Here is a 72,089-nt window from a genome sequence, read left to right as displayed (position 1 = left end):
ATATCCATCAGGGAGTTGCTCTTTAGAGAAAATATGCACTACAAAAAAGTGGAGATAAAAGCCTGAAAGCACACAACAGCAGATTACTACAAGGTAAATCAAGCTATCTATTTACATCACGGCATAAAAACACGCCACTGTTCTTTGGCATACTTATTCTCAAAATGAAAAGCAAACCCTCCATGTGCACACATGAAAAACCTATCTGGTGATGCCAGGCTGCATCCGAGGAGTCTTCATCTCCAGCTCCGATCATATCCCATGTTGTTGCTCAGTCCATAATACACCACATATCTCCCCAAAATCCCACAGGGTACCTTGTTTCGCCAAATACATCAGCTGTTTCAGGGGAAAATACAGAAACAAATGTGCAGGGACCAACTTAGATGTTCTGGAGGGTGAATGCTCTGCAGTACATCTAAAAAATGAGTTTTTAAAATTGGTACTTGGATGTTTTGACCAAAATAGCTGCATCTGCACAGTATCGGCTTATGTGGGTAACCTTCTCATGAGAAAATTCAGGACTTATGGCAGGAGAATACCCCTTCTGGCTGATATGCTCTTATTTTCAAACTTTGTAACTTTGGGGACGAAATGTCTGATGGGAATGGAGAGGCCAGATGTTAAGGGGGGCTTGGAGAATATTCCAACGGACTAGGGCTCCAATTTGGGATTGTATACCTCATAGGACCCTTAGTTATTTGGGGTGGGGGTGGGAAATTTGTTACATTCTGTGATGCACATTTGGTTATGGACCAACGTGAAGAAACAACATGGGTGATGAAGTTTAGGAGACACTCGGGGACAAGGTCAAAGGGACCTTACAGTGAAGCCTGAACAATTGTAATACAGAACAGAGAAATGCGATTACTGCAGCTCCAGGTAATTTCCTAAAACCAGAGAAATCATTACGAGCTTCACTTTAATAGAAAGTTCTGTCTCCTTAGATTCTTCAATTACACCCCACCAAAAAGGGCAGGAGTGCAATCTGCTTCTTCCTGAAATGCTGGTGCCAAGTTTCTTCTTCCTTTCTCCAAAAAGAAACCTGACAGAGGGGGCAGAGTCATGAGCTCTTATTTCGGCTTTGTCACTGACCTCGGAGAGTGACGTTCACTCGATTGCTCCGTCTTGTTCACCCTCTTCTCAGTCCACTCCTAGGTATTGCTGCTCCTGCACAGATCCTGCTGCCCGTATCCAGATGTGTGGCAGTGGAACTTGATACGCTCTTACCCGTCTCTCATTTTCAGCATTTTTATTTGCTGCCAGGGAACAGGAGACCGGGGAGAGATTCAGAGGGGACCGTGGGCCAATCCCTACTCCAGTATTCATCAATAGAGCCAGAGAGACCTGACCATTGGGATGCTTTCTGGAGCTCTCTAAATCAGTGCTCCCCACTCCCATGTCACCTCGCTTTAGCAGCTGATCCCAGAGCAAATTATTACCCCAATAACATACTACATAGCACATTCATAGCAGACAGTGAGTACAGACAGTACTATTTAAACACTGTTGATGCTTCTGTACAAGTTATTTCATTTCTTTTGGAACATAGATTTTTTAAATAATATCCCAGGCTCTATTTTGCTATTGCTCCAGGATGATGTAGATGATTCGTCAATTGTAAAACAAGTGTAACTGTATGTTTGTTGTAAGGAAACCGCTGAGATCCCAGGTGGTGAATAATTTTTTTTAAATCAATCAATCAATCAATAAGATGGCAGCTGGGAATAGGGGGCTGGAGTGTCTATTGTGTGTGAGTGTGCTCAAGTAACTACAACGGGATCTATGTGTGACTGAGTCAATCGGTGTGGATGCATTTGAACAAGTGACCCTGGGAGCCACAATGGCGCCCTCAATAGCCAATTTATTGATGTCTGATTTTGAAACTAGATGGGTTTCAGAAAACCAGTTCTCGGAGAGATTCATAGATGATGTGTTCTTTATCTGGAGAGGTAACCGGTTACATTTGAAGAGTTCCTGAAATGGCTGAACAGTTGCCATCCGAATAATATCACATTCCTGGACATTAAAATCAAATGACATGTTAGGGATCTATTTACCACGGTACACAGAAAAGAAACAGGTAGAAACACGTTTCTGCACTATGAAGCTTTCATCCACAACATTCGAAGGATAATTTGCCTATTTCACAGTTTTTGAGATATAGAAGACTGTGTAGTACGGTGGCAGAATATAAAGTTCAATCTAAGATCTTGAAAGCTAAGTTGGAACAACGAGTTTATCCGCTTCGTGTCATTCAAAAAGTGTATAAGAGAGCATTATATGCGAATAGGGATTTAATGTTCACGGAAAAGAAAATATTTTGACTTGTACAATTAAATTTGATCAAAAATCACATCAAGTTGGCAGAATCCTGCATAAGCATTGGCCTCTAATACAGAAGGATTATGCCTTAAGGCTAGCTTCTAAAAGGGGAGCAAATTTGAAGGAAGAATGAAGTCCTGCGTAGAGAATGGAGTTAGAACATGAGGAGGGCACACTGCATGTGGTAGTTGTATCCACAGAGTTTATCAATCCTTTAAATCAGAAGAGATATACTCTTAAATACGAAACCACGTGTGTGACTGAATTTGTAGTCTACTGCATAGTGTGCCCCTGCTCCAAAGTCTATGTTGGCCAAACAAGTAGACAGTTGAGGACCCGGCTGAACGAGCACAGAAGTGCTATCAACAGGCAGGTGATACACGCCCCGATGGTACAACACTGCCTGGATCAGGCTCATGATTTTTTTTCAGCTTCGATGTTACGTCCTGGATCATGTTGTGCATGACAAGCAAGGAGGGAACAGACAGCTGTTCCTTCAACAGAAGGAGCAGCATTGGATTTTTTAACTCGATTCTGTAACACCTAAAGGTCTAAACATGAGTATAGATTGGTATTATTTCTTTTAATCTGTGATTTGTTAAACATACAGTTTCAGGGACTGATAATAAGTGCTTTGTACGTCTGTGTCAACCTACCTGGAAGTGCCTTGGCTGAGCTGACCAATCAGCGAGGAGCAGCCAACGTCCTCCACGTAAGCGACATGGAGTGAATTGATTGGCAAAGCTCTCGTTTAAAATGGAATAGGAGGCAACACTACAGCGACGGGACGTTGGTAAGAACAAAAAAGCAAACCAAGCAGTGAGTAGCCTAGCGGGTCACATCGAATACTGCTCAAGATTCTACAATAAGGTACATAATGGGAGAGAGAGCATACTTCTGAGGTGTCTGCAGTTGGAGAGAGGGGCTTTTCATGCCTATTACCTGCTGCTTCCCTGTCTTCTCAGCATTTTAAAGGTCCAAACAGTGCTGCAAATCAGGCAGGCACTGAGAGGGACACCTATACCATCAGTGAGGCCCCTGCCATCTGTCTTAAAAACGCTGCAGCCTCTGTGACACGCAGCCGCAGGGCATGGCCAAAGGGGCGTGCCCTAAGGGGTACGCCAGGCTCCTTGGGAGCTCCTTGGAGCCGCTTGGAGACAGTTGGAGCGAGGTTAGTGAGTAGTCTCCCCTTTGATTTATGTCTTTATAATGATATTGTAAAAATTTTCTTCTAATGGGGAAACGTAAAGTAAAAGTTAAAGTCTCAACTCCTGTATCTTCAGGCCCAATGGATAAACATTTGACATCTATGGAGGTTAATACTAAACAGACTAATTTCCAGGAGCCTCACTTAGCTCTCCTGAAAGAACTCCTCCTCTCCCTCCTTTAAATCCTGTTCAACTGGCACCTGAAGTTGGTACTAGTGCTTCTAAGGAAGCCTCAGCGCCCCAGACTACCCATGTAGTATCCTATGAAAAAAATGCCTCAAATCATACCAATGGTTGAGGATCTGGAAGGCTCTGAAGAAAAGAAACAGGAAGTGACTCTAAAAGACTTGTGGCAAATTAATATTAGGATGGAGAAAATGTTGAAATTAGTCATGACTCAGTCTCAGGATTTTTCAAAGGAGGTGGCAGGAAAACTAGTGAATGTTGATTCTAATATTAAAGTTTTGGATGAACGCACAATTAAGACAGAGAAGCAAGTTTCTAAGCTACAAGCATCTTCCATGTCAGCAATAAAGGATTCACATTCTCTACATGTTAAACTAGAAATAATGGGAAATGCTACAAGGGCAAGAAACTTGCGACTGATTAATTTTCCTGAAACACGTTTGATCTCTCCTGAGATTCTTTTTCGTAAGTATCTCAGAGAGGTTTTGGGGTTAACGAACTCTGAATCAGTCCCTATTTCTACACTCTATTATATACCTAAGAAACAAAAAATTACAGTGGAATTGGCTTCTATTGATATGAATTTGACGGAATTTCTTGAAGACTCACAAGATACAATACAAACCAGGCCCGCCCTCTTAGTTTCATGTACAAATGAGAGTGACGGCAGATAAGGGCTACGGCCCATCAAGTCTGCCCACCCCAATAACCCTCCCCTACCTTTTAAAAATAAACAGGTGATGTTTTGTGGGGCTAGAATCCAAATATTTCTAGATGTGGCAAGAGTAACCCAACTTAGACGAAAAGCTTTTTTAGTTTTGAAATCTAAGGTAGTGGATTCCGGTGCCACATTTTTTCTGAAATTTCCGTGTAAATGTTTGATAACTTTTCAGAATAAGAATTACTTATTTTTTGATCCTATTCAGTTAGAGTATTTTCTTGAACATTCTTAGTAACTCCCCTTTTTGTAAGTTGGGGTAGAATTTTCCTTTCTTGGTTATGATAATTTCAATGAAAATAGGAGTTTAAATAGTTAAATGCCTCTATAAAATTAAGGGTGTTATCCCTTATTGATTACTAAATTTTATGTTTTTATGTAATATAATTCTTTCTCCTCAATGATGTGGGCTTGATGGGATTTCTGATTTTCTATGACTGATTTAAGTTGTATTAAGAAATAATATTTCTATATTTTTTGTGTAAATTCCCATATCCTGTATACTTGTTTGGATACATTAATAAATTTCAATTTAAAAACAAATAGTAATAAGGTACATGAAACGATTGTTTGTGTTTTTTCCACAGACGCAAGTGGGGAAGTGACATTTAACAAAGCCCTAAAGAAATGGCTATCCGCTGTGAAACATTGGCTAACATGTTGTTCCATCTTCACAGTTCATAGGCTGCAAATGATCTCAGTCCTGCATAAATAGAGTAGTGGTAGCAGCACACTCCTTCTGGAAGTATTTTGCCGATGATGTGGGTGGAGGAGGTTTGAGCATTTCTTGCTCTGCCACAATAATACCTGAGGCTTTTTCTTCCATTGGAGGTAGTGCCTATAGTTTAAATAAGAGGAGCATTCGTATTTATTGTTATGAACAAGTGACTGCATCTATAGTGAGTTACTGGGTGCGAGTGGATGGGGGACAGCTTCAAGTATGTTATTGAGGTCTGTGTGTGGGCAGGGTTTCAGACACCTGGGCCAGTCCAGCCCCATTCCAGAGCCGGCTGGCCTGCCGGACGGGCGGGCTTGGCACCGGTCCATCCGGCCAACGTTGAAGGTACGGGGAAGGCGGGGGGGTCGTGGGGTCAGCCGGGGGGTCATGGGTCGGCGGGGGGGCCGATCAGGGGTTTGGGGAGGCAGTCGTTGGGGGGAGGGGGGTTGTGTCGAGGGCAGGAGGGCCTGGGATCCCTCCTGCCCGTATTGTAGTGGGGGATAGGGGGTCGCCGGGGCCAGGAGGGCTTGGGCTCCCTCCTGGCCCGATCGTACTCAGTGGGGGGGCACGATCACCGGGGCAAGAGGGCTTGGGCTCCCTCTTGCCCTGATATCATCGGGGGTGCCGCGGCTGCCGTGGGGCAGGAGGGCTTGGGCTCCCTCTTGCCCCGATATCGTTGGGGGTGCCGCGGCTGCCGCAGGACAAGAGGGCTTGGGCTCCCTCTTGCCCTGATATTGTTGGGGGGGTTGTTTTGTCACAACAGGAGAGATTGGCCATTTTTCCTGCCGCAATACGATCACTCCTCTACCCGAACTGTCACAACCCACAGCAGGAGAGATTGGGTATCTCTCCTGCCGCGAGTTGCGGCAGTTCGGGTAGAGGGGTGATCGCATCGCAGTAGGGGAGATAAGGCATCTCTCCTGCCGCGGTGGGTGGGTAGGTTGCCAGGCCGCTGAACTGATCGCGCCAGCGGCCATCAGCTCAGCGGCCCCTTTTTCGGCAGTTAGACCTGGTTTGACTTCGTCTAAGTCAAAAAGGTATAAGTGCCGACTAGGCAACCTGCCTAAGGTTTTGGTTATACCTGCTGCACGCCTAGATGTAGGTCGGCCCACCTCCCGCCCACCGCCCGCCCTTTCCCCTCCTCTAAACATGCCTCTTTTCTCTCTGTGCGTTTAGAGGCAGGGGAAAGGGCGGGCGGTGGGCGGGAGGTGGGCCGACCTACACCTAGGCCCACCTACGTCTAAAAACCAGCTTTGGTTATGGGTACCTGGACAATCAGGCTTTTTGATCGTCCAAGTAGCCATTTAGGACATTTTTTAGACGTGGTTTTTTTTTGTATTATGAACCCCTGTAGCGTTCATTCTTATGTAAATTTGATGGAGGTTTTCAATTGGCTGTATGTATCACTGAATGTCAAGCACTCTTTTTATGTTAACCGCTCAGAACTTATGGTAGGTCGGTATATAAGAATAAAGTTTATTATTATTATTATTATAACGCACTGAAAAAGTTTGAACAAGTTAAGCAAATACAATGTAAAGATACTTGTTCTCTGCCAATAAAGAGATTTTCCATGTCCCCAGTGGGTATTATGATTATATATATAAAGGATAAAAGGAGCTCTCAAGGAAGACAAGGCCATAGCGGAGAGATTAAATGAATTCTTTGCTTTGGTCTTCACTGAGGAAGATGTGGAGGAGTTACCGGTGACAGAAATTGTATTAAATTCTGATGAATCAGAGAAACTCATACAAATCTCTGTAACACTGGAAGATGTAATGAGTCAATTTGACATACTGAACAGTAGCAAATCACCTGGACCAGATGGTATACATTCCAGAGTGCATGGAATGTTGCTGCTATTTGGGTTTTTGCCAGGTTATTGCGACCTGGATTTGCAACTATGGAAACAGGATACTGGGCTAGACAGACCATTGTTCTGACCCAGTATTGGTATTCTTATGTTCTTATCTTGCTAAGGATATAAAAAGACTTGAAGCAGTTCAAAGAAAAGCAATGAAAATAGTATGTGGTTTGCAATGAGGAGAGACCTGAGGATATACACCTAGATCAGGGGTAGGCAATTCCGGTCCTCGAGAGCCGGAGCCAAGTCAGGTTTTCAGGATATCCACAATAAATATGCATGAGATAGATTTGCATCTCAAGGAGGTAGTGCATGCAAATCCATCTCATACATGTTATCCTGAAAACCTGACCTGGCTCTGGCTCTTGAGGACTGGAATTGCCTACCCCTGCCCTAGAGGAAAGGAGAGATGGGGTCTTACAGACATTCAAACATTTGAAAGGAATTCATATACAAACCTTTTTTGGAGGAGAGAAGGTGGTAGAACTAGAGGATATGAATTTAGATTGCAGGCAGGCCAACTCAGAAATAACATCAGGATGTACATTTTCATGGAGAAGGAGGTAGATGCCTGGAATGCCTTCCCACAGGAAATGGTGGAAATAAAAATGGTAACTGTAATGCCAAGTTTGTTAGGTAGTCAGCACTTCACAGCATACACAGAGACATACACAAGGTAATGCTTATTATACTAATTTAATCGTTACATAAATTGCATAGCAGTAATATACAAAACACAAATGATAACTCCACCATGATCATAGCAACACCGCCCCTCACAGCCAGGAAATCCCCCTTTTCAGGCATCAGATAGCCGATGGACTGGGTCAATCACAGGACTGATAGGTGGGGGATCCGGTGGTAGTGGCCTTGGAGAGTCCAGGTGGGCTACCTTTGGGGTGGTGGGAGGTGTCCAGCAAGAGAGATCGGGCATCCCTCCTGCCTGCAAACTTTTGGGTGGTTGGAGGAGAGATTGGGTATCCCTCCTGCCATGATTATTCAGGGGGGAGGGGGTTACGATGTTTGCAGGTAGGAGAGATTGTGCATCTCTCCTGCTGTGATAGTTGCAGGGGGGGCAGTTACACGATTCTCTAACCAGCACTTATGACAGACGCTGGTTAGAGAATCATGCTTTTAGGCAAAGGACTGGTCCCTCCTAAGCCTATAAGGTCTTGTTTTGAGTGTTTGGGACTTGAGCAATTTTTTTTCGAGAATAGGGCTTAAAGGTAGATGTAGTGGCGGCCTGGGCAATTAAACACCTGAACATACAGATAGGCCATTTGGGGGGAAAAAAATGCATTTTGGACTTTTTTTTTTTGAGAATGGACATTTCCCTGCTGCCTACATTGGGTATTTAAGCCTTAGGCCAAAAAGGGACTTAGACTTTTTTTTTATTATGCCCCTCCACAAGTTTATCATGTTGAGCAAACTGGATGGACCTTTCAGGTCTTTATCTGTCATCATATAATATGTTAATACGTTGGTACCCTAACGCAGCGTGATCTCAATCCCCAACTGTTGTACTCTATTTCACTTTGTCATGCTTTGGGGGTTATTTCTTTATAATTTTTCCATTTAATTATGAAATTCTGGATTAGGGGAAAAGAAGTTAATTGTATAGAGTTAATGAAGTTAAAGGTTCACCTATGCAACTAAGACCCTGCCACTGGTCCTACTTAAACGGTTAATCGTAAGAAATCTTTCTGCACTGGACACTGGGCCCATTGACCCATTGAACAAAAGCTTATTAACTATATGAAATAGCAGCTTAGGGACATGTGTTTAGTGAGCTAATGACATTAATGGAAGGGTCATACCCAGGTCTTCCCCTGTAGACGTCTACCATACTTCCCCCTCTATGGGACACTGCTCGTTCTTAGAAAGAAGGGCTCCGGATTCTCAGGATAGGTTGATCCTGCCCCAATTTACTCCACCACCTAGATGCACTAGTGATTCTGGTGTCACTTATTGATGTCTTTAAGAAAAGCAAAACGTCAAGTCCACGCAGGTAGTAGAATAGAGTCAGGATAAGCACTAAGTGGACTAAATCAGATAGCCGACAACCCCAACGCATTCTGCAAGCGCATTTCTCACCATGTGTTGCTCCTCCGGTGGCAGTCGTTTCTGGGATTTTCAGATGATTGGAAGGAAAATGGTATCCCTGAGGTTTCCTTATTTTATAAAACAATAAAGCAACTTTACTTGTTAGTGTCCAAACATGACAATTCCTGAGAGTCGTACTGTCTATAGCAAGTGTGGCCAGCGACCTGCTGCTCGTTTAGAGTCCCTTGATGCCTTTGATGAAAACTTGTGCTTCTAATTAATCACGAGGCACCATCCTAACAAGTAAATATTACTGTCTGACCCTTAATGAACTGACTGTCCTGCTAATGAGCAAAACCTAAGCCTGAGACAGCAACTAATGCTAATTGGAACCTTAACAGAGAAACACAGCTGGGAGGAGAGAGAGACAGAGACAGAGAGAGAGGCAGACGGAGGCAGAGAGAGAGGCAGACGGAGGCAGAGAGAGAGGCAGACGGAGGCAGAGAGAGAGGCAGACGGAGGCAGAGAGAGAGGCAGACGGAGGCAGAGAGAGAGGCAGACGGAGGCAGAGAGAGAGGCAGACAGAGACAGAGAGAGAGGCAGACGGAGGCAGAGAGAGAGGCAGACGGAGGCAGAGAGAGAGGCAGACGGAGGCAGAGAGAGAGGCAGACGGAGGCAGAGAGAGAGGCAGACGGAGGCAGAGAGAGAGGCAGACGGAGGCAGAGAGAGAGGCAGACAGAAGCAGAGAGAGAGGCAGACGGAGGCAGAGAGAGAGGCAGACAGAAGCAGAGAGAGAGGCAGACGGAGGCAGAGAGAGAGGCAGACAGAAGCAGTTTTTCCACCAGTACACAAATCCACACTATCAATATTTCTAGGCAGATTCCAACAAAGATATATAATTTTAAAAAGAACAATACATAAAACAATTACTTAATATCTTCAGTCAATTTATTTATTTAATTTGATTTCTATCTCGTTGTCCTCCAGGAGCTCAGAACAGATTACAGGTTTAACAAACATCAATTTTCTTTTCTTTTTCTTTATCTTTCTTGTTTTACAGGAGTTCTTTTCACAGATTTGATTGAGTTATGTTGTCAACTGCGTTGATCCTTTTTGGCTGTATATGCGGTATATAAAGATTTTAATAAACATAAATTTCTGTAAAAGTTTTTATCATAACTTGATTCATTCTAGGGTTACAGTTTACTGGTTACAATTGGTGCAAGGTTTTCAGTACAAGTTATATCCTAATTTGACAAACAGAAAGTTACAGTGTACGATGCAAGTTATCCTTAACAGGAGAAAACACTGATCCCATTCAGCCTTTCACTGAGATGGCTTTCAGTCATGTTCAATCTGTTAATGGTGTCTTTTCTGATCCTCGGCCTGAATTTTAGTCCTATTTGTGATCTTATAAATTTTTGTTCCGTCCATGACCTCATATGAAATCCTCTGTGACCCCATCTCTGACTTTCTCTCTGAACTCCTGACTCTGCTAACTCACTTCAGAGACCAGTTCTAGAACAGTTTTCAAACCCATCGAAGTCATTTTCATTCTCGCCCATAATCACGCTCTGGTTGCGCCAAAAGAAGTACAAGAAGAGACTAGAAGACCTCAACATGTCTACTCTGGAGGAGAGGAAGAACAGGGGTGATATGATACAGACATTTAAATATTAATATAGGACCAAATCTTTTCCAGAGAAGGGAAATTGGTAAAACTAGAGGACATACATTGAGTTTGAAGGGTGGTAGACTTAAGAGTAATGTTAGGAAATTCTTTTTCACAGAGAGGGTGATGGATGCCTGGAATGCCATCGCGAGGGAGGTGGTGGATAGGAAAACAGTGATGGAATGCAAAAAAGCATGGGGTGAACTCAGAGGATTGCTAATTTAAATATGAATGAGCTAACTTTCATGGTCTGAATCCCGCAAAGGAGACGGTTTGGATAGGCTGGAGTGAGCTTCAACAGCAGTGGTTGAAACCTAAGGACAGTACCAAGTGGGCGTCTAAGGTCTGTGGCCCAGAAATAACAAAGAGAAAAGACATTTTAATTTAATCATGAGATTGTGATTACAGGGCAGACTGGATGGACCATTCAGGTCTTTATCTGCCATCATTTACTATGTTACCTCCCAGGTCCATGGCAGTCCTGGATATGCCAGAATAGAATATCTGGGTCAAAGTTCACCACTTTGGACTTAGATGACCAAGCTGATATTCAATGGCTGGTCAGCTAAGGCAAAGTGGTGAAAGACAGAGCTGCTTTTCATGGGTCTATCTAAACCACTAGCCTTAGCCAGCCAGTCGCTGAATATTGATGGTGACTGGTAACATAGCCAGTCACTGACCAATCCAACAAGCTGCAGAATATCAGCAGATAAATGGCTAAGGCAGGAAGCCGTTCCCAGCCAGCTGAGTACTGTTAAATAAGGGGGGGAGGGGGAGGATAACTTATATCCAATGGTCAGTGGGTAAATGCCAGATACACCGTTAAACAAAGAACTGGCCTTTTAACATAATCTGGATTTTCATTGCACGCACCCACCTGTTAGCAACTTCTTTGGAGCAGATATGCATTTGTGATTTATCATGGACACTTCAGGTTATTTATTTTATAAATGCACTTGTCCACATAACCTTTTAAACTGATGCTTTGCTGGAAATTTTACCTAGACAATATGTTATAAAACTAACCCCAAGGAAGGATCCAAGATGGTCACGATCGACTGAAAGTCGAAAGACGCCTTGACGTTTTTTTTCTGTTGTGATGACTTTTTGCCGGTTTTTACCAGATAAAATTACCTGGAATGCTGAAGAGAAGGGGCAGAAGTGCTGCTGGAGCCTCGCGGTGCCCCTACACTCTGTGTGATTGATGAACTTTTGAGACGTCTTCAGAGAGACCCAGCATTGCCGGGGGTTGGCCTGCAGGAGATGCTGGTAGCGAGCGGGACCGTAGCAGATCTCCATGGTCTCTATATCACCTTGAACCCCGACATCAGAGCTCTGCCTCCAGAGCCGCAGAGCACTAGCTCACCGCAGGATCAGGACGCTTCAAAGGAGGACATGTCCCTTATCCTGGAGGCTGAAAAATCAATAATGGCGAGCATGGTTCTGGACTCTCCTCAGAGGCAGGAGAGGGCAACTCCGGTCCTTGAGGGCCGGAATCCAGTCGGGTTTCCCCAATGAATACGCATTGAAAGCAGTGCATGCAAATAGATCTCATGCATATTCATTGGGGAATTCCAGAAAACCCAACTGGATTCTGGCCCTCGAGGACCAGAGTTGCCCACCCCTGGTCTAGAGGATCCTGATTTCATCGGAGGGAAAAGAGCAACATCAAGTAGGAGGCCAACAGGATGGGGAACAAAGTGGTGAGCGATGACCTACTGTGCATTTGCAACCCGAAGTGACTTTAGACTCTCTCTAAGGCTTGATGGGTAAATCTATAAGCCCTCAAATTCAGGTTCTAGACTAGAGGCTAGATTAAGTGAACAAAAGGAGGAAATAAGGGAATTAAAGCAAGAAATTAGTTTTTCCAAACTTCATATTGAAAAGATTGATAAAGATTTGACAGAAATTTGGCAAGTTCAAGAAGCTTTGATTAAAAATAATGTATATTTACGGAGGAAAGCAGAAACATTGGAGAATAATTTTTGTAGTAATAATTTACGGTTTATAAACTTTCCCCAAGTGTACACAGCAACACCTAGGGAAATGTTAGAGATACTTCTTGGAAGTCTTGATGGCACCTGAAGAGTCAGTTCCCCCTGTTGCACAAGTTTATTACTTACCAACTAAACTAAGAGGGACAAAAATTAGATCTATCAGTCATTTTGGAGGCCTCTGACAAAGAAGTTGCCAAACCTTTAAAAACAGACATAAAGAATTTTTAGGGCTTCGAATTCAAATATTTCATGATTTTGCCTGCGAGATCCAGAAGCGCAGATGTCAATTTTTACTTCCGAAATCTGGAGCCACTTTGATTGGAGGAACTTTTTTCCTACGATATCCATGTAAATGTATAGTTAAATATCGTTCTGTAAAATCTGTGCTCTTTGAACCTTCACAGTTGACAGCTTTCCTATCTACGAAACACCCCAAGGGAGAAAGTATGTAGAGTTCACATTAATAGAATATGTCTCTCTTGTAAGCTTGAGTCGATCTGCTCTTTCCTCTTTTGTATCTAGAATATTCTAGAAGTTCTTTAAACTTCTTAAAGTATTCTTGGATCCTAATATTGTGGACTTCAGAAGGATAAGTCAATATTTCTTTATGATGATTTATTTCTTTTAATGTATTGTGACTTTTTCTATTTTTTCTGTACAAGATGTAATGCTTGGGAAATAATAGAAATTTGACAAAAAGAAAAGAAAAAAAACTAACCCCAGAAGTCAGATGTTTCAAGATATACGGTCGACCGCTGAGTATCCATCTCCAGATAGCCATCTGTTCTCACTTGGTTGGAAACAAGTTTGACAGAACATGTCCCTTAGGGATGATAGCATGTATCTGTCTTGAGCACACTGATAAAGGAGCCACCAGGGCCTGGAGGTTTCCACATAACTCTAAAGGCAGAACCTCAGCCCTCTGCAATATATTTTTTGGTCAGTTCGGATTGTATATGTTGGTCAGAAGCACAATGATTAATTGTGTGCAGAGTCTATGGAGGCCAAAGAGATGCACAAACAAATTTTGAGGTCATTTTATCTTGCTTTGGGGAGCAAAAATAATGCATTGCTAGAGGCTGTGGTAAGAGCGGATAGCGTAGCTGGTTTTAGGAAAGGTTTGAACAAGTTCCTGGAGGAAAAGGCCATAGTCTATTATTGAGACAAACATGAGGGAAGCCACTGCTTGCCCTGGATCGGTAGCACAAAATGTTGCTACTCCTTGGATTTTGGCCAGGTACTAAGGACCTGGATTGGCCACCGTGAGAACGGGCTATTGGACTTGCTGGACCATTGGTCTGACCCAGTAGGGCTGTTCTTAGAAACATAGAAAATGACAGCAGAAAAGGGCCATAGCCCACCAAGTCTGCCCACTCTAATGACCCACCCCCCTAATTTCTTCCATGAAGAGATCCCACATGCTTATTCCATTTTTTCTTAAAATCTGGCACGCTGCTGGCCTCGATTACCTGCAGTGGAAGATCATTCCAATGATCAACCACCCTTTCGGTGAAGAAATACTTCCTGGTGTCGCCATGAAGTTTCCCACCCCTGATTTTCAACAGATGCCCTCTTGTTGCCGTGGGTCCTTTAAGAAAAAAGAGATCCTCTTCCACCTCGATACAGCCCGTGATATATTTGAACGTCTCTTTATCTTCCTAGCTCCTTTCCTATAACCCTTTATTATAGCTCCTTTTCAGTCTAACCCTGTAAACCGTGCCGAGCTCTACGCTTGTGGAGATGGCGCGGTATACAAACCTAAGGTTTAGTTTAGTTTAGTCTCAATCATGTCTCCCCTCTCTCTGTGCTCCTCAAGTTTCAAGTTTTATTAGGATTTTATATACCACCTATCAAGGTTATCTAAGCGGTTTTACAATCAGGTACTCAAGCATTTTCCCTCTCTGTCCCGGTGGGCTCACAATCTATCTAACGTACCTGGAGCTATGGAGGATTAAGTGACTTGCCCAGGGTCACAAGGAGCAGTGCGGGGTTTGAACCCACAACCCCAGGGTGCTGAGGCTGTATCTTCAACCACTGCGCCACACACTCCTCAAGTGAGTATATCTGCAACTTACCCAGCCGTTCCTAATATGGGAGATTCTTGAATCCTGAGACCATCCTGGTTGCCATTCTCTGAACAGACTCAACTCTCAGCACATCTTTTTGGTAATGTGGCCTCCAGAACTGTACACAATATTACAGATGAGGTCTCACCATGGATCTTTCCAGATCATTATAACTGTAGCTTTGATTCTAGATTACAACAATAATGTTTATGTTTATTAGCTTGATACACCACCGTGGCTTTTTTTTTTTTTTTTTTAAATAAATCTTTATTGATTTTCAAACTTTGACAGTGCAATACAATTAATTAAACATAAAATGCACTATTAACTATACAAGTAATAAAAAAACAAGTTTGTCTCATATATGCTGACGCTGTACATCGCATTCTCTAAGTCCAAATCCATGGCCACTGAGTAGCAGAAATCTGCTGCTTTATCTCAATGCTCCAAATATTTTTTTAAGCTTGTTTTAGGTTTTTTATTCAAATATTCAGATATTAATTTTTACCACTTGGCGGCTTGATGCCCTTGCAAATCTGTCTGGAAACATAGGCCTGTCTGCTAAAAATTCCCTTTTCATAATTGTATCCTGATATTCGCTGATGTTAGAATATTTTCAATTGTAGGATGTAAAATAGTTATTTATACATTACTTGTTGTACTATTCATATTTATCTCTATCTCTACCTCTGTCTTTATATTTTTATCTTTACTTTTCATAAATTGTTTCTTCAGGTACTTTAGTTAGATTGTGAGCCTTTGGGACAGTTAGGGAATTTCCAAGTACCTATCTTATTTATTTTTATCTATTGTATCTTTTAATGCATCATTTTTGTAAACCGCTTAGAAACCTCACGGTTATTAGCGGTATATAAGAAGTAAGAAGTAAATTAAATCTGTACAACGGCATTATGACTTCCGGCTTCTGGCTGACGAAACTTCTATGGATACAACCCATCATTTATCTAGCCTTGGATGAAGCTTTCTCCACTTGATTGGCTGTCTTCATGTCTTCACTAATGATTACCCCCAAGTCTCGTTCTGCTGTTTTCCTTGCTAAGGTCTCACCATTTAGGGTGTAAGATCTGCATGGATTTCTGCTGCCAAGGTGCATGACCTTACACTTTTTGGCATTGAAACTTAGTTGCCAAGTCGTGGACCAATGTTCCAGTAAGAGTAGGTCCTGTGTCATACTGTCTGGCACTGTGCTTTCGCCCACTATGTTGCATAGTTTGGCGTCATCGGCGAACAATATAATTTTACCTCGAAGCCCCTGAGCCAGGTCGCTTACGAAGATGTTAAATAGGATCGGGCCCAAGACTGAGCCCTGCAGCACTCCACTGATCACCTCCGATGTTTCGGAGAGGGTACCATTCACCACCACCCTCTGAAGTCTACCTCCAAGCCAGTCTTTAACCCATGCAGTTAATGTTTCACCTAATCCCATCAAACTCATTTTGCTCAATAACCTGCGGTGTGGGACGCTATCAAAAGCTTTACTGAAGTCCAAGTACACGACGTCTAGGGACTCCCCCATATCAGCTTTCTTGTTACCCAATCAAAGAAGCTGATTAGATTGGATTGGCAGGACCTTCCCTTTGTAAATCCATGTTGATGGGGATCTCGCAGATTCTCCTCATTCAGGATCGTATCTAACTTGTGTTTGATTAGTGTTTCCATAAGTTTATTCACTATCGAGGTGAGACTCACTGGTCTATAATTCGCAGCCTCCGTCCTGCATCCCTTTTTGTGGAGTGGAATGACGTTAGCTGTTTTCCAGTCCAATGGGACTCTTCCTGTACTTAGGGAGAGATTGAAGAGCGCGGATAACAGTTCCGCCAGGACATCACTCAACTCCCTAAGCAACCTTAGGTGTAGATTGTCTGGTCCCATGGCTTTGTTCACTTTGAGTCTAGATAGTTCACAGTAGACGCTGCTGGGCGTAAAATCAAAATTTCAAAACGGGTCTTCCGAGCTTTCCCTTGACTGCAACTGTGGACCGGACCCCAGCGCCTCGTAGGTAAAGACTGAGCAGAAGTATTTATTTAGTAGTTCGGCTTTATCGGGATCCGATTCTATATAATTCCCGTCTGGTTTCCTAAGGCGTACTATCCCATCTGTGTTTCTTTTTCTGTCACTAATGTACCTGAAAAAGGATTTATCTCCCTTCTTAATGTTCTTTGCCAGATTCTCTTCCATTTGGAGTTTGGCCTCTGACTGCTGTTTTGACAGCTTTAGACTTGGCCAGATATTCTTCCTTAGTCTCTCGTTTTCCTGATTGTTTGCAGGAGATAAATGCTCTTTTCTTCTTTTTTACAAGGTCCGAGATCTCCGCAGAGAACCACTGAGGTTTATTGTTTCTCCGCTGTTTACTTACTGTTTTTATATAGCGGTTGGTTGCTTCGTGTAGGGTAGATTTCAGAGTTGACCACATTGCCTCTACATTATCTGTTGTGGCTTGATTTTGTAGCACCCAATGGACAAAATCTCCCATGCTTTTGAAGTTAGTGCCCTTAAAGTTGAGGACCTTTGTTGATGTGTTTGATCTAGTGAAACCTTTCCTGAGATTGAACCATACCATGTTGTGGTCACTGGAGGCCAACGTATCATCTACCGAAACCTCTGTGACACTTTCTCCGTTGGTGAGTACCAGGTCCAGTATCGCCTGATTCCTAATGGACTCCAAAACCATTTGTTTGAGGCGCGCTCCCTTTATGGAGGTTAATAGCCTTTTCTGCCGCTGGTCGTGGCGGAAAGTTTGTTCCAATCTGCATCACGCATATTGAAGTCCCCTAACAATACTGTGTCCCCACGCAAAGTGATGTTCTCTGTGTCTTCGATTAATTCTATATCCTTGTCTTCCTGTTGTCTTGGAGGTCTGTATTAGAGAATGACACGGTGAAAAAATTGGTCCCCGTCACCGCCCCGTCCCCGTCTCACCATCCTCTGCACCGCCCCGTCACCGCCATTCCCTTCACCGCCCCGTCACCGCCACTGCCACCCCATTCACCGCCCCGTCACCGCCACTGCAACCCCATTCACCGCCCCGTCACCGTCACCGCTGCATACATAAAAGCCTCAAACGGGTACGATTTTATATACTTTTCTTTATTTACGTATAAAGGAAACATTCTTTAAAACTTTAAAACTTAGTTAAATATTAGTTAATAACTATACAAAAACAAAACACGCAGAGAAAAAATTAATTAATATAAATTCTCAAAACTGACACATTTTGATCACTAAATTTAAAATAGTTATTTTTCATACAATTTTTCAATCACTAATCTTCCACCACCCCTGGGGCTAGCAATGCACAGACATAAAACTACACAGTCTTACATGCAAAGGGGTTGGAAATAAAATAATCTTATTGGCTTTGCACTCTGATTAAAAAAAAAAAAAGAACCAGCTCAGTGCTGCAAGAGTAGCCCAGCCAGACTTCAGCACGGAGCTGTTTTGTTTTTTTTACACAAACATTCCTTTCCTTACCTCAGCTTGTAACCGACGAAGTTTTCAGGTTTTCAAAAAGCTGCGAAATCCAAATCCTCTGCTCGGCTCCGAAATCACAATCGCTACTGCTGCACTACAAGCCATTAAATATCATGTGCGGCAGTAGCGATTGGTCCCCTACTTTGATCTGACAAATGAGGAGCCAGTATATTGGGGGGCGGAGTCAATGCGGCAACGTGCAAGTTGGATCGAGAGTTGGAGGAGACAGACAACATGGCGGAGACATCAAACATCCGGTCACGAACACGGTGAAACACAGGGAAATAGCGGTTCCTAGAAGGGGGTACATTGGCCTGCGGGGACAAATCTTTTCACCGTTTTTGCGGGCGGTGAAAACTTTTGTCCCCGTGTCTGCGGCGATTTGGCTATGGAGTCTCCATAACCCGCAGTCAAACCGCAGCCACGCCGCGGCTCACTGCGGGGATCGCTCCCCGTGTCATTCTCTAGTCTGTATACTACACCAAGATACAGACATTTGTCATGTCCCTGGCCAGGGATTCTCCGGTGTACTTGACATCTGCGATTCTGGTAACTTTGATGTCCTCTTTAGTGTATACATAAGAACATAAGAACATAAGCAATGCCTCCGCTGGGTCAGACCTGAGGTCCACATGCCCAGCAGTCCGCTCACGCGGCGGCCCAACAGGTCCAGGACCTTTGCAGTAATCCTCTATCTATACCCCTCTATCCCTTTTTCCAGCAGGAAATTGTGCTACTCCTCCTCCTAATTTGCCCTCTCTGTCTCGACGAAGTAAGTTGTATCCCGGTATTGCCATATCCCACCCATGTGAATCCGTGAACCAAGTCTCGGATATCGCCACCATGTCCAGGTCGGCGTTCCTTATTTCCGTCTCTAATTCCAGAATTTTATTGCCTAAACTGTGTGCATTAACGTACATAGCCCTCCATACCTTATGTTTGCTAAATCCCTGTGGAGAATTTCCCGCCTGAGTTAGTGTTCCTCCTATAGTATGGTTTTCAACATGTGTACTTACCTCAGACTCAGAAATGGAGTTGCAACTTACCTCACCAGGATGGTTCCTTATCGTGTCAGTACGTGAGTGGGTACCCTCCCCCAACTTACCTAGTTTAAAGCCCTATGAAGCAGGCGGGCTAGTCGGTGTCCAAGGACGTTCTTACCCCTTCTGGTCAGGTGGAGTCCGTCTGGTCCCTGTAGTCCCTGTAGTCCCTGCAGTGCCTTTCCATGGTTTAGGAATCCGAAGTTCATCTCCTTGCACCATCCATGTAGCCACTCGTTTGTCCTCTAGATACGTTCTTCCCTGGCTCTTCCCTTACCTCTCAATGAGAGGATCGAGGAGAAGACCACCTGCGCTTCCATCCTCCTAAGCTTCTCACCCAGGGCTCCAAAGTCTTCAGGTATAGTCTCCGGGGTGTTCCTGGCAGTGTCGTTCATTCTGATGTGGATGAGAAGCATGGGGAAGTGGTCTTGGGGCTTGATAAGTCTCTCTAGGTGACATCTCAGATTCTGGCTCCTGGTAGACAGCAAACCTCTCTTGATTGCATATCTGGTCTGCAAATAGGTCCCTTGGTGCCTCTCAGCAGGGAGTCCCCAATGACTACCACTCTGCGCTTCTTCGGGGAGGGGGGGGCTGAACTGTTGTCCCTGGAACCGGAGCCATCTGTTGGACATCTTCCTGTTCCTCGTTGGCAATTCCTTCCTGTAAAAGCTGAAATCTGTTCTTCAGGGTGATTTGTGGGGTTGATGTAAAACTGCCCTGTTTGCAAGAAAAAGGAACAGAAAAAGAGGAAGGTCTTCTGTGCTTGCCTTCTTATGTTCTTACACATCTTCTGCATGCTTACATGTAAAAGTATACAAACATGCATGCAGAAATAGTAACAGAGGTCAATCCTGAAAATATTGTTCAGTAGCCAGCTGATTTTATTCTTCTCTAAGAGGCCTAAGGCACAACACAAAGGTCTGCTCTAAAATACACCGAAAGAACAACAATGAAAAATGGGCCCGATATGCAGCCTCCAGGAGGCAAGATGGATAACTCCAACTAATAGCCAATCTGTCGATCAAATGAGGAAAGATCTTCAAGAAAGGTTCGAAGGGAGATCCAGGAAACTACAGATCAGTGAGTCTGACTTTGGTACTGGGAAAGATGGTAGAGGCGCTGATAAAGGACCGCATCATTGATCACCTTGATGGACACAAATTGATGAGGACCAGCCAACATGCCTCAGCAAAGGAAGATCTTGCTTGACAAACTTACTGCACTTCTTCGAAGGAGTAAATGGGCAGATAGACAAGGGTGTCCTGGTCAACATCGTATATCTAGGTTTTCAGAAGTCATTCAACAAAGTTCCACATGAACGCCTATTTTGAAAAATTGCAAGCCATGGAATCGAGGATGATATATTCAAATAGATTAAAAACTGGTTGGCAGATAGGAAACAGAGAGTGGGGTGAATGGTCAATACTCGGACTGGAAAAGCGTCACGAGTGGAGTGCCGCAGGGTTCAGTGCTCGGGCCTGTGCTCTTCAACATATTTATAAACGACCTAGAAATTGGCACGACAAGTGAGGTGATTAAATTTGTGGATGATACAAAGTTATTCAGAGTAGTGAGGACACAGAAGGATTACGAAGACCTACAAAGAGACAAATACGATCGAGGAATGGGCCGCAAAATGGCAAATGAGTTTCAATGCAAGGTGATGCATGTCGGTAACAAAATCATATGCATGAATACAGGATGTCTGGTGTTATACTCTGAGAGAGCCCTCAGGAAAGAGACTTGGGAGTACTTGTAGACAAGTCAATGAAACCATCTGCGCAATGTGTGGTGGCGGCAAAAAGGGCAAACAGAATGCTAGGAATCATTAAGAAGGGGATCACAAACAGATCTGAGAAGGTTATCATGCCGCTGTACCAGACCATGGTACGCCCCCACCTGGAGTACAGCATCCAACACTGTTCACCGTACATGAAAAAGGACATAGTACTACTTGAAAGGGTCCAGAAAAGAGCAATAAAAATGGTTAAGGGGCTGGTGGAGTTGCCTTACAATGAGAGGGTAGAGAAACTGGACCTCTTCTCCCTTGAAAAGAGAAGACTGAGAAGGGACATGATCGAAACATTCAAGATAGTGAAGGTAATTGACTTAGTAGAAAGAGAAAGAGAGACTGTTCACCCTCTCCAAGGTGAAGAGAACGAGAGGGCACTCGCTAAAGTTAGAAGAGAAAAGATTTTGTACACCCAGAGTGGTAGAAATCTGGAATGCTCTTCCGGAGGCTGTTATAGGGGAAAGCACCCTTCAGGGATTCAAGAAAGGGTTGGATAAGTTCCTATTGGAACAGAACATACGCAGGTAAGGCTACACTCAAATAGGGCACTGGTCTTTGACCTAAGGGCCGCTGCATGAGCCGACTGCCGGGCACGATGGACCACGATGGTCTGACTCAGCAGCGGAAATTCTTATGTCCTCATGTACTCCCACGATCAGCACTGACCAGGCCATTCCCAGTGACCAGCATTGAATATCTGTTTTATTTTTGATTGGTGCTAACCTAACTGGTAAGTCAGCAATCAGCACTAGCTGGTTAAGTTAATAGCAGCTAAAGAGAGGTCTGCTATTTCCGTGGCCCGATGTCAGCATTGAATATTGCCAGTTATTGTATGGTATAGATGGTTAACTTTTAACCACTAACTACAAATATTCAGCAGAGAAAACCGGTTATCGCATGCTCAATATTTGCATTGAACTAGCTAAGCGCTATTTAACCAGCCAGTGCCATTTCTGGCCAATTAAATAGCTCTGATTAGCCAGCATATGGCCTATCCAACCTGTCCATCTGCCTCCTGTCCTTTGTTTTCCTTTCCTTTCCTGATCTAACGTTCTATTTGCTTTCAACATATCCTGAATAATGACACCTAGATCCTCTTCCTGGGCAGTGACTCCTAACATGGAGCCCAGCATTTGAGCCCACAAGCTTCATTTACATTAATGAAACAGTCCCTTAAAAAGTGTAATATTCCTCCCAAATGTCTATGCACGATGTGCAAAAGGTGTTATTCAACCCTCTCTGCTAAGTAACCTTTTGAATTGGATGTAATTTTTCTTCATCACATATAGTTGGGCCACAACGGCTCCTATCCAGCTTCAATGCAAACAGATAAATGCTGATTTTAAACCAACTATAGACAAAGATTTTCTTCTTTTCAAGCTCTGTCAGAAACACACCACCATGGGGGGTTTCAAGCAAAAACAGAATCCAGGGTATCTCACCAATAAGAAGTGCCTGCAATTCTTGAATTTCTCACCAGGTGGCACTGCTACTGCACACATGCAGGTGAGAGCGTTGAGAGCAAAGCGGAAACCAGCGAAAACCATTCACAGAGAAGTGGAAAAAGCTGCACTCATACCCAGTGCCTAAGTCATCAGTGCTGTGTGCAATTCCCCCAAAGTCCTAGCTTATCTTGTAGCAAAGTAATCGTCTGGTGGGAGCTGCATCCCCATGTGATCGTGCCAGTGCAGAAAGACAGAAATGCCACCAGTGCCCTCCGCACTGAGACCCTGAAATAAAAGAAACAAATCTCTCCCTCGTGCTGCACTGGCCTTATGTCCACGCCACGCCTCTCTTGCTGCCCTGTTCCTTTCTTTACTCCAAAATTAGCAAAAACATAGAAACATAGATGACGGCAGATAAGGGCCATAGCCCATCAGGTCTGCCCACTCTACTGACCCACCCCCAAGTCTACTATCCTAGGGATCCCACTCCTGGTGACAGGTTCCCTTGGCTTAACCCTCTAAGGGATCCCACTGGGCATCCCATTTGCTCTTAAAAAGGACACCATCTCCTCCTCTGTCTATTTCATGGAGCCTTAAGCTCTTCACGTCACTGTTGCTCTCTAATTAATCCAATAATGATCATTTCTACAGCTGTGCACAGGTTCCATACTTTGCTGTGTCAAGGCCTTCCTTCTTGCTGCCTTGCTCTGTACGTCCTGCTGCCCTGACCCTCACTCAGAGCCTTGTTGGCCTGTTTGGGATGGGCCGGGGAGGGCTTTGGTGAATTCTAGACCAGGCAGACTTCTACAGTCTATGGCCCAGAAATATAAGACAATTTAATCATGAATTTATAATGCGTGTAACCACTGGCAGACTGGATGGACCATTTAGATCTTTATCCGCAGTCAGTTATTTAGTAAGGGAAAGGGAATGGGGACATCTAGACTGCCTTTTTGTGGCTTTGGTATTCAAAGCGGTGGGCACTGGAGGATTGAGTGACTTGCCCAGGGTCCCAAGGAGCAGCACTGGAATTTGATCTGACAACCTCTGGGTATATCTTCTGTGCAAAGCTGACTACAGGGATCCTTGGAAACAACTGTGGGAATGTAAATAAAGACTCGGTGCTAATGACTTTGTAAATATGGAAGGAAGGACCTGGAGATGACGGACTACAGAGAAGCAATGGGCTACTTTCAGCTGACTACAGTGAGCCAAATACCCCTGTTTCTGCCTCTCCCTCAGTACCTTGGACATCAACACAGTCCAGGTTCATTTCTTAAAAATCCTCCTGGTGACCAGCATGAAATAAAACCAGACTTTCATATTATGTTTACCTTCTATTATATACCCTAGAAACATGACGACAGATGAAGACCAAATGGCCCAGCCAGTCTGTCCATCTTCCTCACCCTCACAGTTCTCACATGCCTATCCCACACTTTCTTGAATTCAGACAGTCTTTCTCTCCACTCCATCTACCAGGAGACTATTCCACACATCTGTCACCCTTTCTGTAAAATACCTATCAACTCTTAACTTAAGAACATAAGAAGTTGCCCCCACTGAGTCAGACCAGAGGTCCATCTTGCTCAGCGGTCCGCTCCCGCGGCGGCCCATCAGGCCTAGTGTCTGAACAGTGAACCCTGATTAATTTTGTAACTTACCTCTAATCCCATCCCTATAATCTACCTCTACTCTTATCTGTACCCCTCAATCCCTTTGTCTTCCAAGTACCTATCCAAAGCTTCTTTGAACCCCTGTAGCGTGCTCCTGTTTATCACATCCTCTGGTAGTGCGTTCCATGTATCCACCACCCTCTGTGTGAAAAAGAACTTCCTGGCGTTTGTTCTAAATCTCTCCCCTTTCAATTTTTCTGAGTGCCCCCTTGTACTTATTGATCCCCTTAATTTGAAAAATCTATCCCTGTCTATTTTTTCTATGCCCTTCATGATCTTGAAGGTTTCTATCATGTCTCCTCTAAGTCTCCGCTTTTCCAGGGAGAAAAGCCCCAGCTTCTTCAGTCCGTCAGTATATGAGAGGTCCTCCATGACCTTTATTAGCTTAGTTGCTCTTCTCTGGACCCTCTCAAGTACCTCCATGTCCTTCTTGAGGTACGGCGATCAGAACTGAACACAGTACTCCAGGTGAGGGCGCACCATAGCACAATACAGTGGCAGGATGACTTCCTTTGTCCTGGTCGTGATACCCTTCTTAATGATACCCAACATTCTGTTTGCTTTCCTTGAGGCCGTGGCACACTGCGCCGACGCCTTCAATGTTGTGTCTACCATCACTCCCAGGTCTCTGCCAAGGTCGCTCACCCCTAGCGCTGATCCCTCCATTTTGTAAGTGAACATCGGAGTTTTTTTCCCTATATGCATGACCTTGCATTTCCCTATGTTGAAACTCATTTGCCATTTCATCCTATGCCCTCTCACTCTACTCGTGGCTGACCCACAAGCCTTCTCTCCGACATCAGCTCTGACATCAGAGAGAAGGCTTCCGGGTCAGGCACGTGCAGCAGCTGCCCGCATCCCTGCAACAAGTGCTGCTGAAGGCAGGAAGGAGCAGCAGCCCACCTGGAAACCCCACTGACCCGGAAGGTTTCCCTCTGACATCAGCTCTGACAATGTAGGGAAGCTTTCTGGCTTCAGCAAAGGGGAGCAGACAGGAAGGAGGGCATGGGATCCCCGGCAGCCATTAAGCAGGAAGGGGGCAGGAGACCCACACAGTGCATACCCCCAGCATGCTGTTCGTGAACCTCTGCTCTATAACATTTAAAACCTTATCCACTAAAATTTCTGCATATATTTTGCAATCAAGACATAAGAACATAAGTGGTGTCATAATAGGACAGACTGAAGGCCCCATCGAACCCAGTATTTTGGTTTACAACAGTGGCCAACCCAGATCACAAGTACCTGGCAAGATCCCACCAGAGGAAAACAGATCTTATGCTGCTTTCCTAGAAAAAAGCAGTGGATTTTCTCAAGTCCATCTTAATAATGGTATATGGACTTTTCTATTAGGAAATTAGCCAAACCTTTTTTATTTTTTAACCCTGCTAAGCTAACTGCTTTCACCACCTTCTCTGGCAATGAATTCCAGAGTTTAATTATATGTTGAGTGAAGAAATATTTTCTCCAGTTTTAAATCTATCACACAGAAGCTCCATTGCATACCTCCAAGTCCCATTATTTTTGGAAAGAGTAAACAAGTGATTCACATCTACCTGTTCCACTTCACTCAGTCTTATAGACCACTTTCATATCTCCCCTCTTCAAGCTGAACAATCTTTCCTCGTGGGGTGGTTGTCCCATCTCTTGTATCATTTTTGTCACCCTTCTCTGTGTCTTTTCTAATTCCACTATATCTTTTATGAGATTCGAGGTGCAGTTCCATCAAGGAGCAATACAAATGCATTATGACATTCTCATTTTCGTTCAAAGTATCATAAATGATGACATCTAGATCCGTTTTCTGGTGGGTGACTCCTAACGTGGAACCTTGCATCACGTAGCTATAATTTGAGTTCCTCTTTCCATATGCATCACTTTGCATTTGCTCACATTAAAAATGTCACGCGCCATTTGGATACCCAGTCTCATAAGGTCCTTTTGCAAATTCTCATACTCCTCTGCATATATTAAAAAGCAGAGGTTCCAGCACAGAACCGACCCCTGGGGAACCCCACTATTTACCCTTCTCCATTGAGAATACTGTCCATTAAAACCCACTCTCTGTTTTCTGTCTTTCAACCAGTTCTTAATCCAGTTCTATACCATGATTTTCTAATTTCCTCAGAAGTCTTTCATGAGGTACTTAGGACATAAGGACATAAGGAGTGCCTCTGCTGGGTTAGACCAGAGGTCCATCCTGCCCAGCAGTCCACTCGCGCGATGGCCCATCAGGTCAAGGACCTGCATAGTAATTCTCCATCAGGACCCCTCAATCCCCTTTTCCTTCCGGAAATCATCCAATCCTCTGTCTATACCCTTCAATCCCCTTATCCTTCAGGAATACATCCAAACCCTTCTTGAAACCCTGTAGCGTACTCTGTCCTATCACACCTTCTGGAAGCGCATTCCAGGTGTCCACCACCCTCTGTCCACCCCACCTGTCAAATGTCTTTTAAAAATCCAGATACACAATATCTTCTGGCTCACCTTTATCCACATGTTTATGCACCCCTTCAAAGAAATGCAGTAGATTGGTGAGGCAAGATTTCCCTTGACTAAAACCATGTTGGCTTTCTCTCATTAATCCATACTTACATATATGTTCTATCATTTGGTTCTTTATAATAGTCTACCATTTTGTCTGGCACCGACGTCGGACTCACCTCTGGAATCCTTTTTTAAAAATGGTGTTATGGTTGCCACCCTCCAATCATCGTGTACCATGCTTGATTTTAAAGATAAACAGGGGCCACATAGATGTGCAACAAAGCGGATGAAAAGAAGTCCAAAACAGATACTTCCTTGTAAAAATTCCCAATGTGGGCCGTATTTCGCCCATTCTTGGAGCTTCAGGGGCAACTATACTATAACAGTCAAATAACATATAAAAAATATATTAAAACCAATAGCATTATTTCTCAATGCCTTCATGTGCTAATGCCATTTTCTGTTAATGCTTTCCCGTCCTGTAAATGTTTTCATATGGGATTTTGTCTTTCCATCTTGTAGGATGAATTTAAAAGAAGGTTTTAATAATGATATTGTTAGCTAATGTTTTATTGTGTTAGTCTTGTTTAAACATGTTTAGCATTTTTAATATGTATACATGTAATTTTGTAAACCACATAGTTTTTAAGCAGTATACATAAATCATAACCCATGAAAAGGATCCACCTAAAAATATGTCCACAATATGCTTAAAACATTCATATATTACCATGCAGTCTACAATGAAACAGGTGAACTTTACCACAAAGCTAATATTTAAATGTAAGTTCAATTTTAAGAAAACCAAACAAAAAAACCCTAACCCCCCCACCCCACCTCCCCCCCTTCCCTTTAATGAAGCTGCGTTAGGCTTTTTTTATCACCAGCCATGGCAGTAAAAGCTCTGACACTCATAGAATTCCTCTATCGGAGCTAATACCGCCATGGCCGGCGATTTAAAAAAAAGCCTAACGCGGCTTCATAAAAGCGGGCCTAAGTGAAACGTGTGCAAATGATGACTATATCAATGAGAACCACATTGGTGCAATAAATCTAAATGGAAAAGATGCAAAGGTGTGCTGCGAGTGAGCGAGAGATGCCACCACGCGGAGAGTGAAGAAATCTGGAAGTGGCTTAAGTGCTTGTTGAGTTCTACGGTTTGCAATAAGCCAAAACCTGATCCACAGACTCTTCTCGTTTCCTGGTATGTTAAATGAATGTCTGAGGCCATGCTTTTTCTACTTCAGATAATTAACATGCACGCATCCAGCTTTATTTATACCCAAATATTAAAGGGGATTATTTAGAGAAAGCAAGAAAGAGGGACAGGGGAAGCAAGCTGCGTCGGGGAAGTAGGGTGGCTAGGGGTGCAGGGAGAGAGAAAGAAAGAGGGGCAGGGAGAGAGGATGAAAAAGTTGGACTCATGGAGGGACAGAGAGATGTTGGTTGGGGAATGGAATGAGGTCTGGAGGAGAGAAAGCATGCAGGAGGCAGAAAGAAGGGAAGAAATATTGGATGCACAGGCAGTTGGAAGTGCAACCAGAGACTCATGAAATCACCAGACAACAAAGGTATGGAAAATTTTTAACTGTATTAATTATGGTTTACTGAGATTTGATTGTTTTTATTAGAATTGTTATTAGAATTATTATGATTATTATGAAGATGTTAATGGCTTAGTATTTTAGGGGAAAAAATGGTTTTCTTACCTTTTGTTTTTATTCTTTTCTATCCTATTTTTAAATGGAGTTCCTTTCTTAATGAATGTGTATTATATATTGTACACCACTCGGATCCTTTTTTAGGCTGTTATACGGTATAGAAAGTTTTTAATAAACATAAATATATTTTCAATTTAGTGATCAAAATGTGTCCATTTTGAGAATTTATATCTGCACTATAGAGCAACCCAAAAAGCCTCCCTCAAAATCGCCTTTGGGCGCACCGCATGTGCACATGCCCTCCTGCCCAACCAGAGCAGGCAGCAGGGGGCGGGGCGGGGCTAGGGCGGAAATTAGTAGATGTCCTGTTTTGAGGGAAAAAATAAATGGTCACGTTAAGTATGCTGGGGCCACTTCTTCCCCCTTCTTTAGGGTTACCAGGTTTTTAATTAAACAAAAAAAGAGGATGCACTTCCCCGCCCTGTTCTGCCCCCAACCCTGGTCCCACACAAACGTCATCTCTTTAGGGCCACATCAGTAAAATCCAGATGCCCTGTTACGCCTCAGCTCCACCCTCAACTCTGCACCCAGCCCAGTCCTCCGCTGCCAGGAAGGCATCTGTGCATGTATGGATGCATCATGATGCCCTCCAGACATGGGCCCCGAGCTCAACAGATTTCAAAATCCAGACAAATTGCCAGGTTTGGAAAAACCATCCGGATGCCTGGACAGTGGTCTAAAAAGAGGACATGTCGGGTAACCCTACCCTTCTCCCTCTGGAGCTCTCTAACCTAGTTCTGGCCCCGTCTCTTATACTCCCCTGACTCCTCCTTCCTGAGTCCCTTCCCCCGAAGGAAAAACGACCTATGATTAGATGGTTCTGACACTGTGAGGGAATGGTAGCATCCTGGAGACTCCCTCCCACTCTGCATCTGCCCTTCAACCCAGCCAGCAGATGAACCCTTCCCCTTAACTATATCCAGGACATCCTGTTTGTTTAGATTGTAAGCTCTTTGGAGCAGGGACTGTCTTCTTTGTGACTCTGTACAGCGCTGCTTACGTCTGGTAGCGCTATAGAAATAATTCATAGTAGTAGTGTGAAGAGTTTCCGTCTTTGGGAAATAGAGCTGAGCTTGTGATGTCATAATGCCTCATTCCACCAATAAGAGCCAACTTCATCAGTGATATCACAATGGCTTATTGTCCTGTGCTCCCATCTGCCCTCCAACCCAGCCCCCTTAACTGTATCCATGACATCCTGTTTGTCTGTTTAGACTGTAAGCTCTTTGGAGCAGGGACTGTCTTCTTCTTTGTGACTCTGTTCAGCGCTGCGTGCGTAGTGGTGGGAAGAGTTTCAGTCTTTGGGAGGCAGAGCTGAGCTTGTGATGTCATAATGCCTCATTCCACCAATAAGAGCCAACCTCATCAGTGATGTCACAATGGCTTATTGTCCTGTGCTCCCCTCTGCCCCCTTAACTGTATCCATGACATCCTGTTTGTCTGTTTAGACTGTAAGCTCTTTGGAGCAGGGACTGTCTTTTTTTTTTTTTGTGACTCTGTACAGCGCTGCGTGCGTCTGGTAGCGCTATAGAAATCATTCCTAGTAGTAGAAGAATAAAATGAAAGAAATAAAAGGTGTTGATAGCGTCTCTTCTTCACCACTTTTGTGTTCACCTTCAGGTCCTCAAGCAATTTTCCCCATCTGTCCTGGGGGGCTCCCATGCTAATGTAGCAGCAGCACGGGACTTGAACCCACAAATTCAGGATGCTGAGACTGTAGCACAAACCACTGCCCCACACAGAGCAATCTCCTTTCCTCGTCAGGTCTTAATAACTGATCCTCTTCCCTTCGTCTTCTCCTGCAATGTCAACTTTCCCTCCTACCATTCTTCAGTAGTTCTTTCCCTCTATTCCTTTTCTTCCTGTACGTCGTTGTCTGTTATCTAATCTAATCTAATCTAATCCTTAGGTTTGTATACCGCATCATCTCCACGTTCGTAGAGCTCGACACGGTTTACAGTAGGAGAAATAGGAAGGAACTACAACAGAGGGTTAGAGGTAGAAGTGGGAAGAAAATTTAGAGGACTTGGGATGCCAAGATATAAGAGTTTCCTTGATTCCTAAGTTGGAGGGAGACTTACATTTTTTGAGAAAAGCCAGGTTTTCAGATGTTTGCGGAAAACTTGGAGAGAGCTCAAGTTCCGAAGAGGGGAGATAAGGTTGTTCCAGAGCTCAGTGTTATGTGTCATGTATGCATTTTTCTTTATTTATCGGTATGTTTTGTACCCCATTTTTAAAATTATGTACAGCGCTTTGAAAGTTTTATAAGCGTTTTTATCAAATTTCAAATAAACTGTAGACTGTACTGTGGATAATACAAAGAGATCAGTGAACACTAAGAGAAAAACCTCAAAGAATGAGCAGGAAAAACTCTGTATAATTCTGGGGAGAGAAGAGAAATGTGTTGTGCTCTATTGCAATCACTTTGGAAATAGACACACTTGTCAGTCCAATAAAGTTATATCAGTGTTGAATTTTCTCCAGAGCTGCCTCTGCCCCTCCTCTGGTCCTGCCCCACAACTCAGCTGATCGTGTCACATGAGAAAGAAGCTGCAGCGAGAAGCAGAGGGGAGAAGAATAGAAAACCCAGAGGGCGGAGAGACCGGAAACAACCAGAGAACAAGGAGGCAGAGAGACAGAGAGGAACAGGCAGAAAGATTGACCACAGGACAGAGTGACAAAGGAACAGGCGGAGAGATCAGGAACAGAGGGACCAGCAGAGTCTAAGAGAAAAGGAAAGTGACAGAGGAACAGGTGGAGAGATCAGGAATAGAGAGACCGTCAGAGTCTACGAGAAAAGGAGAGTGACAAAGGAACAGGTGGAGAGATCAACCACAGGACAGAGAGACCGAAAGAGGCTAGGTAGGAGGAAAGGAGAGTGACAAAGGAACAGGTGGAGAGATCAACCACAGGACAGAGAGACCGACAGAGGCTAGGTAGGAGGAAAGGAGAGTGACAAAGGAACAGGCAGAGAGATCAGTAACAGAGAGACCGGCAGAGTCTAAGAGAAAAGGAGAGTGACAGAGGAACAGGCGGCGAGATCAACCACAGGACAGAGAGACCGACAGAGGCTAGGTAGGAGGAAAGGAGAGTGACAAAGGAACAGGCGGAGAGATCAGTAACAGAGAGACCGTCAGAGTCTATGAGAAAAGGAGAGTGACAGAGGAACAGGTGGAGAGATCAGGAACAGAGGGACCGGAAGAGTCTAAGAGAAAAGGAGAGTGACAGAGAGACAGGCAGTCTATGAGAAGAACAGGCAGAGAGAAGATAGATCAGAAACAAAGAGACAGGCAGAGGGTGCAAAAGAGAAATCAGGCAGGCTAGTGGAGGGAGTAAGCACTCAGTAATACCCCAGTCATTCTGGTGTAATGGACACTGACATGTGAGGGGGGCTTCTCCGGCTGTTGTGTCTATTACAGGTGCTCAGGGAAGAGTAGGAAAGCTGTGGGCACCCTGGACTGACAAAATGCCATCTGTAAGAGGTTTCTGGCTAAGTCTGAGCTGCTTCTGTTTCTTTGTCATGCCCCGTCCTGGAAATGCTCACCCAGTCATCCAGCACAAGGACGTTCTGGGATCCCACCTGCGCCACATCCTGCCGAAACTGGGAATGCAGTTTGGATGGAGGAATCTCACTTGTCAAGCGTGTAAAATCCTGTTCCATATCATCGATCTTGAACTGGAGGTAAAATCCTGACATCAGGGAGGAATGTTAAGCTGACTTTAGTCCAAGCTTAGCCGGAATTGCCCTGTTTGTGCAATTCCAGTTCCAGGTCAGAGTCAGAGCTGCTGGTTTGAATAGTTCAGTATCAATCTAGAGTTTTATTTCTCAACATAGTCTCCATTAAGGGCTGGTCGCTTAGTCCAGCATGTGTCCACTTTTTCCGTTGTATCAAACTGCACCACCAAGCCTAAAGCACAAGGAACTGCTGATCTGTCAAACCAAAAGCATAAAACTTAGGGGAAGACCTCACAGACCTTTTTTTTAAGCCAATGTGACGGATAAATCAGACTAAAAGATCAGGTCAAGCCCCAAAAGCTTGCTTAGAAATGTTAGTAACTTTGATTTCACACAGATCAATTTAAAGAGATGTGTAAGCAAAAAGATAGTGCTCAAATATTTAAACCTGCACTTGTGCCCAACGGGGCCTCCGTTTCACCCGTCTTAACAGGGCTTCGTCAGGGGCTCTGAGGTCTTCTCCTAAGCTTGAAGCTTTCCGTTTTTCCATCCCATTGGAAAATTAGGTTTTGCCAAATTTTTCAAAATATTTCTTTAACTTGTTTTCTTACCGAACTGCCCTCGTACATCAGGGGACACGTGATGGTATTCAGGAGGCCTTTGTGGCTGGCAGCGGATGCCACCGATTACTTCCTTGGTAATTCTTATAGGGGCAAAGTTTGCTGATTTAATTTTGGCCAAAGCATGTATATAGCAGGGGCCACGACCCTGTCAGCTTTTCAAGATTTCCACAATGAACTTGCATGACATTGATTTGCATCCAATGGAAGCGATAATGCAAGTCAATCGGATGCATAGGTATTGTGGAAATCTTGAAAAGCCGAGGACCGTGGTTACTGTGTGAGTGAGCTTTAAACTTCTCCAGATGTAAACTAAGGCCAGGCACCAGCCCAAAACCTTCCAGCGAGAGTAAGGAGTGCAACACTGACCAATCTTCTGCTTAAAGGAGTTTCACTTTCTTGGCATGTAACAGGGCTTAAAAGCTCATTGTTTAGGTGTGTTATGGGGATGGTTGATGGGAATTGTGGGTTTTAATCTTTGTGTTTGTATTCAATTCTGTCCCTTTCTGCACTGGGTACATTTCAGACGTGCGGTATATGTAGCTTCAAATATGTCAGCCTTGTTGTGGCCTCCTGCTCCAACGGTGCCCAGTCTGGGTCACAAGTATCCCACGGCTGTTTCCCACTGTTCAGTTCCAGGGAAGAGCAATGCTTCTCCCATTTATTTTGGACTTTTCCTCCAGGAACTTGTCCAAGCATCTTCTTGTATATGTTTGAAAGGTTAAACAGCCCTTCCCTATCTAAACTAAACTAAACCTTAAGCTTATATACCGCATCGTCTCTATAAATATAGAGCTCGACATGGTTTACAAAAATTAAAAGGGAAGCACAGTGGGAGTTGGTGGTAGGGGGAAGTTTTCAGGTGTCTATGGAATAGTTGGAAAGAGCCTCTCTAACCTTTCCACCCCTCACATCCCCCCACTCCCTTGCCCCTCATAGCTCTTGAAAACAGCATCTTCTACCTCCTGCACGCGCCAGCCTCAGCTCCCCTCTGATGTCACGTCGCAGTCCCGTAACTAGGAAGGTGACATCAAAAGGGAGCCAAGGCCGGCCAAGGAGGGGCTGGAAGATACTGCTCAAGAAGTATTTTAGAAGGAGAGGAACAATTCATTGTGGCTGTCGTGGAGAGGATGATTGATCTCAGTTGCTTCATTGTGGCCGTGATGAAACACTCACGCTAAATCATCCCATTCTGTTCCACCCCCGGATTGAAAACCACATCGTCCAGGTGTTCTGGAAGGAAGGAATGTTGAGAAGCATTATTGCTATCATGGCCCAAGCGGGAAGATATTTGTCAGCTCTCCTTTGGCCCTTGTGGACCCAAAACGGTCCTCACTTAAAAATGAGTGGTGACCTCTGCCCTAGCTTTACTATTTGGCTCCAGAAAAAAGGAGGACGAATTGAGACATATAGGTTTGACTGCCGTTGCTATCTGTCCTCCTTTTTCTGAAGCGCATCCTGTTTAGTTTCTTACGGAAAAGGCAACGAGCCATGTGCTCTAGGTTAAATGTTAAGGATTACCAATGTGACACCAGTTTTTAAAAAGGGTTCCAGAGGTGATCCAGGAAGTTATAGCTAGAGATACGCACGCGTGGATTAATGAGAAAAGACCAACATGGTTCTAGTCAAGGGAAATCTTGTCTCACCAATCAAGTTTTATTAGGATTTTATAGACGACCTATCAAGGTTATCTAAGTAGTTTTTACAATCAGGTACTCAAGCATTTTCCCTGTCTGTCCTGGTGGGCTCACAATCTATCGAATGTACCTGGGACTAAGGAGGACTGAGTGACTTGCCCAGTGCGGGGTTTGAACCCACAACCCCAGGGTGCTGAGGCTGTAACTCCAATGTACTGGATAAAGGTGAACCGGTTGATATTGTGTATTTGGATTTCCAAAAGGCATTTGAAAAAGTACCTCATGAAAGATAATCCTGGCAGGATGAAGTTTAGGACTAAGTTGAAAATGTTTGACTGTTAATCCCTTCCTATGTTAATCTTGTACTGACCTGATTTGGTACTGTTTGTAATTTTGTAAACCACATAGCTAATATGTGCAATATAAATTTTTAAATAAATAAATAAGGTAATGTCCTTTTGTGGATTGAAAGACAGAAAACAGAGACTGCATTTAAATGGTCAATATTCTCAATGGAGAAGGGTAAATAGTGGGTTCCAAACAAAACTTAGGCCAAGGGTCAAAATCAAGATACAAAAGAGCCAAATAACCCCCCCCAAAAAAAAAAAAAAAAAAAAAATATATATATATATATATAGCTAGTCACTATTAAGTCCTGTTTGTACTGAGGAGGAAAAGCTTCATCCTCCGACCCGCTGCTTCCACGTTCCTGTCCCTCACTTTCTTGAAGTCAGACAGTGTCTCCATCACCTCCACTGGAAGGCAAGTGTGTGAAGAATACGGCTACTGTTTTACCAGGTCAGTGTTGCATTCATGGCTACCCACTGGGTCATTTTCTCAGAGGAAGTAGCCCCCTGACCCCCCTTCCCCTCCCAGTGTTATAAAGAGGGGCTGTATTAATCAGATGGTTCCTCAGGATGACATTGTATGAAGGACGAAGAGCAAAGGTGGATTGAAGACAGTAGTGTGTGATTGATGGATCTGTGGGTTTATTTTCTTCTTATTTCACTCTCTTATACATTCTCATTTGATTCTGGGCTCAGTGTGTGTATGAGGTGGACGGTGTCGTGTTCTGTCTGTCATCTACCAGAGTGTGTTTTTCTTGCTGAACAGGATGTGGTTTCTTGATTCATCATCACAGGAACAGCTGCGTGAATAGAAGCTTCTCTCACACACAGAAAAGTGTTATGTTTATTGAGCTTTTCAAAATAAGTACAACTCCTTTAGATGAATAACTATCAATGCTAAAATACAGAACAGTGTAATAATCATAAAAATGCTTGCGTACCTGAATAAACTCATGTAAACCGTTCTGAGAACGTTATAGAAAATTAATTACATAAATAAATAAATAAGACTAGCCTTACTAGCTTAGACCCAGTATCCTGTTTCCAACAATAGCCAATCCAGGTCACGATTACGTGGCAACATTCCGGAATTTGAAAGAGTGGCATCATTCCATTCTATCGATCCTAGGGACAGCAGTGGCTTCCCCGATGCCTGTTTCAATAGCAAACTATGGACTTTTCCTCCAGAAACTTGACCAGACATTTTTTTTAACTGCTGTTAGCACTCTAGCTACAAATTTCAGAGCTTAGCTATTCATTGAGTGAAAAAATAGTCCTCCTATTGGTTTTAAAGGTACTTACCTGTAACTTAAAAGAATGTGCCCTAGTCTCTGCAATTATTTTAAAAATTAAGAACATAAGAACATAAGCAATGCCTCTGCTGGGTCAGACCTGGGGTCCATCGTGCCCAGCAGTCCGCTCACGTGGCGGCCCAACAGGTCCAGGACCTGTGCAGTGATCCTCTATCTATACCCCTCTATCCCCTTTTCCAGCAGGAAATTGTCCAATCCTTTCTTGAACCCCAGTACCGTACTCTGCCCTATTACGCTCTCTGAAAGCGCATTCCAGGTGTCCACCACACGTTGGGTAAAGAAGAACTTCCTGGCATTTGTATTGAATCTGTCCCCTTTCAACTTTTCCGAGTGCCCTCTTGTTCTCTTATTTTTCGAAAGTGTGAAGAATCTGTCCCTCTCTACTCTCTCTATGCCCTTCATGATCTTGTAAGTCTCTATCATATCCCCTCTAAGTCTCCTCTTCTCCAGGGAAAAGAGACCCAGCTTCTCCAATCTCTCAGTATATGAAAGGTTTTCCATCCCTTTTATCAGACGTGTCGCTCTCCTCTGAACCCTCTCGAGTAACGCCATATCCTTCTTAAGGTATGGCAACCAATATTGGACGCAGTACTCCAGATGCGAACGCACCATCGCCCGATACAATGGCAGGATAACTTCTTTTGTTCTGGTAGTAATACCCTTCTTGATTATACCTAACATTCTATTCGCTTTTACCCATTCTACATCACTCAGGATTAGAATTTAACAGTTAAAGGAAAGATTTATAAACTATAAAGAGTTTTACCTCATGCAAAGTTGTCATTAACTATTTTTTCTGCAGCCCTCACATTTAAAGTTTAATATCTTTCCTTTCTCTCTCTCCTTCCTTCCTTCCTTCCTTTCCCCTGGTCTGGCATCTGTCTCCTTCCCTCCCCCAACTTTTTATTTCTTTCACCCTGCCCCCTTCTTTCTTTCTCTCTATCCATGCCCCCATTCTTTCTATATGTCTGTCTTTCTCTCTCTCCGTGCTCCCTTTCTTTCTTTTTTTCTTTCTCTATGCCCCTTTCTGTCTGTGTCCCGTTTCCCTTCTTTCTTTCTATCTCCCTGTCCCTCCTTTCTTTCTTTATATCTCCCTGTCCTCCCCCAAGCCACCACTATTCGGGAACAGGCCGCCACCGCCGCAATCAGGAAACAGGCTGCCGCCGCCACAATCGGGGAACAGGCCAGCGCCGAGGTCTTAACTCTCCCTGCTTATCTTCCCCAGCACGGGGCCGACCAATTCACGCCACCCAATGTCAATTCTAACGTCGGGGAGGAACTTCCGGGCCAGCCAGGCAGCAATTGGGCCTTGGCCTTGGCCTTGGCCCTTTTCTGCCGTCATCTTTCTATGTTCTATGTTTCTTGGCGCTGGCCTGTTCCCTGATTGTGGCAGTGGCGGCCTATTCCCTGATTGCGGCGGCTTGGGGGAGAGCAGTGGGAAGGGAAGCAGATTGGGGACCCCTGCTTTAGGCGAGGACAGATCACGGGCCACAAAATAGTCCCTGGGGGGCCGCATGCAGCCCATGGGCCACGTGTTTGAGACCGCTGGTTTAAACTGATACATTTAGCCTGGGCATCAACTCAGAAGGACAGAATTTATCTATTCACCAGATGCAAATTTTAATTTATAACATTTTATTGAAGGAATCAAATAAATATATAATAATATAATACAAAAAGATATTCATTATAATTGGATTCACAATTCTAATTTTTCCATACATATTTCTATCATTCCTCCAAAATATATTTCTATATGACCTATTTCATAAATTAAATTGCCTGTTTGGGACTAACCACTAATTTTCACTGACACTTAACTGGTTATTTGGGGGGCCTTGCAGGGTGGAGCTGGCACTTAACAACTAAGGTCATCACATAAATAGGATTGCTTAAGAGTGGCCTAGTGGTAGAGCAGATGCCTCCGCACCCTGTGGTTGTGGATTTGATTCCCACTGCAGCTTCTTGTCACTCTAAAACACTTCTGCCTAAAATACATAAACCACACAGAGAAAAAGTGGTATATCAAGTCCCTTTCCATGTGAAATGTAGCAGATTAAGACCTGGACGGTCCACACAGTCTGCCCAATAGTTACATGCATTATAAACTCTTGATGAAATTCAATGGTCTTTTTTGCATTTCTGAGCCATAGACTGTAAAGGTCACCTAGTACTGTCCTTAGGTTCCAACTAGTGGTTAAAGCAGCGCGTCGGCACCCTGAAGTTGTGAGTTTGATTCCCACTGCAGCTTCTTGTCACTCTGGACAAGTCATTTAACTTGTCATTGCCCCAGGTGTAAAATATATCAACCACTGGGATTATAACCAGACCCAGAAAAGGTGGTATATCAAGTCCCATTCCCTTTACCCTTTATGCAGCAATTTATAGCTAGTTAGTCTGTTATTGAGAGAGACACGGGGGAAGCCACTGCTTGCCCCGGATCGCTAGCATGGAATGTTGCTACTCTCTGGGATTCTGGAATCTTGTTACTCTCTGGGATTCTGGAATCTTGCTATTCCTTGGGATTCTATATGGAATGTTGCTACTCTCTGGGATTCTGGAATCTTGTTACTCTCTGGGATTCTGGAATCTTGCTATTCCTTGGGATTCTATATGGAATGTTGCTACTCTCTGGGATTCTGGAATCTTGTTACTCTCTGGGATTCTGGAATCTTGCTATTCCTTGGGATTCTATATGGAATGTTGCTACTCTCTGGGATTCTGGAATCTTGTTACTCTCTGGGATTCTGGAATCTTGCTATTCCTTGGGATTCTATATGGAATGTTGCTACTCTCTGGGATTCTGGAATCTTGTTACTCTCTGGGATTCTGGAATCTTGCTATTCCTTGGGATTCTATATGGAATGTTGCTACTCTTTGGGATTTTAGAATCTTGTTACTCTGGGATTCTGGAATCTTGCTATTCCTTGGGATTCTATATGGAATGTTGCTACTCTTTGGGATTCTAGAATCTTGTTACTCTGGGATTCTGGAATCTTGCTATTCCTTGGGATTCTATATGGAATGTTGCTACTCTTTGGGATTCTAGAATCTTGTTACTCTGGGATTCTGGAATCTTGCTATTCCTTGGGATTCTATATGGAATGTTGCTACTCTTTGGGATTCTGGAATCTTGCTATTCCTTGGGATTCTATATGGAATGTTGCTACTCTTTGGGATTCTAGAATCTTGCTATTCCTTGGGATTCTGTATGGAATGTTGCTACTCCTTGGGTTTTGGCCAGGTACTAGGGACCTGGATTGGCCACCGTGAGAACGGGCTACTGGGCTTGATGGACCATTGGTCTGACCCAGTATGGCTATTCTTAGGTTCTGAATATTGCACTCAATCAGCTATTAGTAGTCAGCTGAACGCCGATCACAACTGGCTGAATATTGGACCCTAAATTTTATCCTGTCTAAAGTGTTTACTGGACAAAATGTAGCCAGCCAAAAACAAGGTGTCATTGCATATGTTCTTATGCCCTTAAAACCATGGCTGGCCGGCCAGCCAGCCTGAATGTCAGCACCAACTGGGCAATCAGGACATTTCTGTGCCATGAAATTGCGTCCTGCACTTAACCAAACTGCTTTGCCCTGTTAATTTTCAATCAGCCTGAACTTTGTAATGATAATGTGACTGATTCTCTCATCATCTGGTTTACTGTACATTGAACATCTGGATCTCTGATGAGGGACCTGGCCTGGAAATAAAAGTGTATTCTTTCCATTCCTACCCCCTCATCTTTTACTGTGTTATTTTTCTTTTGTGTCTCTGGAGAATTTGCTCTGATCTTCAGTCTCTGTTCCATGTACTTGTAGGAAATTGCATGGCCCTAGAAACATTCTCTGTCTGAAACCCACTGACTGAAGCTTCTCATTGGATCTCTCACCTCAGTGTGTCTCTCTCTTTTCATCCACCTCTCCCAACCCTTTCTTCTTATTAACATGGTTTCCCTCTCTTCCTTTTTTTCTGGCACAGACTGTGGACAACATGGACCATATAGCAAACATGGTTGCCTGGGTGTGTAGAAAGCTGAAGATAGGAGATGATCGTGAGTGTACTAGCACTGTCCAGCTCTTCAAAGAGGACGTGATCTATGTTTGGGTTCACTCTGTCCTCCAGCCAGACGAGTTCTGTGGATTACTGCTGAACAATTCCTGTGGGCATTGGGACATCTTCTCAGATTGGAACGTTACTTTGCCAGATACACCCAAGCCACCAATCAAACCACCACTACCCCCGCAGCCTGGTTCCCCCACCAGCCATGTGCTGTACCTCACAGATATCCATTGGGACCGGGAATATACCCCAGGCAGCAACCCCAACTGCAAGGAGTCGCTGTGCTGCCGCAACAGGAGTAGGGTAGGCCACTGGAAAGCTGGCTACTGGGGGGAGTACAGCAAATGTGACCTTCCACTGCACACCATTGAAAACCTACTTCAGCATCTGGCCATTTCCGGCCCCTTCCACTATGTTTACTGGACTGGAGACATTCCAGCACATAACATCTGGGAACAAAGTCGCACAGATCAGCTGCGGGTATTCAGGAACATCACCAACCTCATACGCAAGTACCTGGGCCACATTCCAATCTACCCAGCTGTGGGCAACCATGAGAGCGTACCTGTGAACAGCTTCCCACCACCCTACATACAAGGCAATCAGTCCTCACACTGGTTGTATGAAGCCATGGCTGATGCTTGGAAAGACTGGTTGAACCCCGAAGCTCTGAACACCCTCAGGTAAGCCTAAATCATGTGATTCCCTGGAGACCCTGGTCACACTTTATTAGGCTATCTACATTCAAGTGACCTTGAAGAGCCAGTGGACCTGCATGCTGTCTCATGCAAGGCCAAAGTTGTGGCTGCTCACAAATTAAAATAAACTGAATAATCTGTTGACAGTCAGATAAGCCCTCAGGCCAGTACACCTTTTAGATAAGCTCAACATTCTACCTAGTTCACAATCTCAGCCTAACTAAGCATATGACTTGAAGTAAAGTGCGAAGTTCTCAGCGGTTGGTAATTATGTGGAGGAGGATCTTTTGTGGTGATCAATTTCAAGTAGTGAGTTGATTAATCTGAAAAGTTCTTTGCTGTTCGTTGTGGGGGATCCTATTTTGTTGGAGTAGAAGGTACGTCGTTTTTCCTTGGTGGTTCTTTTCTACACATGGATTTTGGATCACCATATTGCTTTATCCTCTTCCTTCTTTGTTTTGTTCCAGATTCTTTCTAGTTGGTATGCTTTTCTTTTAAGTGTGGTTAGTTCCGTGTCGTACCATCCGTCGACTATGTGTTGTCTATTTTTGCCTTTCTTTAGTGGAGCAATTTTGTCTAGGATCTGATTGCTGATGGTGGTCCAGTTGGTGTTGAAGTCTATTTCTGTGTTTGGGTTGGATAGAATATTGAAGTGGGACCAGAATTCTGTGGGATTAAGGGAGGGTCTGAAGGTTGTTGATGGGATATCCTTTCTATGTTTTGTTGATGTGTGAGGGTGTGGGTTGCTCCATAGTATTTGGAAGTTGGCCCTCAGATGATCTGACCAGATGGTGTCTGTCCAAGTTACATCTGCTAGGCTGATGAGCAAGGAGTGAGGGTCTTTAGATGAGAAGGAAATTAGATCAAGGTGGTGGCCTTTCTGGTGGGTGGAGGTCGTGAAGGGGATGGAGAATCCCAGGGATGTTAAGAAGGAAAATAATTCTTTGACAGCTGGGGTGTCTTGTTGCTCTAGGTGGAGGTTGATGTCACCCAGTAGCAGGTTGTGTTTGTCTTTGGACGTGTTTAGTAGGAGGAATTCGGAGAAGTCATCACTAGCATTACTCTATTTGTTAGGTGGGATATAGAACAGAGTGGCATTCAGGTTGGCAGTCCCGTAGATTTTACGGCCTCCCTGAATGTAAATTGCTTTGAACTTTTTTGGAATAATGCGTTTAATAAATTGTGGATTAGATTAAACTAGATTAGAGAGGAAGGCATCCATAAGAACATAAGAGCTGCCATACTGGGACAGACCAAAAGTCCATGAAGCCCAGTATCCTGTTTCCAACAGTGGCCAACCCAGGTCCCAAGTACCCAGCTAGATCCCAAGTACCAAAACTGATTCTATGCTACTTATCCTAGGAATAAGCATTGGATTTTCCCAAGCCATCTCAATAATGGCCTATGGACTTCTTTTTTAGAAAATTATCCAACCCTTTTTTTAAACCCTGCTAAACTAACTGATTTCACCACATTCTCTGGCAATGAATTACAGAGTTTAATTACACATTGTATGAAGAAATATTAGTAAATATAGTTATAGTTTATTATTTACAATCTGCCTTTAGCCACAGTGGAGAACAAAAACATATAGAAACAAGAAACCAAATACAATTCATTAACAAATGCTCCTAGTAGGCAAAATCCAACATGGCCTCCAAAACTCAATACACCAAGAGATGGTAGCAAAGGCTTCATGTAACAGATACAGACAGAGCTGTTTCTTAAAAGAAGACAAGTTTGGCACAGTGGTTAATGCTAGAGCCTCAGTACCCTGGAGTTGTTTGTTCAAACCCCCGCTGCTCCTTGTGACCTTGAGCAAATCACTTAATCCCCCCATTGCCCCCAGGTACATTAGATAGATTGTGAGCCCAAAGGGACAGACAGGGAAAATGCTTGAATACCTGAATAAATTATGTAAAACCTAGGAGAATGGTATAGGAAAAATGAATGAATGAACTCCATAAGTAGTCCAGTCTATAAAGTGTGGTTTGAAATGGATTTTAATCAAGTCTGCAACACCCAACGTAATGCAAACTATTACCATTGGGATCCAGCCAGGTACTTGTGACCTGGATTAACCTCTTTCAGAGACAAACTAGAGGCCTAATGGATCTTTGTTCTGGCCCAGTTTAGCAGAATCTTCTAGAAGTAGGGAGATCCTGGATTCTCTGCAAGGAGAACTGTTCCAGCAATTGGTAATGGAACCCACGCGGGATGGGGTCATACTGGACTTAGTGCTTACAAATGGTGAAAGTGTCTCTGATGTTACAGTGGGTGAACACTGCATGGTACGGTTTAATATTAAGACAAAAAACTAGACCGAAAATACTTAACTTTCTTCAGATGGGGAATTATGTCAAGGAACTGTTGTGTGGAAGGAGTAGAAATGCAGTGGGCAAAACTGAAAGGAGTGATTATCAGGGCGACAAACCATTTTGTAAGGAAAAGAGGGCCACTTCTGTCTCCAAACCAAAAGGGATTAGACATAGAACCCATCGGTCACAGGCTTTATGCTATCAAGATCTGGAACCTTCTTCCACAGAATTAAAGAGCAACACAAGATTATAGACAATTTAGAAAATCATTAAAAACTCGCTTGCAAAAATATGTTGCAACCTTAAATTAGAAATGAATTTATTTGTAATTCCCAGGAATGTCTGACTTCTTCGTCTTGTTAACCACGTCAAGCTGGTATACAAGGATTTCTTGTCATTGTAAATTAGAAAATTGTTTAATCTGTGATCTTGTCAGGTTGATGGTTTTGTTCCTTCATTGGGGGTCTTAAGATCAGGAAACCCCAAAAATGTGTTTCATCAAATTCTCTGCTGGGTGGTAAACTCAGGGAAGATGGAGGAGTGTGTGGCACAGTGATTGAAGCTACAGCCTCAGCACCCTGGGGTTGTGGGTTCAAAACCCACGCTGCTCCTTGTGACCCTGGGCAAGTCACTTAATCCTCCATAGCCCCAGGTACGTTAGATAGATTGTGAGCCCACCGGGACAGATAGAGAAAACGCTTGAGTACCTGATTGTAAAACCGCTTAGATAACCTTGATAGGCGGTATATAAAATCCTAATAAAACTTAAAACTTAAACTTAAACTTAAAACTTAAGATGAAATATTTCCAAAGGTAAAGTTGGCTGAGAACTGACCTCTTTTCCCACTTCTGCAACATCCGTGCACAAATTCAAAACAATTTCAAATGCTTGATTTCCTCACGTCCCTGGAATCAAAGCAATGCCTGACTTTTGAACACCACGGTCAGCGCTGCGGGGTCCAAAGCGACTTATACCTGAATATTCTGTGTCAGCTGTTGCCTGGACTATTGGCCCTGAATATCTGGTGAGGACTGAGAAGTGAATAACTTCCAGCTCTGGAAAAGGGCCAGGATGATCAGAGAACTGCAGATCAGGTAAGAAAAGTGCCCCTGACTATGGTTTTCATTTTAGAGTCACTCTCACTGTCTCTCTGCAGGCTGGGAGGTTTCTACACTGTAAAACTGAACCCGGGACTCCGCCTAGTGTCTCTCAACATGAACTTTTGTGCTCTGGGGAATTTCTGGCTTCTTATTAACTCCACGGACCCTGCTGGACAGCTGCAGTGGCTGGTGGGAGTTCTGCAGGATGCCGAAGACCACAAGGAGAAAGTAAGTTATGATCCTGACACCCCATTAATACCCGCTCTGTGACTTCAACACTTTCTGCTAGAGTTACTAATATATGCTAACATCATTAATAATCACGGGTCTCATTTTATGCCTGGCACGTAGTTTCTAATAACAAGTGTGACAGAGAGAGTCCTGTCATGCTGGAAGAAACCCTGCAGTGCTCTAAAACTATCCTTAAACCTACCCCTAGGAAACTGCCCTGCAAAATTTATCCCCAGTGAAAGGTAACCTAAAAAGGACCTGATTATACTTGCTCGGTTCTAATGCAGGGAATGCTAAAAGCAAAGAACTACAAGGACCAGCATGCATCAGGTAGGTGATAGCAAAACCCACAAAGGGATTAGCTCCTGCAATCAGCTCTGCTGGGGGCAGGGTTAATGAGCAGGGAAGCTATCCACGCTCATTAGCAAAGCACCAGAGGGCCACAGGTATTTTGAGGGGCAATCAGCCCATGCTAAGGAAAAGGATGTGTTCCCTAGGCCAAGGGATGCAGAAGCAGAGGCAGCCACAAGCTTACCTGTGCTAGCCAGGATTCAGAGGATAGAAGCCAGCATTCCCCACAAAAAGCAAGGAGTAAACCTCAGGACTGAAACTTCTAATTATTCTTCTGAAGGTAATAATGAATTTGATACAGAAATGCTTACAAATAATGTTGAAATGGAACCTGAGGAGTCTGGTTGAGAGCATGATTACTGAGTAAAGTTTGGGAAAAGTAAAAAATGCTGTTTCTGATAAGATGGTGTTGCCTTACAAACCTAAGAATACCAGAAGAGTGAAAAATTACTGCTTCTGATGTAATTAAGAATAACAGAAGGGTAAAGAATCACTGCTTCTAAATTTTGCATAATCACAGAAGAACTGTGGGGGGACCTGTCCAAGTAGTGCAAGCAGGTTGCAGGACTTGAAATTGAAAGTTATTTTTGTGTTTTTATTGAATTTAGTAATGAATACAACAGGCTGTTTAGCCACCAATGAGAGTTTTTGTTTGTGTGTTTTTTTGAATTGCACAATATAAGACCAGAAAACAAAGTCATCTTAAAATTCACCTTAAACACCTGTACTGGACCTTCTTTATTTTGATGCAGACACTCCTCTACCCCTCCATGCCTTATTCAACGGCTCAGCTGAGATTTGGATGACCCAGGTCAGGGCTTGGGCTACTCCAGTCCAGGTCTTACCCAGTCACACAAGTTAACAACATTAGAGCTGCTTGAGTTTCAAAAGAATTTGAGGTGGGACTATAGCCCCAAATAGGGGTAAGCAGGGGAATAATGGTTCGTTCTCGGATCATCTTTGAATTTTTTAGCCAATTTCTGGACAGTTTTTTTTTGTTGTTGTTGTTGTTTGTTTTCTTTCAAAAATTATTTTAAAAATTTGATAGAGGTATGTGAAAAGAATTTTACAGACTTTAATTTGGAGTTTATTCTTACGAAATTGATCTAGGATGTATTCAGTAAAGCACACACTACTTTCAGAGGCCAAAATCTCCATTTCGGAGAGAAGAGGAACTGACCCTGTCCTACCATGTAGGAGTTGCTCTAATCTCTGGATTTGTGACTCATTGTAACTTTATATTATCAAGACTACTAACACTTTCTTATAGTGCTACTAGGCAGTACATTTATAAGCAGGCTCACAATCTAAGTTTTGCAACAACAACAATGGCGTATCGAGTGACCAGCCCAAGGTCACAAGGAGGCTACAGTGGGTACTTTAGGGCAAGGGAGTTATGAGTTAAAAGCAACCTTGAAAAAATGGGCTTATAGTCTGGACTTGGGCTGGGATTCAGGCATTGGGATGCTGTTCACTCTCCTACTCCAGAATCAGAAGGATAAAGGGACGGGGTCAGAATTTGTCCCCATCCCTGTGGTTAACCATGGGAAACCATCCGCATGCCATTCTTTAAGGAGAGAGGGAAGAATCGGAGTCTGAATGGTTCCAGCCACTGACCCTCAAGCCTTGCCTTGAAGACTGCTGGTGGAGAAGAACTGAGGTTGAGAGACACTAAAGAATGGCACGGGATGGTTTCCCAGGGTTATCTGCAGGGACAGGGACAAATTCTGTCCCTGTATCATTCTCTACCTGCTTAGGAACATCTTCAGTGGTGACAGGAAGAGCTTCCCCAATACCCAGCCACAGGACCTCAAATATCCTGCTGGGAATTGGATTACAGCCCAGAGGCTCTGCTGGGTACTTAAAAAAAAATAGCGCCATAGATCCTTCTGTTCCTCCAGTGGCGTACCGGGGGGGGGGGGGGCGGTCCGCTCTGGGTACACGGCTTGGGGGGTGCATAGCCGGCCAGGTCCAGGTCCTCCTGTCCTTCCTATCCCCTGGCCTGCACTGCTGCAATCTTACCTCCCCCCGTCAACAAAAAGTCTTTCTGACGTCATAGAGGACGTTCCAGGCCAGCCAGGCAGTGATTGGCTGGCCCGGACCGTCCTCTCTGACGTCAGAATTGACGTCGGAAAGACTTCTTGTCGGCAGGGGGAGGTAAGATTGCAGCGGCGCAGGCCGGGAGAAAGGAAGGGGAGAGGCGCTTTTTTTTTCCGCGGCAGGGAGGGCAGGATCTAGGCAGGCAAGCTGGCTGGCTTTAGCGCAGCAGGAAGGGAGGGAGATAGGTAGGCAGGCTGGCTTTGGTGGTGGACAAAATCTGGAAGGCAGTGGGGGAGGGACATAAGGAGGCACTGGGGGCACCAAGGACACGGGAAGGAGGCACTGGGGGCACCATGGACACAGGAAGGAAGGAGGGAGGAAATAGAAAGGGACAATTGTTGGGCCTGAGTGCAGAAAGAAAGAAATTAAAGAACGGATACACAGTCAATTAATAGATGTCCCCTTTTGATGAAAAAAATAAATGGTCACGTTACCTCTGACTTACTTTCTCTGCAGCAGAGTCGGCAGCTGCGCTGAGATGCAGAAGGTCCCGCGATGACTCGTCTGCCGGCTCTGCTCCGGAAGAAGTAAATTACATCAGAGGGGGTGGATCCGTCAGACGCAGTCATTGCGAGACTTTCCTACAACTCCCTGCGTCTACCAGAGCAGAGCCAGCAGACGAGTGCAGCCACATGCTGGAAGGTCCCGCGATGAGAGTCCGCTCCAGAGCAAGTATGTCGGAGTGGGGTGGACTGGCAGCTGGTAGCTACAGTCATCGTGGGACCTTGCTGCATGAAGGAAGAGAAAGGAGCAGGATTGCTGGAATGGAAGAGTGGTGGAGGGAAAGAAAGGGGTCAGGGTGGTATGGAAGGGTGGTGCTGATAGAATTGATGTACAGAGAAAGGGGAGAGATATAAGGGGGAAGGATATTGGAGGGAAAGAAAGGGGGCAGATGCTGATTGAAGAGGGGTGGATGGCGAGAGAAAGGGCAGACATTGGATGGTAGTGGGGGGAGCTTATGCTGGATGGAAGTGCAGATGAGAGAGATAAGGGAGCAAATGCAGGAAGGAAATGGGAGGAGAGAAAGAGGGGAGCAGACGCTGGATGGAACTGGACAGAGAGGAGAAGGTACTAGATGGAAAGGTTGGAGAAAGAGGGTACTTGATGGAAGGAGGAGATAAATAAAAGGAGGGCACATGATGGGGAGAAAAGGATTGAGTTAGGGTGGGGGTGAGGGAAAGAGGTGGCAAACTTGAGGTAGACAGTAAAAAGGACATTGATGAGAGGGTAGTAAGAACGTAATCTAGACAGATGCAGAAAATAAATTGAAAAGGAAAATGAGGGAAAAAAGGGAAAGGGATTGCAGAGGAAAGGTGTGGGAGAGGAGAGAGATGCCAGACCAATGGGGGTGAAAGGAGAGATGGAAGGGGGAGGCATACAGTTTCTGGAAGGGGCATAGAAGGAGATAAGATGCCATATAGGGGAAGAGAGATGGCAGACAGTGGATGGAAAGAAGAGAGTTACAAGAAGATGAGGAAAGCAGAAACCACAGAAGACAAAGGTAGAAAAAAAATTTCTATTTATTTATTGCTTTAGGAGACATGAAACCTTTTCCTAGTGACTTGTGGCTTGTTACTAAAAATCATGTTTTTCGTACAGATGGGGGAGGGGTGTCAAAAAATGATGGGCCCCGGGTGTTGCATATGCTAGGTACGCCACGGCATTCCTCCCCCTGGATTTGGACCTTTTTTTAAAAAATATAATTGCAGCTCATTCCTCCCTTCAAGCACAATCCTGTAAAAGCAGAACTCAACCCTGCTAGACACCTGGATCATGGCTCCTACAGAAGGAACTAGAAAAAGACAGATTGTGATTTACCAGGAAAATAATCTCCAGTAACCAAAAAGAGCCCGCCTAGAACTTTAAACTGCTTCTAAAGCCTCATATGCACATTTCAATATATCTAGGGTTACCAGATGTTTGGATTTTCCCGGACATGTCTTCCCTTTCGAGGACATGTCCGGGAGTCTGGACTGCTTTTCAAAACCCGGCACTTCATCTGGGTTTTGAAAAGCTTTCCAGGTAGCAGTGGCATTGGGACAGCATCTGCTCCTGCAAAGATGCAACGCAGTGATATCACGTGCATGTGACCTAATTGCAACACACCAGCGCAAGTGCAGATGGCCTCCTAACAAGTGACCAGGTTGAGGGGGGCGAGGGGCGGAATTGGGGCATGACTCGGGCAGAATGGGATGGGCCTGGGGGCGGGGCCATGAAAATATGAAAACCCTAACTATATTAGCCTCAGAGAGCTGGTGCAAAACCCCATAAAAAAGGGACATACCTGGCACCTACAGTATAGCTCAAACAAGGATTGTACTGTCATGTGATGTTTGAGGTTTTTCTTTTTACTATAAATTGTGGATTTTGATTTTAGAATTCTAAAATACCTGGATGGGTTTCGTGCCTGAAGAGTGATATAATGTATTAAAAATTCTAATGAAAACTACTGTGCAAAGATTAAATGAATTAACAGACACTTTAATTAAACAACCAAAAAGCAGAAGCATGCCTCTCCCCTCCCCCCCCCCCCATATAGGTAGTGCAATGCTCCTCCCTCCAAAAGGAAGCTTTCTCTTTCAATATAAGAACATATAACATATACCAAAGAGTTCTTGCAGATCCTCATGGATAAATGGCTGTGGTGTATGTTGTGAAGGAAGGGGATGGAGCAGGGATGGGTGTGTGGGAACATTAAGGATAGTCTAGGATTATTATAGAATATCTCGTACTCTCTTCATACCACTTCTCCTGACCCCATGATCCCACCATCCAACCCATTTTTCTATACTATCCTAGTTGTTCTTTCAATCACCTCCTTTCTGCCACCCCTATAAATTTTCCCTGTGCCCTAAACTCAGAGGGGAAGGCTTGAAAAGTTGGCTATCAAGTCTTCAGTTGGCCAAGGCCTGGTGATTCTTGACATCACAGTCGGATCTCTTTTACCCAACCCCTCGACCTAAGAACCTCTATCAGCACTTCCCATCATGGCTGCTCATATCCAGCATTAGGACCACCTTGCCTTGGTTTGCTCTTTGCCAGCACAACAGGCTTGTTCAAATTTCCATGCTGATATTTATATGTACTATTCTTAGATATCAGCAGAGAGAAATTTCTTTTGTGGGCTTTGAAGAAGCTGATTGTAGTGGCATGGAGCAGCATGTCCTCCTTTTCTCTTCTGAAATTTAAGGTACTTTTATGTGCCCAGAACAATATTACCACTGGTCTTCTGCCACCATACTGGGACACTGGGTCAGTCCTTCCTAACACTGGCTAGTACCAACTTAGGAGGAGGAGAAACTCAATATCACTATAATGAGCCAGTAGGAAAGTACTGGCTCAGAGAGGGAACTATCCTCTTACACCATACTGGGACACTGGGGCACATGGAGGAGTTTTCCTCTAATACTACGCTAAGAAACGTATCTCTGTTGCCTGGGGGGGGGGAGGGAGCAACAGAGAGATGCCTCCTCTCAGTGCAGTGATCTGTCCTTGGTTTTCTGGATTCTACTGCATATATTCTGACTCCTATTTCTTCCATTTCTTGGTCTTAGAATGGGTAGAATACCTCCCATGTACAGCGACCATGATAAAACTCACTATTCACACACCCACCAACCAAAAATGTTAAACGAGGAAAATTTATATGACAACCTAATAGCCACCAAAGCAGCTAAACTGGACAGACAAATCACCATTCTGTTCTCATCAACCACAGACTACAAAACCTTCAAGAAAGATACTAAAACCCTACTCTTCAAAAAATACATAAAACCTATCTAACACAACCAGTTCCTAACCAAACCTCACCTACCCTTAATATACTCTAATATGCCCCCAACTACCCAACTAATGCTAAATGCCTCTATCTACCCAACACTTACCACCTTAGATCTCGACAATTCTCTGGTAATTCTTATTACCCAAACATTTATCACCTTAAGATCTCGACAACTCTTTGGTAATTCAAATGCAACTCTTACGACATCTCTTATGCTATTCCTGTAAACTTTTTATGTAATTTCTGAAAACTTTTATGTAATCTACCTTGAACTGCAAGGTATTGGCAGAATAGAAATCACTAATGTAATGTAATGTAATGCAGAATCCATTGTTTGCCAGCTGAGAGTACCAATCCCTGGATTTCTGAGGCCCCAGTATGGTGTGTGAAGAAATTATTGGGATTACATGAATAGAAGTCGGTGCATGCATTTATAGAGCTGAAAGAGAACCTCTTGTTCAGAACATCTCTGCTGTTTCCTGCCAGGTTCATATCATTGGTCACATCCCACCGGCCTACTGCCTACGAAGCTGGAGCTGGAACTACTACCATATAGTCAACAGGTGAGGGGGACGGAGGGAGAAAACTGCAGCAGCAAAGGGGGTAGGAGGGGCCATTGTCAGTAGGGAAGGAGAATCATTAGCAGAAAAAGGAAGGGCGAAGGGTCATGAACTAACTAATGGGAGGGAGGGAGAATACAAGGCAGGCTTTTGGGAAGGAATAGGTCAGGACATGCATTATTAAATGTGAGAGAGGGAGAGAACAGGAGGCCTCATCAATACACTTGAAGGAGAGAAACAGCAGGGATGTTGTCAATGTGTAAGAGAAAAGTGGTTCAAGAGGGACATCATTAGCAAGTGAAAGGGGGGGAGCAAGAAATGAGAGAGACATGATCAGCAGGTGAGGAGAAGGGGAGATGTAGAAACAGAGACTATGAAGACCCCATGGTCTATTACTATTGGCCAACCCTTGCTGGAGACCTCACTTCTTCACTAAGGGATTTTTGTGTTTATCCCAGGCTGTCTTGAATTCAGTTAATGCTAGGACTCTGTTCCAAGCATTTACCATCCTTTCCATGAAGAAATGTGTTCTAGTATTGCTTCAGAGTCGACTCAGTACTGTCACCGCTTGTCTAGAAGTGGAGTTTCCAACCTTTTCTGGGGGAGTGGAGACTTTTTTCAAAATCCAGACGTTATAGGGATCCTGTCCTCTCCCTAGAAGTCTCCCTTCTAACTCTCAGCCTCTCTTCTTTAGATATTCTCCCTCCCTTTCTTAGCTCCTTCCCATCAGTTTCTCCCCACTCCTGCTCAACTCATGCACAAATTTCTCTCTTTTATGCTAGTTCTTTGCTCAACCCTGACCACTAGCTTCTTTTACCCAATCCTCTCCACTAGTTTACCCTGAGGTTACCAACTCCTATTTTAGGATCAGGCAGCATGCTCCTTCTCTCAGTTGCTTGTTGCCCTTGGATGGAAACCACTGCTCTAGAGCATTCTTTCATCTCCATTAATGACTTTGAGATATTGCAAGGACTCTGCCATACCTTTTCATTTCGTCTCTCCCTTCCAGATACACATAATTAATTCCATGGTGTTATGTTGTAAACTCATGATGTTAATGTAAACAGGATTAAAAGTTACTTGAGTGTGAAAAACAGGGTTTAAAAAAGATTTTGAAGGGTTTTTGAAGCAGAGAGGATCTGGAATGTAAGAACTGTGGCTTTTTTCCGATTTTGAGAAGTTTGGTTTGTGTATTTTTTTTTTTGTATTGGTGCAATTTTGGTATTCTGTTGCTGATCACCTGCACAGGTTTGCTGTACTAGTGCAGAGACCAGCATCAGCTGCTTGAACATTTGAACTGTCAGATTTGAGAGTTGGAAGGGTGACATGGATCTGTGTGCAGATAGTTTGGTTTCTGTGCCTTGTGAGAAGGTCATTCTAGTTGGTTTTATTGAATTTTGAATAGGAATTTGAAGTTTGGGTTGAAGTTGAGGTTTGATATATAGATTATGGTATTTATCCAAGGGTAAAAACATTTCTTTCTGGCTGATATGAAGAATTGTTTTATCTGTGAAACTATTTGATGCTAGAAATAGTCTATGCGAATCTTCTGGGAAGTGTTTTGATTTGGTGCTGATTTTTGGAGATTTTATGAGAGGTCCTGTGTGAGATTCCTGTGTTGAAGCAAGGTTGTGAACTGCTTTTGAAACCTGATTTCTGGAGAAATTTTCAGTCTCTGTGTATAAGTCTGTAGTGCTGTTTTTGGAGAAGATTTTATGAGAGGTCCTGTGACCGATTTCTGTGGAATGCTGTGAGAGACTATTAGTGAAGCAAAGTTGTGAAACTGCCTTGGAAATCTTTTCTGGGAATAATTTCTGTAAAGATTTATATGCATGAAATGTTTAGAGGAAGGATGAGTTTTGTGATTTTGTATATATATATAATTTTGGGGAGGGAAATAGTATAGGGAACATCAATTATCTGTTTTTTCCTAGCTTAGAAAGTATTTTAGGCAAATAGGAGGTTATTAGATTTAGGCTAGGGTTTTTCTTATTGATTTGGTTGTAGTTGAGTAGTAGGTTGGTTTCAGGAAGAGAGAGTCTGCTAGCAACAGCGCGCCAACGTGGAACCCTTACACAGAAAGGACAGAAAACCTCAAATACCCTAATCTGGGAAAAAAGAAGAACTGTACAAAGGGGAAGTAGAATTTCATTGTCTAGATTTGATATACAGCATTTGTTAAATTTTATTTCTATTTTAAATCCTTAATACTTCTTTATCTATTTTGTTTATGGCTTAATTCACATTTTTTATTTCCAGGTTACATTGCATTTTATTTTTACATTCATTATTTATTTTTTATTTTTTATGTAATTCACTCTTTCTCCTGGAGAAAGGTATCAGTTTAACCCTCGGTGTTCACAACTACAAAACAAATCTTATTTCAAGAGGGATACTTTTTACCTCAGTCTGAGAAGGAGGGGGTTACATTTCTCCCTCTCTTATCCCCCCAGACTGTGTGCAGTATCTTTCGCCCATGCCCAATATTTCTCCTTCTATCACCCCTCTCCAGAACCATGCCACATCTCTTCCTCCATTCGCTCTACCAACATGTCCAGCATTCCTCCCTCTTGTATCCCTTTCCATCTGTGCCACTGTTCCCTCTCCACCACCACATCCAACATTTATCCCTCTCATCTCGCTCCTCTCCCACCACCATGTCCAACAATTCTTCTCTCTTCCTTTCCTCTGAACACATCTCTTTCCCTCTCACTCACACCTGTGCTCAGAAATTCTCCCTTTCTATTCCGTCCCCTCCCTCCTTCTATCCTATGTCCCAAGTTCATGCCCCCTCCTTTCTGTGTCCTAAATCGCTCCCACTCCCTTCCTTCCAGCCTTTGTTCCAAGTTTGTGCCCTCCCAAGGGAGTGTACCTATGTTCTGACTGGCTCTAAGGCATTCAAGTAGGCCTCCTCCTTTCCAGCTGCATTTCTTTCTTTACAAAGCCAAAGGCGGCAGCAGCAGCAGAGTATGACTAGAGGTTCTGGTGCGCTGGCTACGTGGCCTTCTATCAAAAGGTTTGCGGCCATGCAGCTTAGAGAGAACATTGCTTTATTCCTTTTCACTTTTTGTCTAATCAACTTTCTATATCCTTCTCTCATCCCCTAGCTTTCATTTCTCGTCCTCTTATTCCCTTTTATCTGCTTCCCATTATTACATTTCTACTCTGGTATACACATTATTCTGCTCACTCATCAACTTGACAACTCTCCCACATGGATCCACCATTTCTAGCATCTCCTCTCCTTATGGCTTACTCCACCCTCATTTCCTTCCTCTTTCTTTCTCTCTCCCTCCCACCAACAAGTTCAACATCTCTCTCTCCTCTTCTACCCCCCCCAATCCATATCCCCTCTGCCTTTCCCTGTTCTTCTCTCCTATCCTCTCCCTCCTCTGCTCTCCCTGAGTTGCCCATCTCTTCCCCCCTTCTACCCTCTCCCTTGAATCTTTTTCCCTTTCTCCATTTTGCCCTCTCCACCAAATCCATCTCCCCTCTCCCCATTTTTGCCCCCTCCACTTCCATCTCTCCTTTTCTCCCCAACTTCTATCTCTCCCTTTCACCTCCTTCTACCATCTCTCTGACCCCCCCCCTCAGCCTTCCCCCATGTCCTCCTCCAAATCCATTTCGCTATTCCCCCCTCTACTCCCTCTGCCATCCCCAAGTCCATCTCTCCCTGTCCCTCACAAACCTGACATCTTTCCATCCTTCCCTCACCCTATTCCTTATTCTCACATCTCTCCCTGCTTCCCTCATTTCAGTCCAACATCTTCCCCCTTCCCCCAGTCTCTTCTCCAAGACCTATATCGCTCCCTCTCTAACTTCTACCCCTCCCCCAAATCTGAAATGTTTCAGGAGGGGCCTTATTTCTAGGCAGCACTCTTCTGGAAGCAGCATCTTGCTGCCAGCCAGTGTACCTGCTGGTCAACTCTCTCTGACGTGTCCCTTCCCCGACATCTACCCTGAATTTCTTATAACACTTGCCGGGTGGCGGAACTGATTCACAATGTCGCTCTGCCACTGGCTCCAGTGACTTCTTTTCCACTGAGGCCCACCAAAACAGAAACAGGAAGTTGTCAGAGAGGGTGGGCAAATGTTACAAGAAATTCAGGGTAGGGGTGGGTGTGAAGGAGTAGATGTCAGGCAAGGGACATGGCAGAGAGAGCCGACCAGCAGATACACTGGCCGGCAGCATGATGCCACTCCCTTGAGAGTGCCGAGGGCATCACCTCAGTTGGTGTTTCTTTGCCTGCAGCATAATCCCAGTCGGCCCTATTACTACCAGCAATTTTTGTGGAGGCTATGGCCTCTGTGGACTCCCTCATTCTGATGCCTATGATTTTGGATGTGGAGAGAGGGGAAGGTCGATATACTAGAAGGTTGAGGGGGTGATGCACTGTACAGAGGTTATAGAGAAGAGTGATATACTCAGTGGGATGTGAAGGGTGATACACTGTACAGGGATTACATAAAAAGGGGAAAGTGTGATATACTCAATGGAGTATGGAGGAAGAAGAGGGGCGATATACTTGATGGAGTGTGGAGGAAGGGGTTGGTTGATACACTGACAAGGGTTATGTAAAAAGGGGGAGGAGAGATATATTCCATGGGATATGGAGGAAGTGAGGGGATTATGGAGGAAGGCAGAGATGTAAAAAAATATGATGGGAATATGAAGAAAAGAGTGAGATGATATATTGACAGGGTACGGATAGGGTTACCCTATGGCTCCAGAAAACGGAGGATGGAAATTGAAAGCAATGGAAGTAAAACTCGGATGTCTCGGTTCATCCTCCGTTGTATGGAGAACAGAGACAGGTGAAATACCCAACTGGGAGGGCATGGGAAATTATAGGGGGTGAAAAAGGGGATAGCCTGAATCAAACAAAGAGATTGGGAAAGGCTTGTGGGTAAGGAGCTGTTTCTTCATCCTATTGGCCTCTGTCTGGTTTTCTTCCTTTGGTCCTATTCACTTCCAACTCTCTGTTCTTTGATGGTCCCAGGTACGAGAGCACCATCTCTGCCCAGTTCTTTGGACATACACACTTGGATGAGTTTGAGATGTTTTATGATGAAGAGACCCTGACCCGCCCTGTTTCCGTAGCCTTCCTGTCTCCAAGTGTGACCACTTACATCAACCTCAACCCTGGTGAGTTCACAGGGATCCTCAGCCTTCATCCCAGAAACAGTAACTGATCAACTATAAACTCATAATATACACTTTCTGACCCATCGCAGACATAATGATAGAAATGCTTATAATATAACCACATGCTATGAAGTTCAGACTCCAGATACACCCTTGACACACAAAAAATCATTACTCAATTTATACCCCAGGGTGTAACACAGAAATATAGCAACATTGATTCAACCATCCCCTCACTGCTTTTCCCATTTATATCAGTGATCAAATTCTAGGAACCTTCAGTAAAAGATTTCTTTATAAGACACTCCATCAAAAATTAAAAAGACTAGGGGACACTCGATGAAGTTACACAGAAATACTTTTAAAACCAATAGGAGGAAATTTTTTTTTTCATTCTGAGAACAGGCTGAAAAATTAGAGCACATAGAGGTAAGTAGGGAGGATGTCCTCAAACAGATAGACAGGTTAAAATGCGGCAAATCACCGGGCCCGGACGGGATCCACCCAAGTGTTCTGAAAGAACTAAGACAGAAAATAGCGGGCACAATCCAACATGTTTGCAACCTATCCTTGAAAACTGGTGAGGTGCCAGAGGACTGGAAATTGGCAAATGTCACACCGATCTTCAAAAAGGGATCGAGGGGTGACCCTGGGAACTACAGGCCGGTGAGCCTGACTTCAATAATAGGGAAGATGGTGGAAACTATGATCAAGGAAGGCATTAGCGAGCACATCGAGAGGAATGGCCTACTGAGAACAAGCCAGCATGGATTCTGTAAGGGAAGGTCGTGCCTAACAAACCTTCTGTACTTCTTTGAAGGAATAAGCAGTCGGATGGACAATGGGGAGCCCATAGACATCATTTACCTCGACTTTCAAAAGGCTTTCGACAAGGTGCCACATGAAAGGCTACTCAAGAAACTGTGGAACCACGGGGTGGGAGGAGATGTGCACAGATGGATCAAGCACTGGCTGTCGGGTAGACTGCAGAGGGTTGGAGTAAAGGGTCAATATTCTGACTGGCGGGGAGTCACGAGCGGTGTGCCACAGGGATCGGTGCTGGGGCCTTTACTCTTTAACATATTCATCAATGACCTGGAAAAGGAGGCAAAGTGTGAGGTTATAAAATTCGCAGACGATACCAAACTGTGCGGCAGAGTTAGGACCAGGGAGGAGTGTGAGGACCTACAAAGGGACCTGGACAAGCTGGAAGACTGGGCGAACAAATGGCAAATGCGCTTCAACGTGGACAAATGCAAGGTCATGCATATAGGGAAAAAGAACCCGTTGTTCAGCTACAAATTAGGAGGGGTATTGTTGGGAGACAGCAGACTCGAGAGAGACTTGGGTGTGCTGGTGGATGCATCACTGAAGCCATCTGCACAGTGCGCAGCAGCCTCGAAAAAAGCCAACAGGATGCTGGGCATCATAAAGAAGGGCATAGCAACCAGAACACGGGAAGTCATCATGCCATTATATCGAGCGATGGTACGTCCACATCTGGAATACTGCGTTCAGTATTGGTCGCCGCACCTCAAGAAAGACATGGCGGTACTTGAGAGAGTCCAAAGGAGAGCAACGAAAATGGTAAAAGGGTTGGAACACTGCTCATATGCCGAGAGGCTGGATAGGCTGGGGCTCTTCTCTCTGGAGAAAAGGAGACTCAGGGGGGATATGATAGAGACCTTCAAAATCATGAGGGGCATAGAGAGGGTGGATAGGGACAGATTCTTCAGACTGAAGGGGACAGCAAATACGAGGGGGCATTCTGAGAAACTGAAGGGAGACAGGTTCAAAACAAATGCAAGGAAGTTTTTTTTCACCCAAAGGGTCGTGGACACTTGGAATGCGCTACCGGAGGAAGTGATCAGGCAGAGTACGGTACAGGGATTCAAGCAGGGATTGAATGGATTCCTGAGGGATAGAGGGATCGTAGGATACTGAGGGAGGAGCTGGGATGTAACACGGGTGTAGGAAGTTAACCAGGAAATGAGTAAACCAACCTGGTCGTGCATGTGTAGACCGGAGGGCTAGGACTTCGATAGGAAGGCAGGACTTAAATGGGAATTCAGACAGGTCTTGACCTGTTTTTGGGCCACCGCGGGAGCGGACTGCTGGGCAGGATGGACCTGTGGTCTGACCCGATAGAGGCACTGCTTATGTTCTTATGTTCTTTAAGCTCTGGAACGTGTTGCCAGAGGATGTGGTAAGAGTGGATAGCGTAGCTGGTTTTAAGAAAGGTTTGGACAAGTTCCTGGAGGAACAGTTGTAGACTGTTATTGAGAAAGACATGGGAGAAGCCACTGCTTGCCCTGTATCGGTAGCATGGAATATTGCTACTCCTTGGGTTTTGGCCAGGTACTAGGGACCTGGTTGGCCACCATGAGAATGGGCTACTGGGTTTGATGGACCATTGGTCTGACCCAGTAAGGCTATTCTTATGTTCTTATGACAAGTTTTCTAGGCATAGGTATAGAGATAAATTGATCAAAAGGATTAGACCCATGGTGATAAGACTTTCTAGTGAAGTGATATTGAATTTGATAGAAAGAAGAGATGACTAGGAAATGTTGATTTTGTTAGTGGAGGGATCTTAAGACTAGCCTTACTGGGTCAGACCAATGGTCCATCTAGCTTAGTAGCCCATCTTCACGGTAGCCAATCCAGGTCACTAGTACCTGGCAAAAACTCAAATAGTAGCATGATTCCAAGCTACCGACCCAGGGCTAGCAGTGACTGGTAAGGGATTAGAAGCCATGAAAGGAAAAGTGGGACCCCAGAGTTCTGTCCCAGAGCTATGGGGAAGAAGAGGAAGGGAACAGTGAAGGGGAGTATGTGGCACAGTGGTTAGATCTACAGCCTCGGCGCCCTGAGGTTGTGGGTTCAAATCTCTTTCTGCTCCTTGTGACCCTGGGCAAGTCACTTAATCCCCCATTAGATAGTGTGAGTCCACCAAGACAGAGAGGGAAAATGTTTGAGTACCTGAATGTAAACTACTTAGGCTATATAAATACTAGAAATACATAAACTTCCTCCAGTGCTGGCCCAAATCCCCTGATGAGGCAGATGGTCCTAGAGCAGTTTGTGCCTCTACCACCACCGCAGTGATCCCAGCCATGAAGACGTCCAGTAGCGGAGGGACTGGGTTTCCCTTCCCCATCTCCTTTCAATCTTCTTTTCTGGACAGGCAACAGTGTGGCAGCCATTCTCACAGACCACCAGGGGTGCCCCGAAGCTTCCCCTCTGCTGCAACTTCCTAGTTCCGCCTTGGTGGAAATGCATCAATGGTTTAGTTTTATTTCCTTATTAGAATATACACTTTCACCAAAATAATATGATAAATGTCGCAAAGAAAGTGAACAGTACTGCTGAAGTTTCAATAAAGGGATTTTCAAATGAATGGAGGAAAAAGCCTCAGACTGGAACCCTTCCACCACCACAATGGTGGTCCAAGGTGGTTGGGCGAACACCTCACTGGCAAAAAACCTCCAATCTTACTCCCATAAATTGTAAACTTAAAACAGGGCTAAGAAATTAGTTTTATTTCCTTACATTTGGGATCTAATTTAATTGTGGACGAATTGATAGACGTGTTGAGTTTGTTTTCTTATCAATATGTCCTTTGTCATAATTAGTTTGTGATTGTATAATGGGTATAATTTCAATTATAGAGAAAGAACAAAAGAAAACAATTCAAAACAGTGCCAGATAAACCAGTAGGTGACAAGAGCCAGGTATGATCAAAAGCAGCCGTGTGATCGAGAAATACTTCCAGTTTGACTTTTCTGGCCTCAGAAGTGCTGTGGAGTTCACTTGGGAGGGAAAACAAAATTGCTATGGGTGTAATGCATTAGTTTGTTCAGAAAATTTTAAAAGCTGGATAGGTTAAATTAAAAGCCAGAAAGTAGTTAGAGCAAATGAATGGGCAAAGGGTATTGTTTTGAGGAAGTGGCTAACAAGAGTATGTTTCCACTCCTTTGGAAATAAGCCTGCAGAGAGGCTTGTGTTGACAACAGAATGTGTAGTGTGATAGTATGTGATGATCTTAAGGTGGCCAAACAAATTGAAAAGGTGACGGCGAAAGCTAGAAGTATGCTAGGTTGCATAGGGAGAGGTATGGCCAGTAAGAAAAAGGAGATATTGATGCCACTGTATAAGACTTTGGTGAGACCTCATTTAGAATATTATGTACAATTCTGGAGGACGCACCTTCAAAAAGATAGAAAAAGGATGGAGTTGGTCCAAAGGAAGGCTACTAAAATGGTGTGTGGTCTTCATGATAAGGCATATGGGGAAAGACTTAAAGATCTCAATCTGTATACTTTGGAGGAAAGGCAGGAGAAGGGAGATATGATAGAAACGTTTAAATACCTACGTGATAAATGTGCATGTCGGCTTTCATTTGATAGGAAACTCTGCAATGCATGGGCATAGGATGAAGTTAAGAGGTGATAGGCTCCGGAGTAATCTAAGGAAATACTTTTTTTTTTTTTTTTTTTTACAGAAAGGGAGGTAGATGCGTGGAACAGTCTCCCAGAAGAGGTGGTGGAGACAGACTGTGTCTGAATTTAAGAAAGCCTGGGATAGGCACGTGGGATCTCTTAGGGAGAGCAAGAGATAGTGGATGGGCAGACTAGATGGGCCATTTGGCCTTTATCTGCCATCATGTTTCTATAACTATAAAGCTCTATGACCTCACAATGCAAAAGCCTTAGTCTATAGGGAGAGGAGGAGATAGCGGATGGGCTGTTTGGCCTTTATCTGTCTTCATGTTTCTATGTTTAGTAGAAGAAAGATCCGACTGAAAATAGGGGGAAACAGCATAAGGAATGGCAAGTCAAATTCAAGTCACTGATAAGGATGGCAAAGAGAAACCTTGAAAAGAAGTTTGTGTCGGAGGTAAAAAAAAACAAAACCCAAAAAACACACATAATGAAAACCTTTCTAGATATATTAAAAGCAAGAAGCCAGGACAAGAATCAGTTGGACCTCTCGATCAAAGGATAAAAGGGGCACTCAGGGAAGACAAGGCCATAGCTTCATAATTTTAAGAGACTGAATCTGAAAAGAAAAGCATCGTGAAAGAACTTCCTGTCTTTGTAACTTACTGAATTCTCTTGACACAAAACATACATATTGCCAGTATATACATTCAGGCTCCTGGCTATGCAGAGTATGGCTGCCTGCTCCAGACATCTTTTATATGCTTTGGTGTCCTCACTTCCAGTTGTTGTTTTGTTGTTTATTGGATATTGTCATTGATTCCTCACTTACTTTTTTAAGGATCAATTTAAATTCTCTCGTAAGAAAGTGCTTTTTCAGTCTTCGCACATTGAGAAGAGTGAGAGCACTTTTTCATCAGCAACACTTCTCTGTCTTGGTTCAATCAATCATCCTGTCAAGGCTGGATTATTGTAATTCAACATATCTGGGCCTTTCAAAGGTCAGTCCGCAGAGACTTCAGATGATACAAAATACTGCTGCTAAGCTTGTCTTGTCTTGTCTTGTCTTTGGTAAAAGTAAATTTGAGCATGTAACTCCTTTGCTTAAGGAATTACATTGGCTTCCTGTGCATCTTAGAATTCATTTTAAATGCATCTACATTGCTTTCAAGATCTTATTTGGCATTTTCACTACTTTGGTTCCTTTTAGATTGGAATGTCCATAGATCTCATCTTGCAAGAAGTTCTCAAAAATTAAAACTTATTTACTTCCCTTACGGGTAATAATAGATCTACTAGGAGATTCAGTTCCTCTTTTCTTTTCAAATTGACTGAGCTATGGAAGAACTTACCGCTTGTACTAAGTTTGGGATCCTTCTTTCACTTCTAGAAAGCTCTGAAGACTTTCTTGTTTGCCAAACATTTTAAAAACTAGCCCCTTTTGTTAATTTAGATTTTTCTGTATGTTACCACTTACTGTAAACCGAGTCAAGCTCCATTTGGTTGATGATCTGGTCTATAAAATTAAGTTTTAGTTTAGTTAAAAAAATAAAAAAAAAATACAACTGGAAGTGATGTCACTACTTCCTGACAGGGTTCTGATGTTCTTTTCTACAGTTTAAACAAGAGCAGAGTGTCTGTATAGTAATTACTGTTCCTTTTGCTCTCAGCCTTATGTATATGGCAGTGAACCTCACTATTTACCCTTCTCCATTGAGAATATTGACCATTTAAAACCACTCTCTGTTTTCTGTCTTTCAACCAATTCTCTGTTTTAAATCTTTATTCATTTTTTGTGTTACAACAAGTGTTACAAATAAACTCAATAGAAACTTAAATACACACTTGACTAACTCATATATTAATATCAAGTATAACATTAATATAATAATCCCCTGTCCCACCCTCCTTCCCAACCAATAATACATAAATCAATTTTATTGTACATTTTTTAAATATTAATTTAGTATGTAATAATCAAAATTGAAAAACCCACCCCATTTCCCTCTTAACAATTATCTTATCATGGGAAAAGTTCATTAGAGAAATCTGTTTTCTGTCTTTCAACCAATTCTCAATCCACAAATGAACATTAACTCCTATCCCATGACTTTCTAATTTCTTCAAAAGTCTTTCATGAAGTACTTTGTCAAATGCCTTTTGAAAATCCAAATACATGATATCAACCAGCTCATCTTTATCCACGTGTTCATTCACCAGTAGATTGGTGAGGCAAGCTTTCCCTTGACTAAATCCATGTTGCCTTTCTCTCATTAATGCATGTTTATGTATATGTTCTGTCATTTGTTGGTTTTTTTTATCAGTCTCTACATTTTAACCGGCATCAACATTAGACTCACCGGTCTATAATTTCCTTGAACCCTTTTTAAAAATCGGCATTGCATTGTCCACCCTCCAGTCTTCCAGTACCATGCTGGATTTTAAAGATAATTTAGAAATCACTAACAATAGTTCTGCAAGTTCTTTTTTCAATTCTGTCGGTACTCTGGAATGTATTACCATCAGGTCCAGGTGATTTGCTACTGTTCCGTTTGTCAAATTGACCCATTATATCATTTCTGTTTGCACAAGGTTCACACGTGTCTTTGAATTTCTGTTTCCCCAGGATATCGAGTTTTCCACATTGATGGAAATTACCCAGAGAGCTCTCACATGGTGTTGGACCATGAGACCTTTATCCTGAATCTCACCAAGGCCAACGCCAACTCAAGCAGCCAGCCAGTCTGGGAGCGACTGTATGGGGCCCGAGAGGCCTTCAACATGGAGACTGCTTTCCCCTTAGCCTGGGACAATCTCTTACAGAGATTCTTGAATGATGACGGCCTTTTCCAGAAGTTCTGGTATTTTTACCACAAAGGTCATGAACAAGAGGTTTGTAGGAATGTCTGCAAAACTACCCTGCTGTGCCAGCTGCGTACTGGACGAGCCGATGACCCAAGGCTCTGCGAGCACCTGAAACTTGAAGTACCGCCTGACTCATTTCAGCGTCGCTGGAAACGCCCAAGATTCTGCTGAGGGTTCAATTTTGTGGGGGGGTCCTAAAATAGTCCCTTGCCTATTTTTCTTCTGTTTGAAATATAAAGATGAGAAATAAGAATTAATTCCCAAATTCTATATATGTTGGCTAAAAAATTAGCACTGATCAAAACAAAACTTAGTACATTTCAATGAAAGGCTCCCACTAGATATATATAGAGAGAGAGAATCGCACTTAGCGGCTGTATCCAGCACACCCATTTAAGCCAAGGAAAACAAGACTTAAATACCTGTGCCAAAGTTGTGAACAGATCAAGCATATAACAGTGCACATAACCTTGCTCCCTGGCTTGTTGAACAATTAAGTTGCACGTGCAGATTGGCAAGGCACATGAATTTGCACGTTCAGCTTAGGACGCCATAGACAGAATTTGGACCTGAAAGAGTAATTTTAAAAAGGATTTTTATAATTGATTGATTTTATCTTTTTTTTTAATAAAATTTATGGCCTATATTAAGTAAAACAAAAAGTGAGTTGTACATAATTAAAAATCAATGACACCAGCAACAAACACATGGCATAAACATTTCCTTTAAAATCCATAGAAACAGCAACAATCTTATTTGGCTGCTACAAAGCACATCATTAATAAAATTTGCATGTTATCAACTGCTTTGCCAAGTCCAGACGATGCCCCGTTGTTTGTCCTATGTCATAAGTGATGATTGTTCATACAAGTGCACCTTTAACAATTGAATTAGCTAATTACTGCTGATAATTGAGATCTTGTTGGTGCTAATTGGCTTTAATTGAGATTTACAAGCTTAATGTTATGCCTGGGTGTAAGAGGGGCATTTCTTGAACCGACCTGCCTAATTTACCTAGGTTGCATTATAATGCCTTTAGAACAGCTCAGGGCAATTGCTCTGTGTAGCTACCCCAGTACAGAAGCTCCTGTCCTTAGTAGCGGTATATAAGTTCTGCATAAAGAAAACAATTTAGGCTCTAGGATTAACACCACCTTTCCGTTGCTGTGCGGCTCCTGGCGCTAAGCGTTCCTTTATAAATGGTACCTGACTTTAATCTCCGTCTCCTTTTCAGCACCGTTTCTAATTCCACTGCTCCTGCCCCAGGTCTCTGCTTAACAGACTTCTGGGGAAATAGTAGGAAGTGACAATTTCTCATTCTAGGATTGGCAGTGGGGGGTTAGATTAGGTTTTAAGAAAACGCACTTGTTCATAAATGCCTTTATATAATATACCTGCTGACGTTTTAGTAGATGGATGAGTTGATTCTTCTAGCAAAGTTTTTTTTGTAACCATTTAATTTGTATGTTATCCCAGGACAAGCAGGCAGCATATTCTCACCGACGGAGCCCCGGTACGGACACTTGAAAAAGTTCATGACGCCCACACCGTGCATGTGCGTGATCCCTCAGTTAAGAGGTGGGTGGGTTGTGAGAATATCTGCCTGCTGGCCCTGGTAATTAACTCTGCTTTCTGTCCATTATTTATGACTGTGGCTATGTAAACCTTATAGGTAATATACAGTCTATACATTTTTAAATAAATTCCCATTGCAAGTCACTTAACCCTCCATTATCCCAGGTACAAATTAAGTATCTGTATAATATATAAATCACTAATTGTAACCACAGAAAGCTGGCATATCAAATCCCATCTCTTTCCCTTTCCTGCACATCTTTGTGGACAATAATTCCTCAAAACTAGAGAAAAGAGCATGGCGTAGTGTTAGACCTACAGTCTCTGAAACCCTGCATTGCTCCTTGTGACCCTGGGCAAGTCACTTAATCCCCCCCCCCCCCCCCCATTGCCCCAAGTCCATTAGATAGACTGCGAGCCCACTGGGATAGCCAGGGAAGATGCTTGACTACCTGATTTGTAACCCATTCTGAGCTCCTATGTGAGGATGGGCTACAAATTGGTGTCCCACTGGGCAGAGCCTTGTAGATCATAGGAATGTATTTCATTCGTATACTGCCTATTAATTTCTCTTAGTGGTTTTATATTCAGATACTCAAGATTTTCCCTAGCTGTCGTAGTGGGCTCGCAATTTACTTAACATACCTGGGGATTACGAGAATTGCCCAGGGTCACAAGGAGTAGTTCTGGGCTTGAACCCACAATCTCAGGGAGCTGAGGTTGCACTTCCAACCACTAGAGCAGTGTATCTCAAACTGTGTGCCTCGGCACACTGAGGAGGAAGAGAGGCACCTGCCAGCTGACTTCCCTACACTTGGCCAAAGGCCTGTATGTTTCCCCCTTCTCTCTAGCATCCTCCGGCTTACCCCTGGCCTCACCTTTAAAGCTAATTGCAGCAGCCTGCAGAGGATCGCCGGTAGGTAAAATGATTTTATTTTCAATATAGTGATTGAAATGTGTCAGTTTTAAGAATTTATATCTGCTGTGTTTATGAAAAATGATTGGAGAAAATTACATTACAATTAGTAAAGGGGATGGGATCTGAGGCAGAGCTTGGGTGGGCCTAGGGAGGTCTGTGGTTGGGTACTTAGTTGATATTTGTTAGACTCGAGGGGTGCTTAGCTTGAAGTAGTTGAGAAACACTGCTGGCACCAGTGCCTCTCCAGCCTTCTTCCCTGCTGGCAACCCCCTACTGGTGTCTCAGGACCCATCTGGAGGGCCTCTGCACAAGTGCAGACAGCGATGTGATGATGTCCCTGTAACTTCATTGAGTGTCTTTGTAATTTTTGAGAGTGAAAAATTGATCCACTTGTACCGTTCTGAGCTCTCCTGGGAGAACGGTTTAGAAAAATATAATGTTGTTTTTATTGCTATCTTTATCATCATCAAATCTTGTCTTTTGCAAGGGTTGGCCACTAGAAGTCATCTGCATACATAGGCCACCTCCTACCTTCTAGTTGAAATGCCTACAACCATATTGTCTGAATTTCTCGGCTAGGGTTCTTTCTCCTGCCATGGGAAGGTGCAGCCCATCATTATGTCATGCTTCGTCCCTGGCACTATTCCAATCCAGACTAAAAGCTCATATTTTTGAGGCTGCTTTTTAACTCCTAAACCCCACTCACTTATATATTACCCATGCCTGAGAAACTTCCTAACCCTCTACTTGTCCGGTTTGTCTGATTAGATTGTAAGCTCTACTGAGCAGTGACTGTCTAGCAGTGCTATCAAAATGATTAGAAGTAAGTTCAAACTCCAATCACTGATTTGCATTTTGCTTCAGCTGCAGCTTCAGATTCTCAAGATCTGGGATTATGTCCAGGTTTTGGGGTCCATGGTAGTGACTCTGAATGGGGTTCCTTGGGTCAGAGCTGATATGAGACCCCTACAATAGTACCGTTTCTCAGGAATAAGATCACCATCTTCCTTGGGCACCACAAGCGCAGCTTAACATGGAATGGTGACTTCACAGTCGCAGTCTGGCAAACTCTCAACGGATTGCCGTATGATGGATGTGCACTATGTCCCATTCTTTACCAACAGTTCTCTTAGCGAACGGGACATTCGAACATAAGAACTGCCTCTGCTGGGTCAGACCAGTGTGGCAGCCCTTAGGTCAAAGTCTAGCCTTACCTGCGTATGTTCTGGTTCAGCAGGAACTTATGTAACTTTTGGCGATTCTTTTCCTGCTTGACTTGCTTTATTCTATACGGCTGAGATGGGGGAGGAATACTAAACTCACTGTTATGATGTACGGAAACAGAACTGCACTAAATAAGTTGTTCACTTTATATACTCACAGGGTAAATTCCTCTGATGGTGTATGCTCACCTTGGAAAAGCCCAGGATGGTTAAGCATTGCAGCTGGGGTTCGTTTTGAACTTTGGGCTTCACAGAGCTTGTGACCTCACACTGAGGATACACTTCACTTAACTATACTGTGTCAATGTTTAGCTTATTGTTGTGTCCTCCTGCCCCCCCCCCCATACCCATTGGCAAGTGCTGCTCTTAAAGCAACTTGTTTTAGTATAAGCAGAGTATATTGTTTATGTACCTTATTCCGTGTAACAATTGCCCAGGCTATTATGGATTCATTAAGGAGATAGGCACAAACGAAAAAAATAATACTCACACAACACACTGAAGATTTGAAAGCCTCATTGGCTACTGGAAGAGTATTTCACTTTAAGTGATCAGATACAAAACAATGTCTAGCCTGGGCTATTATTGGAAGCATTTCTTTCCTCCTTCTCAGGACGATCACCATTTTTCTGCTCCAGCTTTCCTTCCCACAATGACCATTAGGGCTATTCACTAACCTGACTCTCTGTGCCCAATCTGTGCAGGCCTGACCAATTCACGAAACAAAAAAATTAAAATGAGGGCGATTGGAGGAACCCTCACCCCCCACCCCTCCAACTGCACGGCTCGCTAGTGTGCGATCCTGACGCATGCACAGACCTTCTGCTTTCAGTGTCTGTTTTTACTTGGGGGGAGGGGGGGTTCTGGCCTTGACTCTCCAGCTCTCCCAGGGAAGGGCGATCACTGGTGGCAGCAGCCTGTTCCCCTTACCTTATTATAGCACGGGAGTCCACTTACAAGCTATTCTCTATTGTAATTCTTGGGAACATTCAGCATTTTAACTCTACGCAGGTTTGTATATTATTTCACCTCCCCAAGATTTTGAACCCCTATGGGTTTATCTTTGAGATAAAGACCCTAAAGCTTCAGCACAGTGAGGGGAAAGGAGCCAATCGTCCCTCTCACTGCACTGAGACTCCATTTCAAACCTCCATCTTCGGTGGGAAGCCCTGTCCCCTTCTCCCTGGAGCCTGCCTGCTTATCTTCAGCCCTTTAAAAGGCTCAGGGCTCCAGTGTGGGGTTTTTTCCCCACTTTAAAGCTTCAGCACAGTGACTTTTGCTGAAACCGGTGTCCCATCTCATAAAGCAAACTCAATCAGGAATCTGCTGCCAATCATACCAACCCGCTGATTTTAGCTTTATACTCTCTGGATTTCCCCCCTTAATCTTAGAGCTATCATGGCCGATGTCACAGGAAAGATCTTAGCCCTGCTGGTCCTCTACTTACTAGGTACAAGAAGTCTGATAGCAAGAGCTTTGGCATTTGAATCGATTCAAACTCACTTTACATGGGACAGAATCATCAGGTCTGAAAAATCTTTTCGCCCCTCTCACCACCTTCATGACTGCACGGAAACAGGTCCCTTTCCAATCCTTGTGGTTAACTCTTCCTGCCGTATCTTAAGACCAACGCACAAAAGACGACTCCTAAAAAACATACAACACTCAGAACCGTTGGCTCCTCTAGATCATTACAAGCTATCTGGAGCTTACCTGAACATTCGTTCAGTCAGGAATAAGGCACAATTGGTCAAAGACTGCCTGGAAGAAACCCACCTGGATATTCTACTTCTTACTGACACATGGTTAATCTCTGGTCAGGATATCATCATAGGTGATATACTACCTTCAGAACACAAAATTATCCCTTTATCAAGAATCTCAAAAAGAGGAGGTGGTTTAGCAATAATTCTCTGAGACCACTTAAAGTTCCAAGTATTAGAAATTCTCACCTGTAAATTCTCACCTGTAAAATATCTACAGAGGATTGCAAAGACAACTTGATCCTCACAATATTTTACATTCCCCCCAACAAATGGCACCCTAGCAAAAGAGGAATTCCTCCTTGCAAACTTGGTAACCGATGCCTACAACTTTTATAGCCGGGGATGTTAATTTACACCTCGAACAGGAACTGACCTACTTTCCTTCCTTACATCATTAGGGTTCTCCAGATCATCCCCGACTAAAACCCACCAGAAAGGTCACCACTTAGATCTGATCACATTCCTTTCTAATGCCCCAATGACCCCCAGTATAAGTCTCAAAGGTGAAACCTGGTCCAATACTCGCTGGTCGGACCATCTATTATGCAACTTTGAATTATACTGGATTAAAAGACAAAACCAAGGACAACTTCAAAGAGAAAACTATTTGCACAAGAGAACAGCAGAACCTAGTAGAATTTTGGATGCACTGTAACTTAATCACCAACCCAGCTTTTGACCCTAACTTCATTTTAGGATGGAAAAACTTTAGTGATCAGGTCTTAAACAACATAGCCCCACTGATAAAAAACATTACAGACGACGTTTATCAGACAGCTGGTACAATACCGACTTAATGGTCTTAAAGCGAGAATTACACAAATTGGAAAGAATATGGTGCAAATAAGGGAAAGATGAGGATAGACTTACTTAAAGGTTAAAGAATAGAAAATAATGATCAAAGAAAAGCGTAGCAAACACTACTTCCCAAAAATTAATTCTCCTACTTTAAATAGTCAATTCTTTGTTTGATATTGAATTCCACAAGTGCTCAAATACAGACTCCCCACCCCCTGTGGCGATCTTAGCTGACTTTTTCGCTACAAAAATCCACAAATTGAGATCGTCTCTTGCAGGTTCAAGCATAGATTTACCTATCATGCTTACTGCTTTATACAAAGAAGGTACAGCTGCTGACATGATCTGGAATCACTTTGAAAACCCAGACTGGAGCCACTTCCTCAAGCTTTACTCAAACTGCCCACTGACTATTATGAAAACAGCTCCTATCTCCTTCAAGGCTGAACTTTTTAACTGGGTTTCTTCATGCATGCGTACCGGTAAATTCCCGGATGAACTTGGTCATATCCTCGTGACTCCTTTTATCAAAAACCCAAAGGAGTCTGTTTCCTTGAAAGCCAACTACAGACCCATTGCCAACATACCATTCTTTCTTAAACTAATGGAAGGTCTGGTCAACATCGACCTCACAAAATATTTAGAGAGAAGTTCAACATTCTACATGATTCTCAATCTGGCTTCCGAACATATTACAGCACTGAAACAGTTTTGGCCTCTATGACCGACCATCTTTTCCATTTGTTTCCTGGGGAAAAAGCACACTGGTACTTGAGTAGTGCCTTCGACCTTGTTGATCATGACCTCCTGCTTAGGTGCCTTGATTCTATCAGCATTTCCAAACAGGTACTAAATTGGTTCACAGGTTTCCTTAAAAAACCGTACTTACAAAGTCTACAGTGAAGGAACCTATTCTCAAGCTTGGTCCAATCCCTGTGGAGTGCCACAGGGCTCACCACTCTCCCCCTCACTTTTCAATATCTACATGGCATAACTGGGAAATATGTTATCCGATTTAAAACTGATATCGTACATATACGTGGATGATATAACAATTATTATTCCCATAACCTCATTGACCCAAGAGACAGAACAATTCATCTCATCCATCCTTACCAAGGTAGAACATTGGACTATGCACTCTGAACTAAATCTGAATCCCAAAAAGCCAAGATTTTCTTAGCAAGCCCCAATAACAAGTTCATGAACACCTCCTTGAAACTAAATGGATCAGACTACCCAATTAATCCCACAACCAAAATCCTTGGCGTCACCCTGGACCAAAGCCTGACGTTTGAAGATCACACTAATGCTCAAATCAAAAAATGCTTTCTCCCTCTACAGAAACTTCATACCATTGAACAATGCTTAGATTTCTTTTCCTTTCGACTGCTGGTTCAATCCCTGATCTTAAGTACCTTCTTAGACTACTGCAATATTATATACTTGGGATCTCTCAGGAAAACCATCAAACGAATGAGTCATCCAAAATGCTGCAGTACATCTCATTTATGGCCTCAAGAAATCAGACCATGTAAGCCCATATTACAAAAAACTACACTGGCTGTCTGTGGTAGCAAGGGTCATTTTTAAGTTTGCTTGCCTTTGCTTCAAAACCAAGACAGGTTCATCCCCAACCTATCGGTATCACCAATTCAAATTCCCAGGCATAACTAATACACACAGTACCTACTTGTTCGCTTTTCCATCCCTAAAGGGCTGCACCTACAAGAAAGACCTCGATAGAACATTATCATTCCAAGCAGGCAAATGGAGCAAATGTTTAACCAACTTCATCTCAAACACACTTTCATACCAAACGTTTAGGAAGTCAATAAAAACTTATCTCTGACAAATTTGTCTGACCCCACTTCAACCTGATGTACTTCCAAAACCCTTCCAGATAAACCTGACTAAACTTAACATGCCAATGTAATTTTGAAAGTTCTCTGTAATGTTGCTATCTAGATACAGTCTTATCCCTTGTAAACCGCTTAGAACTGTTTGTGGTATGGCGGTATCTATATAATAAAACCGTAGGCGGCGCATGCGCAGTCTTATCAGCGTGCTTCCATGATCCGTATGTCCGTGGCCGCCAAGACTGCAG

The 72,089-nt window shown here is 43.6% G+C and overlaps 1 protein-coding gene across 1 annotated transcript; it reads left to right on the top strand.

Annotated features, from left to right (window-relative positions):
• The first annotated feature begins 30,987 nt into the window (after positions 1–30,987).
• On the top strand, positions 30,988–65,420 carry SMPD1 (sphingomyelin phosphodiesterase 1). Its single transcript, XM_033948564.1, has 6 exons — positions 30,988–32,135; positions 40,028–40,791; positions 44,282–44,453; positions 51,175–51,251; positions 56,249–56,394; positions 63,463–65,420. The coding sequence occupies exons 1-6, from the start codon at positions 31,920–31,922 to the stop codon at positions 63,870–63,872; spliced, it is 1,785 nt and encodes a 594-aa protein (XP_033804455.1). The 5' UTR covers positions 30,988–31,919; the 3' UTR covers positions 63,873–65,420.
• The last annotated feature ends 6,669 nt before the right edge of the window (positions 65,421–72,089 follow it).

Source organism: Geotrypetes seraphini, chromosome 6 (assembly GCF_902459505.1).
Source record: "Geotrypetes seraphini chromosome 6, aGeoSer1.1, whole genome shotgun sequence".
NCBI lineage: Eukaryota > Metazoa > Chordata > Amphibia > Gymnophiona > Dermophiidae > Geotrypetes > Geotrypetes seraphini.
Note: the sequence above shows the minus strand (reverse complement) of the source record. Positions and strands in the feature narration are given on the sequence as shown.

What these genes read in the sequence shown, in the direction of transcription:
- SMPD1 (XM_033948564.1), top strand. Translation starts at nt 31,920, where the DNA reads ATGCCATCTGTAAGAGGTTTCTGGCTAAGTCTGAGCTGCTTCTGTTTC. An exon ending in TCATCGATCTTGAACTGGAG is followed by an intron (nt 32,136 to 40,027) that starts GTAAAATCCTGA and finishes TTTCTGGCACAG; the next exon opens with ACTGTGGACAACATGGACCA. An exon ending in GAAGCTCTGAACACCCTCAG is followed by an intron (nt 40,792 to 44,281) that starts GTAAGCCTAAAT and finishes GTCTCTCTGCAG; the next exon opens with GCTGGGAGGTTTCTACACTG.